Source organism: Malania oleifera, chromosome 2 (assembly GCF_029873635.1).
Source record: "Malania oleifera isolate guangnan ecotype guangnan chromosome 2, ASM2987363v1, whole genome shotgun sequence".
In the NCBI taxonomy this organism is placed as follows: domain Eukaryota; kingdom Viridiplantae; phylum Streptophyta; class Magnoliopsida; order Santalales; family Ximeniaceae; genus Malania; species Malania oleifera.
In genome coordinates, this window is record NC_080418.1 from 50,162,991 (window position 1) to 50,235,079 (window position 72,089).

A 72,089-nucleotide genomic window follows, 5' to 3' on the forward strand; every position below is an offset into this window, starting at 1 on the left:
GTGTGCATATTCATATAAAAATTGATTTTTTGAAAAGATCATTACTTGAGAGAGCTTAATTAACTTGGTTGATTGATTTTTGATTCAAGAGTATATAAATATACATATATATAATTCATTGAGCTTATTATTGAAAAACCTATTTTGATTAAAAGGTTGATCTTGAAAGTACCTATTCATTTACATAGTTATTCTAAACAAGATCATTACTTGATTTAAATTGTGTGGTTGATTGAAAGGTTTGATTCAAGCGTGCATTTTCTAAAGGAACTATATTTTAGTTATATTAACTCTTGATTAAATATCCTTGGTACTTATAACTATACTTTTATTGAGGGATACTTTCTGAAAAATAATATACTCAGTTTGTGATTGAATACTTGAAATAAAACTTTGTGATTTTGATTGATTTAATATTCAAGACGGAGTTTTTTGTTAACAAGTTCACTTCAAATACATTTATGCATTTTTGCAAAGTGAACCAGGAACCCTAGTATACTCCAAAACATTTTTAATATATCTTTACTTGGGAGTTTTGGTTAAATAGGGATTTGTGTGTTGAAGGATATCATACATAAAACGATTGTATCGTTTTCATACATTTATGAGCTTCAAGTTATATCATATGTTAATGTTCTAGGAAATTGAATTGTACTCACAAGCTTTTGTTAGAAGCATTGTTTTGAGTGTTATTTTTCAGATTCTATTGTATACACGGTTCGGTGTGTGAACCGATGTGTGAGGAGAGAGTTGTATCTCTTGTAAGCAGCGAAGTAGGAGGGAGTTATGACTCTTGTAAGCAGTGGATTGTAAGGGAAGCTCCATCCCAATTTAAGGAGTAGGGATTTAGTGAATCCTTGAGTGGTTGCTCAAGGCGAGGACGTTGGCCAAGTCGGCTAAACCTTGTAAAACTGTGTTTGTCTTCTCTCTTCCCTTTACTCTTTATTTTCAGCATTGTATTAAAATTGTGTATATTGCGTGCATAGGTTGGATAGTCTTACACTTAAGTAATTGAGTAACAAGAATTTATTGGTAAATATATAAGAAGGGTTTAAGTGGTAAATAAGTGTCAAAGGTTATTTAAATACCGAATTCACCCCCCCCCCTTTTGGGATTACACCTTATTCAACAACCTGAAAAATGTTAAACCACTAGGATGAGACAATGCTCAGTAAAAGGAAATATGCTATTACTAGTGTGTGGTAGCTTAGTTTCATAAATATTATAATGAAAATATCTGGAGCTGTAAAAGCTGATAACTTAATATACGGTATAACTTGCATTTATCATAGCTTATAGTATAACTGTAATATCTGAGTTTTCTACTTTGTCATACTTCTAGTATCATACTATATTTCTCATATACTCTAAATCTGTATACAAATGTATAACTGAGACGTTTACCCTGGAAAATTGTACGTCATGATTTAACCCCTCATAATAGGGTTATGTAGCCTGTAGGTGGGACTTAATCCTGGTTGGCCCACCAGGTAAATCAACTGTAACTCTACCAATCCTTAGCCAACCAAACTGCGTCCTCTCCTAGGTATGGAACTGGTAACTACCTCATCAAACTAGCCTTGTTAACCAAAAATACTGGGGAGACTGTAATCTCTCCACAGGCACGGTTGACGGAATCCACATACTATCTGAGATATGTGGTTGCACTATGATCTGAAAATAGTAACGGTACCATGCTTTGCTAACTGAACATAACTTGTTTCATCAGGGTCTGATACTGTATATACTATTTCTGTATATCCTACTGTTTTCATCATGATTCCAAAATAACCATAACATTATAAATCTGATATGAAAATATTATAATATCTTACTGTAATAACTATAATATCTGATTGCATAATTTGTAATGCTTGAGTGTTATGGTTTGGAAAACATGGCATTCTGTAATTACTGTAAAATACTTATCTAAATAATATCTATAAATAAATGTCTGGTAAATATATATCTATCTGTATATATACACTGTAAATCTTGATATTTGTAGTTGTAGAATTACTGTACTAATATGCAATAAGCTCATGCCACACGATTTAAATAAATAAATTCACATGCTCTAAAATCCATATTTTCTGATATACATATATATATATATATATATATTTTATAATATGAATAATAATAATCTGATAAAACACATAATTTTTGCTAATAATCATACAAAAATTTCTAGCATAGCATATTTCCCTTACCTAACTAACTAAGAGGCTCACCTCTAACTTAATCCTTACTCTCACGACGTACTATCCCCAAAATCCTAAAATAATACATATTTACATATTTTCAATAGATTAATTATATTTCCCCGAACCTATTTCCCCGAAACTACATACTTGTAAACTTTCTGAATTATAATATACCTGGCTCTTGAAAATATTTACTGGGTCCTTAACCCATGTCTCCAGGGTCCCAAAACACGCTAATCCTGAAAATATAATACTTTAATTTTACTTCACAGAACTCCAGTATATTCGCATAAAATACAGAATCTGACCTCAAATGAATAGGGTAGTATTGCAACTACTCAAATAATCTACTTACCTTGGTTTTGGGAAGGTTCCCAAGTTGGCCTAACTAACAAATTACTCCAGCAAAATTGTAGAGAGTCCTCCAGGGAGTAATGTGGCGGCTTCGGATCATCAAACTGGCAAAGAATGGGGCCAAAATCGAAGAGAGAAGGAGGGGGCACCAACTTTTAAAGAGAGAAAAAGATTTTGGACAAAATTATGCACTAAAAACCCAAGTTTAAGCTACTTATATTCCTAACTTCGTCGACGAGACATGTCACTTAGTCAACGAGGCCAAAAAGGGAGTTCGTCGATGAGCTAATAACCTTCATTCATGAATTTTAGGTCCTAAAATAGCCCTCTCGGTAATCTTTCGTCGACGAGACACGTGACATGCAACGAATCTAATATGGAGTTTGTCGACGAAGCTGGAGGGTTAGTCAACGAACCCAGCTTTTTTCCCTTTTTAAATTTCCTTTTCCTCTATTATTTTATTAGTTAATACTATAATTATTCGAGTCTTTACATTCTTGCCTCCTTATAAAAATTTTGTGCTCAAAATTCATTATCTGTATTAAACACCATTCTTTGGACAAAACATGCTACTTATTTTATTACTAATCCTACTTATATTGTCCGAGACTATAGACACTAGCACTCCATGGGGTCGAACAATCTCCTGAATGTAAATTTCTGCCAATCTGTTCATAGGGTAGCTAACCTTAATACATAGAAAATGAGATGTCTTTGTTAGCTGATCAATAACTGCCCAGATGGCATTCTGACCATGTGGTGTTGGCAGTAGCCCAGTGATGAAGTCCATGGATATATGGTCCCACTTCCACTCAGGGATAAAAAATGGTTGTAACAGCCCTGCTGGTCTCTGGTTCTCAACCTTAACCTACTGGCACGTCAAACACTGCTGCATAAATTTAGCAATCTCCCTCTCTATGTCACTCCACCAGAAATACTCTTGCAACTCCCTATACATTTTAGTACTGTCAGGATGAACCATGTGTAGAGATCCGTGAGCCTCCTCTAGAATCATTCTCCTATTATCATCATTTGCAGGTACACATAATCTTGTGCAAAACCTTAGAGCTCCACCATTAGAGATACTGAACTCCTCTCCCTGACTATCCTATACTGTGACTATTACCTCTGCTAATTCTGCGTTATCTCCCTAAGCGACTCTAATCTTTTCATATAGCGTAGGCTGCAGAACTAGGCTGGCAATAAATGCTTGAGGATTACTCTTTACGAACTCTACACCAAGTCACTCCAAATCCATCAGGATCGAATGTTGAACCTCCAGAGCTGTTAGTGTTGGTCCCACTTATTTTCAACTCAGAGCATTTACTACCACATTTGCTTTCCCTGGGTGGTAACTAATAGTGCAGTCATAATCTTTAATGAGTTCCAACCACCTTCTTTGCCTCATATTCAACTTTTTATGGGTAAAAATATACTTTAAGCTTTTTTGGTCCGTGAAGATTTTGCATTTTCCACCATATAAATAATGCCTCAATATTTTTAAAGCATAAATCCTGACAACTAATTCTAAATCATGCACAAGATTGTTCTTCTCATATTCTTTAAGTTGCCTAGATGTGTAGGCAATGACTCTTCCATGATGCATTAACACACATCCAAGACCCTTCAAAGATGCATCACTGTATATCAAAAATCCATCCTCCCCTGATGGAATAGCCAATACCGGTGCTGAAACCAATCGCCGCTTTAACTTCTGGTAGCTCTGCTTACAATCGTCGGTCTAATCAAACTTCACATTTTTCCTTTTAAGTCGTGTCAGTGGACCCGATAATCTGGAGAAACCAACTACGAAGTGTCGATAGTAGCTCGCCAAACCCAGAAAACTCCTGACCTCCTAAATATTTCATAGCCTTTCCCAACTCACCACTGCCTCTATCTTACTCGAGGTAACCAATATACCGTCCTTGAAAATCACATGTCGAAGGAAAGTAACCTACCTTAATCAAAATTCATATTTCTTAAATTTTGCATACAACTTTCTTTCTCTCAATATTTGCAACACCAACCTCAAATGATGCTCGTGCTCCTCAAAATTTCTCGAATAGACCAGTATATCATCAATGAAAACCATAACAAACTGATCCAAGTAATAATGGAACACATGATTCATTAAATCCATAAATACTACTAGTACATTAGTCAACCCAAATGGCATCACCAAAAATTCGTAATGCCCATATCTGGTTTGGAATTCCGTTTTTGAAATATCCTTTGCTCTAACTTTCACTTGATGATAACCTGACCGCAAGTCAATTTTAGAGTAGACCTATGTCCACTGGAGCTGATCAAATAAGTCGTCAATCTTGGGAAAAGGATATCTATTCTTGATCGTCAATTTGTTTATCTCCCTATAATCTATGCACAACCTCATGGTCCCATCTTTCTTTTTCACGAACAGGACTGGGGCCCCCCACGGTGACACACTGGGCCTAATAAATCCCTTATCCAGCAACTCTTGTAACAAATTTTTAATTCCTTCAATTCGACTAGAGCCAGACGATATGGTGATTTAGATACCGGTGCCGACATTGGTAGTAGATCCACGATAAACTCAATATCTTGGTCTGGTGGTAAGCAAGGCAATTTTAATGGAAAGATATCTGGAAATTCTCTAACCACTAAAGTATTGGCCCGTTTTAGTTCTTCTTTTGGAAATTCCTTTATGTAGGCAACATATCCCTGGCAACCACCCCATAGCAGTCTCCTCACCTGAATAGCTAAAACTAGCAATGGTGAGGCACGCACACGTGAACCCAAAAATTTGTATTCTTGCTCACCTAGTGGTCTAAAAATCACTTTATTTTTATGACAATCTATGCTAGTGTGGTTTGCTGCCAGCCAATCCATACCTAGTATTACATCAAACCTTTGCATATCTAGTACCATCAATTTGTTTATCTCCCTTTAATCTATGCACAACCTCATGGTCCCATCTTTCTTTTTCACGAACAGGACTGGGGCCCCCCACGGTGACACACTGGGCCTAATAAATCCCTTATCCAGCAACTCTTGTAACAAATTTTTAATTCCTTCAATTCGACTAGAGCCAGACGATATGGTGATTTAGATACCGGTGCCGACATTGGTAGTAGATCCACGATAAACTCAATATCTTGGTCTGGTGGTAAGCAAGGCAATTTTAATGGAAAGATATCTGGAAATTCTCTAACCACTAAAGTATTGGCCCGTTTTAGTTCTTCTTTTGGCAATTCCTTTATGTAGGCAACATATCCCTGGCAACCACCCCATAGCAGTCTCCTCACCTGAATAGCTAAAACTAGCAATGGTGAGGCACGCACACGTGAACCCAAAAATTTGTATTCTTGCTCACCTAGTGGTCTAAAAATCACTTTATTTTTATGACAATCTATGCTAGTGTGGTTTGCTGCCAGCCAATCCATACCTAGTATTACATCAAACCTTTGCATATCTAGTACCATCAATTTGTTTATCTCCCTTTAATCTATGCACAACCTCATGGTCCCATCTTTCTTTTTCACGAACAGGACTGGGGCCCCCCACGGTGACACACTGGGCCTAATAAATCCCTTATCCAGCAACTCTTGTAACAAATTTTTAATTCCTTCAATTCGACTAGAGCCAGACGATATGGTGATTTAGATACCGGTGCCGACATTGGTAGTAGATCCACGATAAACTCAATATCTTGGTCTGGTGGTAAGCAAGGCAATTTTAATGGAAAGATATCTGGAAATTCTCTAACCACTAAAGTATTGGCCCGTTTTAGTTCTTCTTTTGGCAATTCCTTTATGTAGGCAACATATCCCTGGCAACCACCCCATAGCAGTCTCCTCACCTGAATAGCTAAAACTAGCAATGGTGAGGCACGCACACGTGAACCCAAAAATTTGTATTCTTGCTCACCTAGTGGTCTAAAAATCACTTTATTTTTATGACAATCTATGCTAGTGTGGTTTGCTGCCAGCCAATCCATACCTAGTATTACATCAAACCCTTGCATATCTAGTACCACGAGATCAGCTGTTAGTGCTTTCTCCTGAATGCTTACTGGAAAGTTCTGAAGTACCTTTTTACACCAAACCATAGATCCCATTGGTGTGACGACAGACAGTTCTACATCTAATAACTGTGCCTCTACACCAGTTACATTAACCTACCTTGCTGATAAAAAGGAATGGGTGGCACCTATGTCAAACAAAATAATAACTTTATATGATAATACAGTAAGTGTGCTTGTGACAACGTCTTCAGCAGTCTTGGCATCTCTTGGCGTTAATGCATAGACCCTCGCTGGCACTGTATTCCTCTGCTGGCCTCCACGGGGCACTTGATGACCACCCCGATTTGGTTTGGGAGCTGGTGCATAAATCTGCGATACCTAAAATGATCGAGCTATATGGCTGGGCCTCCTACAACGGTAGCAAACATTCTCCCCTAGCCGGTGGGATAAGGCTACCTACTTTGAAACCCACTGTACTCTATCGTCTACCTATGGCCCCCACCAGATCTACCTCCTCTCCAAAGGCCTCGGCTGAAACCCTCCTGAAAACTCGAAGGTGTGGCCCACTTCTTTTGGCTCTGTATCTCAGTCTCTCTTGGCAAACCCTCCTTGGCTATTATGGCTCTATCAACCAATTTTGAGATATCATGTATCCTCAGTACTGTCACCTGTCTACAAATATCTCACTTCAAATTCCTCTTGAACATCCTCGCTTTTTTAGTTTCATTTGGAACAATATAAGGGTATAAATGCGACAACTCAATGAATTTTTTCACGCACTGCTGGACTATCATCAATTCCTGAAACAAGCTAAAAAACTTTTGTACTCTAGCCTCTCTAACCAAGGCAGGATAGTATCTGTCAAAGAATATGTCCTTGAATCAGGCCCCAATCATCAGTACTAGAATTGATCTCTGCTCCTCCTACAATCTAGTGGTCGTCCACCATTTATCGGCCTCCCCTGTCAGTGTATACATGGAATAAAGGACCCTCTGCTCATCAGTGCAGTGAAGTACTGTCAAAATCTTCTCTATCTCGTCCATTAAGTTCTCCGCAATTGTAGGATCAGCCGCTCCTAAAAATGCTAGTGGGTTCATTTTCGTAAATTTTTCTATCGTACAACCCTGAGCTGTAGATGACCTCCCTGCTCCCTGGAGCTCCAGGCAATCTCAACTATGACTTGCGAAGCCACACTACATAACAAAGCATCTGAATCCCCACCTCCTACACCAAAAGGCCTTGTGTTGACCCTATAGGTCGCACTCGGTTTTAATAATGACAAATAGTGATATTTGATGTTTGTCAAGTGCTTGTGCAGGTTTAAATTAATATCCCATGGGAGGACACTTGAGGAAACTAGAAGACCGTGAAGTTTTGTAATTTGTATTGTAATTCATATCGATCTGTAATAATGAGGGTCTGTAATAGTAACTTAGGCATGTGGATGTATGCTTATCACTTGCACACCATGCACATAAGATATAGTGTAATCTCAACTAGACCTTAGCAAAACCCTAGGCTCCAATACTCACACACACATTGCATAAAATATGAGTGTGAAATAACTATGCTAAAATTGATCGTATCTAAGCAAGCTAAGAGGAGTCGAGCGACTAAACCTTTGGAGTACAAAACTCCTTGGGCGCCCAAAGCTTGAAGGTCAACAAGTTGACCTTTCCTTGGGTGACCGAACCAAAAATGAGCAAATCTTCCTTAGGCACCCAAACCCTTCGAAAGGGACATGCCACCAACTCGGGTGACTGAGCCTTTTAGTTCAAAAGAGCCCCAGGCAACCGAATATATGCTTTTGGGCACCCGAACCCAAGATCGGGCACCTGAAGTTACGTAGCTTTGCTACTGACTTTGATTCGGGCTGCCGAACCTTTATACGTGCAACTGAATCTCATTTAAAATCCTTTATGACTGTGTCTGTTCGGGCGACCGAACCAAGATTTAGCCACCCGAACCTCGGACGGCTAAAATTAATTTAACCGCGGTAAAACTAGGTTAATACGGGCTAAGTGAATTTAATCATTTGGGACTTTCTTAATTATTCCCATTATGTCCTGAACGGTTATAATTTTTTACCTGCCTATAAATAGGCCTTCGTTTGCATGATTAGAAAATGATTAGCAAAGTAATTAGCAAAAAATTCTCTCTCTTGAAAATCCATTTTTTGCCCTAATACTCTCAAACTTGCATCCTCTTGATAAAATATGAGATTGTGAGAGTTTCATTCATGCTTGTTTGATTGTTGCTTAGAGCTAATCCTCCCTTTGTTGTGTTTACTTGATATTCAATTTTTAGGAGCATAGCTTAGGTTTGTCCTGCAGATTTGCTCATTATAAATCTTGTGTGGGATTAAACCAAGAAAGCTTAGGATATTTGCATTTCATTGCAAGTGTCCAAGAGCTTCATTTTTGGTGTGCAAAGAATTTTTCAAACAAGCTAACAATCCTTTCAAACTAGCTCTGTTCTTATTTCATTGAAGAAAATCATTTTGAAACTAGTTTGATTATCTATCTAGTATACTTGGAATATTTATGTGTTGATTGAAATATTCTGTTTAGATTCCAATTCATTGCTTGTGTTGATTATTCTTGAGCATCATACTGATTGTATTGTGTCAAACACTCTTAAGCTTCATATTGACTATACTGTGTTGAGTGTTGGTAGAACACATCTTGCATCATTGAGCTTACACTATATCAATACTATTGATGCGCATTTGATTGAGCTTATCATTTGGGTACAAATCTGCTTTACGTTAAAGAATTATTTCATTGTAACATTTGATTGTAAAATCTATGTTTCTAGGCATGGCCTGAGGGGGCGGTAATCCATCCCGGTAAGGATTATTGTAAAGGTTGAGGTCAGTCTTGTTCTAATTGACCTGGTTTGTATAGGTGCCGCTCCACCCGTTTAAGTGAACAAGTTATAGTGGTAATCCTTGTACTTATTAGCCAAGGCAGGGACGTAGGAAGTTGACCGAACCTTGATAACATCTCTGCGTGTCACCCATTCTTTACTGCTTTTAGGTGCTTGTGTGATTGATTAAATTGCTTTATTTACATTCTGGTATACATTTGCTTTACTTGCACTAGATTAACCATAGGGTTGTGAATATACTGGTGTTAGGAGATTGACCTAGGGAATAAAGTTTAAAAATATCAATTCACCTCCCCTCTTGGGATTACGGTAAAACTAACACCTTGCTCCTTCGTCACCACTAGCGTGAGCGCTACTACCGCTTGGGTCATCCTGCAGAATTACCAAATTCTTATGAGAATCCGAATCTTACAATACTATACTAACTAAAATACCCCTTTCCTCTAATCACTAATTTAAGGTCTGGCCCTACCATATGGAAATAGAAATCGACAATAGCTTACTATGGTTTTCCTAAAATCATCACTCCAGGAAAAACACGGAAACCACCCTGAAATTCTACCTCTAAACCGCATAACAAAACCTTAAATTCTCATCCTTATTCCCCAACATTAATTCACTAATAATTTGTTCTATCTTTCTCCAACTCTATTCATATATTCTGGTATTATTTTCAACTGCACTCAAGAGTCTACAAAACCTAGCAACCTAGGCTCTGATACCAAACAGTAACGACCCAAAATTACACCATTAGATATATATTACTTTGATACCCCTGTAATACCTGCTATAACATCTCAGGGCCCAAATGGCACTGAGGTATCCCTATACATAAATCAACACACCTATACAGCAAAAAACATAAAGTCATACATCCATATTCACAATACCAGAATTCAGTATTTCCAAACCATATATGCATATTGACACATCACCCCAGTTTCATCTACTCCAAAAATATATTCCCCTGAACACACTTACCCTTTAAAATAGGGTAGTACAAAAGATCTCTCTATCTGCGAGACTAATCTGCTTGCCTAGCTGGATCACCTAAAAAATGTTAAACTACTGGGAAAAGACAATGGTCAGTAAGAGGAAATATGTTATTACTAGTGTGTGGTATTTTAGTTTCATAAATATTATAATGACAATATTTGGAACAGTAAAAGTTGATAACTCAATATACGGTATAACTTGCATTTATCATATATAGTTTATAGTATAACTAAAATATATGAGTTTTCTACTTTTTCATACTTCTAGTATCATACTATATTGCTGATATTTTGTAAATCTATATACAAATATATAACTGAGATGTTTACGTTGAAAAACTGTACATTATGATTTAACCCCTCATGATAGGGTTGTGCGGCTCGTAGGTGGGACTTAATCCTGGTTAGCCCACCAAGTAAGTCAATTATAACTCTACCAATCCTCAGCCTGGCCACATTGCATCCTCTCCTAGGCACGAAACTGGCAACTATCTCATCAAACTGACCTCCTCAACCCAAAATACTAGGGAGACTGCAATCTCTCCATAGGCACAGTTGACGGAATCCACACACTATCTGAGATATGTGGTTGCACTCTGATCTGAAAATAGCAATGGTACCGTGCTCTACTAACTGAACATAACTTGTTTCATTAGGGTCTAATACTGTATATTCTATTTCTATATATATCCTACTATTTTCATCATGATTCCAAAATAAGCATAACACTATAAATCTGATCTAAAAATACTATAATATCTTACTATAATAACTGTAATATCTGACTGGATAATCTATAATGCCTGAGTGTTATGGTTTGAAAAACATGACATTCTATAATTACTGTAAAATGCTTATCTGAATAATATATGTAAATAACTGTCTGGTAAATATATATCAGTCTATATATATACACTATAAATAATGATATTTGTAGTTGCATAAATACTGTGCTAATATGCTATAAGCTTAGGCAACACAATTTAAATAAATAAATTCACATGCTCTAAAATCTATATTTTATGCTAAACATATATATATTTTATAACCTGAATAATATTAATCTCATAAAGCACATAATTTCCGCTGATAATCATACTAAATTTCCTAGCATAGCATATTTCCCTTACCTAACTGTCTAGGAGGCTCGCCTCCAACTTAATCCTCACGCTCACAGCGTACTATCCCCAAAATCCTAAAACAATATATATTTACATATTTTCAATAGATTAACTATATTTCCCCGAACTTACATATTTGTAAACTTTCTGTGCTATAATTTACCTGGCTCCTGAAAATATTTACTGGGTCCTTAATCCATGCCCATAGGGTCTCAAAACACCTTATTCCTGAAAATATAATACTCTAATTTTACTTCACAAAACTCCAGTATATTCACATATAATATAGAATCGGACCTCAAATGAAAAGGGTAATATTGTAAATACTTAAATAATCTACTTACCCTAGTTTTGGGATGGTTCCCAAGTTGGCCTAACCAATAAATTACTCTAGCAGAATTGTAGAGAATCCTCCCAAGAGTAATATGGTGGCCTCATATAGTCAAACCACCGAACAATGGGGCTGGAATCGAAGAGAAAAGGAGGGAGGGCCGACTTTTAGAGAGAGAAAAAGATTTTGGACAAAATTTTGCGCTAAAAACCCAAGTTTGGGCTACTTATATTCCTAGCTTCGTTAACAAGGACAAGAAGGGAGTTCATTGATGAACTAATAACCTTCGTTGATGAATTGTAGGTCCTAAAATAGCCCTCTCGGTAGTCTTTCATCGATGGGACACGTGGCATGCGACGAATCCAATATGGAGTTTGTCGACGAAGCTGGAGGGTTCGTTGATGAACCCCGCTTTCCCCCTTCTTTAAATTTCCTTTTCCTCTCTTCTCTTATTATTTAATACTATAATAACTCGGGTCTCTACAAGTATACTATTCTTAAATTCTATATAACGATGAAACTTGCATGAATGACTTACTTCGGAGCTGTGTGCATTGCATATGATGAGCTTGTGTGAAGTTTGATTATATTTCTGTATGTGAAACAATATGGTTGTGTTGCATGGGCATTAATTTCGTATTTCTTGGTGTTAGTATTTTTGGATACCGCCCTGGAGTTCATTCACATTATTTTCTAGAGACTAGCAAAACGTTAGTTTGGGGGTGTGATTATGCACTTAAACAACGTAATTAGGTACTTTAACTCATGCATCGAGGTTTATATTTTTAATTAAATACCTAATTACTTTCAATATTTTAACATTGTTTCTTATTTATGATATTTTGGTTTTATTGAGTAATTTATGAATTATTGGTATTTTTTATTACAGGGCAACTATTGGAAGCTAAAAACTAGTGGTACTTCATAATCTGTGAGTAACTCTTTCATAAGACATCCAATTTAGATGATTTAAGATGATATAGAAAGCTAATAAAATTCTCTACAATTTTCGTTTTTTGAATTTTAAGAAATACCAGCTGAATCAAGGTCAAAATTAGACGTGAAGTTACCATATGCTGTTTTTATGGACTATTTCGCATTACTCCGAAATGAAAGAAAGAATGAGGTTGAAAAGTCAAGGAGGAAAGTATAATATAGGTTTTGGGGTAGGGTTTTTTTCTTTTTGGTTTTTGTTCATGCACAAGACATGGCTAGGGCTGGAAAAGGTAGCTCTCTCATAGCCAACCTCTCCCTATCTTTCTCTCTCTCTCCATTCCTTTCTTTTTCCTTCTCCTCCTGTTCTCTAGTTTTTTTTTCCTTGCATTTAAATACTGGGTTGATCATTGTTAATTTTCTGTTAAATTTCAATTAAAGTTTTGAACTTTTAAATTTCTGTTGGGTTCTAATTAGTAGATTCAATTTTTTTTTTCTCTTCTTATTTAATATCATTAGTAGAATTAATTTTGGTTGGGTTATTTTTCATTGTTAAAGTTCGGTTTGGTCTCTTAAAAAAAATTCTTCTTTAGGATTTAAATTTTGTCTTGTTCTATTTATTTTAAGTTCCATTTAATTAAAGTTTGAGTTTTTATTGTGTTTTAGTTTATTAAGTTCAATAAGTTTTGTTAATTTGCTATTTAAGTTTAGGTTAATTTATTTTTGTTTGAATCTATTATAGGATTAAGTTTAACTTTGTTTACGTTAACTAATTTGGTTAAGTTCAATTGTTTAGTTGGTGTTTAATTTTACGACTGAATGTTTTAGTTAATTAATAAAGTTTTGATCTTTAGGCTTTTGTCCAGAATTTCATACGTAGGATTTATTTATTGTCTAAATAGGATTTAATTACCGTAATTTATTTCTTATTATTCTAATCGTATTAGATTCTTATTTTATGTTTTAATTTTAAGTTCATAAATAAAAGTTCACATGGTTTTAATTTCGTTACAAAATCTCAAACATCCTAGGAAACCGAATCTAAACTTTGTTCGATAAAACTTGTTTTTCTTATTTTCTTTTGGAATTACACTAAGTTTGGAATTAAACTGCATTCCTTGAGGAGACGTCTAGCCCTTGGGCTAATTATCACCCGACTAAACTCCTATACTTAGGATAGCTTCTGAGTTGCTCATTTTTCAAGTGAGTCACTATCATTGTAGGAGATCTGGTTATATGGCATGATCATGTCAGAGATTGCCGATCCATACTCTAGCTCATAAACCACTTCAGGTTGGTTATCAGGCACTGAGGCTGTTGGAGACGTTATTATAGGTATCTTTACTGCTTTTTCGTATAAAGTTGTTGTTTTATTTGACACAGGTGTCACCCATTCCTTTGTATCTACTATGAGTTGTAGGAAGGTACTTAGGGATTTTCCAGTGGCCATTCAGGGGAAAGTTCTACCAGCTGATCTCGTGATATTAGATATGCAGGGGTTTAATGTAATATTGGGTATGAATTGGCAAACAACTAATCACACCAGCATAGATTGCTATTATAAAGAAGTAATTTTCATACCCCCAGGTGAGCAAGAATACAAATTTAAGGGTTCACGTGTGCGCGCCTCACCACAGTTGGTGTTAGCTATATAGGCAAGGAGGCTGCTTTAGGGTGGTTGCCAAGGATATGTTGCTTACATAAAAGAGTTTCCAAAGGAAGGACTGAAACTAGATGATATTCCGGTAGTTAGAGAACTTCTAGATGTTTTTCTAGAAGAATTACCTTGCTTACCACCAAACTGGGAGATTGAATTTACTGTGGATCTATTATTAGGGTCAGCATCGATATCTAAAGCACCGTACCGAATGGCTCTAGTCAAATTAAAGGAATTGAAAGATCGATTGCAGGAATTATTACATAAAAGATTTATCAGGCCCAGTGTGTCACCTTGGGGAGCACCAGTCATATTCATGGAAAAGAAAGATGGGACCATGAGAATGTGCATAGATTATAGAGAAATAAACAAACTGACAATCAAGAATAAATATCCTCTTCCCAGGATTGATGACTTATTTGATCAGCTCTAAGGGACCCAGGTCTACTCCAAATTTGACCTTCGTTCAAGTTATCACCAAGTGAAATTCAAGGCAAAGAACATATCAAAAACATCATTCTGAACTCGATACGGGCACTACAAGTTTCTAATAATGTTGTTCGGATTAACTAATGCATCGGCGTATTTATGGATTTAATAAATCGGATGTTTCATCAGTACCTGGACCAGTTTGTTATGGTATTAATTGATGATATATTGGTCTACTCGAAGAGTCTTGAGGAACACGAGGATCATCTGAGGCTGGTGTTACAAGTGTTAAGGGAAAAGAAATTATATGCCAAATTCAAGAAATGTGAATTCTGGTTGAGGCAGGCTACTTTCCTCAAGCATGTGATTTCTAGCGATGGCATATCAGTTGACCTGAGTAAGATAGAGGTAATGGTGAGGTTAGCAAGACCAAGAAATGTCCAAGAGGTCAGGAGTTTTCTAGGTTTGGTAGGCTACTACCGACGCTTTGTGGATGGTTTTTCCAGATTTTCGGGTTCACTAACACGACTCACGAGGAAAAAATGTGAGGCTTGATTGGACCGATGTTTGCGAGTATAGCTTTCAGGAGTTGAAGCAGTAGTTGGTCACCGCCCCTCTATTAGCTATTCCATTAGGAGAGGATGAATTTGTTATATACAGTGATGCGTCCCAGAAAGGACTTGGGTGCGTGTTGATGTAGCATGACTTACTCGAAAAATGAGCAGCTTGGAAGCTATCCCAAGTATAGGAGTTCTGTCGTGTAATATTAAGCCCAAGGGCTAGATCGTCTCCTCAGGGAATGCGTTTTAATCTCAGATTTTACGTTCTTCCAATCGAAATTAAAAAGGTACTGAACTCAGTTCAGATTCGGGTTTTCAAGATTGTGGAGACTCAAATGAAAACACAAATTAAAGTCCTAAAACTATCACGCACGGAATTAAATAACAATAATAAAGACCCTAGTCTACTTAAGGAAACACTAGATCATACTAACTAAAAATGGAAACTTTAAACATGGAATTAAAAATACGCAACCACAATCACAATTTAAACATGAAACAAACAAAACTCTAAACCTAGCATGCACTGAAATTGAGAGCAAAAACGGAAACTCTAATCTACTAAAGGAAACATTGGGACACGCGTTAATTAAAAATGGCAACCTAGAACATGGAATTAAAAACACACAATGGAAACTAAACTAGACACACACTAAAAAAAAACCGAACCTACCAAAAATCGAACCTTTAGCACAATTAAGAGATCAAATCAAGACTCACAATTTAAATGCAAACATGAACTCAACGGAAATTTAAAAGACGTAAACAATAATGGAATACAATAAAAACACAACCTTTACTAATCATAGACCCTAACTAAATCGAATTTCGACAAAAAAAAATCTAAATTTAATTAAGAATGCTAAATTAAAATAACTATCAATTAGATAAACAAAGAGATTAATTTAACAATAATGAAATACCCAACATTACTCAACTTAAATAAAAAGAAAGAAAACTCCAATAACATTAAAAAATAAAATAAACTTTCTTCAATATTCCAAGATTCAAAGAAAAGTAAATAAAAGAAAGAAAGAAAGGAAAAGAGAGAGAGAGAGAAACAAATCCACGGAGCCGTGGCAGCAGCTACGGCTGTGTGTGGGTTGGTTCGCGGCTGTGGCATGGAGCAAGGAAGGCAGCCGGCTGCTTATGGAGTCGTGGAGTTACAAAGCTGCTGCCATACCAGAACAGGGGCTAGAGTTGCTGCTGCCATACCAGAACAAGGGCTGGAGTTGCTGCTGGTGGCTGGACGGCTGCGGCTGTTGCAGAGTGGAGGGGCTGCTGTGTGTGGCCGAAGAGACTACTGCTGCTGCTGTGGAGAGAGGGGTTGCTATGGAGAAACAGGGGAAAGGGTGAGAGCAGAGAGGAGAAGAAAAGCAAGAGAAACAGCAAGAAAGGAAGAAGGAGAGAAGAAGAAGAAGAAGAAGAAGAACAAGGTTCGAAGAGAAGAAGGAACAGCGGAAGAGAAGCTGCGAGAGAGTGAATAGAGAAAAGCTAAGGGAAAGAGAAGGAACAAGAGGAAGAAGAAGAAGAAGAAGGAGAAGAAGAGAGGAGAAGAGTGGTGCATAGGGCACACCCAGAATAGGGGAAAAACAAAGAATAAATAGGGGAGGAGACTTGCCCTAACCCACGACCCAGATAGGAGACCCGGCCCGAATTGTTATATTTTTTCATTTTTTTTCATTCTTTGTTCATCACAAATCTGACTCTTCTAGAGCCCGTTTCTCGCAAAACTCAAAACACAAAAGTTGTAGATAATCATTTCTTGTTTCTCTATAAATTTGAATCGTCTCGATCGGAGCTCGGACGGAAACGTTATGCATGAAATACGAACAGGTATCGGTTTTGGTTCCCGAGAGTTTTCCTACGACAAAAAATTACCAAAACTTCATAAATTACACAATAAAACTCAAGAATGATGATTTTGGCACTTTGTTAAAATATTGAACAAATTTGGACATTTAATTAAAAATATAAACCATAAAACCCGAGTTAAGATGCCCAATTACGCAGTTTTGACGCGTAATCACACCCCCAACTAACGTTTTACTAGTCTCTAGCAAATGACGTGAATGAATCTCAGGGTGGTGTCTAGAACTACACACTCCGGTGATCATGAAATCAATGCATATGCGATATAACTATACCACTTCACATACAAGAACATAACTGAATTTCACACAAGCTTGTTCATATTTAGTGCACACGACTCCAAAGTACGTCACTCATGCAAATTTCATCGTTTATATGTGATTTGAGAGCAGTATACTCACATGAAGTTAATCGGTGGCACATTCAGAGTTAATGCAATCATATGAGTTCGAGTATAAATAGGTAAACTCTCGAGGTGTGTGTGATGTGTGTGACTGAGTACACCTAGGACGCCAGTGGACACCTACAGAACGGTCGCTTTGACTCGGCCCACCTGGTATACCCTCAAGAACACTCAAAGAAAATGGGTTCACTCATCATATGTGAGGAGGAGTGTCGTGATCAAACATCCCACATATTAAAGGAACAACGCTAAGTATATGGAGTGGACTAGTCTGGAAAGGATCTAGCCTATCTATGAGGTGTCGGGTCCTTCACCCTAACATCTTCTCACCTACTCGCCATATCCAACTAAGACCACCCTAGATCAACTCATTCACAAACTTGTCGTGAATACATCTAAGGCATTAATCGGTTGAAGAATCTTCATACGTGGAAAAACATGTGTCGTCCTTGACTTTTTGTAATATGTATTTGGGCCGGCATTGACATTTCATTTCATGCGCATATGTATTGCTTATTCTTTATTTTGCTCATTCTTCATTTTCTGTCTTTTCTTGATCAATTAGGATAATCATAACACTTCTTTTGTAATCTTCATACCATCAATGGGAATTAAGCTCGAATAGGAGTTCATGAATTAAGTCTATCTCTAGGGGTGGCTCAGCCTTCACATTTTGAGTAGGCTACAAGACCTAGGTTTCTATCTCCCCACTAGGTGTCACCTTTATGCTAGCAAATCAAAAACAAAGACTAGTGTACAAAGGAATCATCCCAAAAAAGAGAATTGAGTTCCATGAACTCTGATTTGATATTAACGCTCAAAAGGACGATAAATAGCTCAAGGATATCTCACAAGGTGTCATAGTCACCACAGGTGTTCTCTCAGTGCTCACAAGAAACCCTAAGTGCAATGAATCAGATGAATGTGTTTTCAACCTCATGAGATGTCGTGTAAATACATGAAATTATATAACCAAATTAACATGAGTATACTACTAATCAATTCTTCATGGAGTCATAAGATCATATAAAGAGAAAACTACGCATGATTGACTCAAGTGTGTCATTCTTAAGTTATACGCGAGTATGTGAAAGGTATACGCAATGTTAGGCATGACACAATGCAATGTAATTCCTCAGTGCTCCTATTTTCTTTCTCTCTCTTTTTGATTTTATTTTTTTTATTTTTTTGTTTTTTTTTTTAAATTAAAAACCCAATACATGTATGTGCACAGCGTCACATGCAAATGCTTATCCCCCCCCCCCCAACTTAAATGGAACATTGTCCTCAATGTGAAAGCATAAGGGAAATAGAAATAACTGTACACGGAAAAAGTAAAGCGTACCTGAGTGGCGAAATAACAAAAATCGAACTACGAGAAAATGGTCCTGAAAACTAACTAAAAATAAAATAAGATAAAATAAAAGGAAAATAAGGGAAAGAAAAAACATCACAATTGTTTGGCGTAGGCTTAGGAGGAATTTCGTCTGGTGGCCACAGGTCTATAAATTGCACCGACGGTTCTCCAAATTTAAGCCGCCACAGTGGATCAGTCTTCATACCTGCACGAAAATCAACCTCAAATGAATTAATGCATGTCAAAATACCAAACAATTTGTGTGTAGGTCGACCATCGTGTGTGGATAAGAAAGGGTCTTTATTCAACATTGTTTCCAGGAAATATGCTTCTTTATGAACTAACGGTTAAGAGAAAGTGATCGAAATAATTACCTGCAGTTCTTCAGAAGCATTAACATTAAAGGTTTTACCTGGTTCTTTGAAAATTATATGCTCACCAGACTGGTCACCCTCTTTATCGGGTGTACATATCCTTATACCACTGCAAGAGTCTGCCGCTACATTAAGCTCCTTAACATCTGATTCAGGCGGGAGTGACGATTTCACGATTTCTGAGCTCGGAGTATGAGGTGCCACAGGTTGGTACTTCGTATGAGTATCAGTCTCCTCATCAACTAACTGCTCCGCTTCTGGCCCCGTTTCCTCTGATTTTTCTTTGACCTCTTCTGGTTCAGCCATGACTTCTAGTGCTGGGACAACTGGTTGTTCGACGATGAGCATCTCAAGTTAGGGAAATTCTTTCTCGCTTCTCAAAGTAGTGGTGGCCTCTGTTGTCTCAATAGAAACATCGTGTATTTGTTGGTGTGGCTGCTGGTACTCTTGAGGACTAGGCTGAGGTTCCACGAGCAATTCTTCATTATCTAAGATATCCAACTGCGTGCTTATCACATTAATGGTATCCCGCAATTCATTATTATGATCGACTTGAGTTTGCATGAATTGTTGGAGCATGTTCGCCATCTGAGTTATGCTATCCTCGAAAAATTCTAACGACGTACAGCTCGGAGGGATCTGTTATGGCTGATATTGAGGCGGTGGGTTGTTTGGGCAGTTTGGTGGCTTGTATACATCTCCACCACCAATTGTGCTGATAGGGCGTGCAGTTATGGGTGCCTGAGTGCATCGTGTGTTGCACTGTGGGACATTGTCAGCTAAGTAATCAAAGAATGATAATACTTGATATGGATCCTCATTGACGGGCTCTCCATTAGACATAGCCTGGATAAAACACTTGTAATCAGGGGTAAGAGCACTATAAAAATAATTAGCTAACCTCCATGAGTCAAACCCGTGATGTGGGCAAGTACTTAACAGATCCTTGAATCGTTTCCAACAAGCCCCAAGTCTCTCATCATCATGTTGCACAAAATTAAGAATCTGTTCCTGCAAAAATTGAGTTTTCTGTGAGGGACAAAACGCATGCAGGAATTCACGCTCCATATCAACCCAATTAATGATAGAGTGAGGTCTCAAGGAATGAAACCAGATCAGTGCCCTATCCTGAAAAGTAGCAAGAAATAAATTCAGTCTAATAGATTCGTCAGTTCTAGCATGAGAGAAAAACATGTTGCAGGTTAACTCAAACTCTACTAGATGCTGATAAGGGCACTCAGATTCCGTCCCGTAGAACTTAGGTAGCAATGACGTCTTCCCGCACTGCATCATGAAATTAAGCTCGTCATAAGGCAAAACAGTGGAAGATGATGCAGTGGCATATTCAAGCTGCAAAAAATCCATTATCGTGCGCGGTGCAGGTGCAGCCATTTTTCAAAACTCATTTTTTTTTTCTTTTTTTGTTCTCTTTTTTTTTCTTTTTCATAAAACTAATAAAAATGATGGGAAAATGCAAAATTGAGACTAAGAACGACAATCCCCGACAATGGCACCAAAAACTTGACTCACTCGAAAAATGAGCAGCTCGGAAGCTATCCCAAGTATAGGAGTTCTGTCGTGTAATATTAAGCCCAAGGGCTAGATCGTCGCCTCAAGGAATGCGTTTTAATTTCAGATTTTACGTTCTTCCAATTAAAAAGGTACTGAACTCAGTTCAGATTCGGGTTTTCAAGATTATGGAGACTCAAATGAAAACACAAATTAAAGTCCTAAAACTATCATGCATGGAATTAAATAACAATAATGAAAACCCTAGTCTACTTAAGGAAACACTAGATCATACTAACTAAAAATGGAAACTTTAAACATGGAATTAAAAATACGCAACCACAATCACAATTTAAACACGAAACAAACAAAACTCTAAACCTAGCATGCACTGAAATTGAGAGCAAAAATGGAACCTACTAAAAATGGCAACCTAGAACATGGAATTAAAAACACACAATGGAAACTAAACTAGACACACACTAAAAAAAAACCGAACCTACTAAAAATCGAGCCTGTAGCACAATTAAGAGATCAAATCAAGACTCACAATTTAAATGCAAACATGAACTCAACGGAAATTTAAAAGACGTAAACAATAATGGAACACAATAAAAACACAACCTTTACTAATCATAGACCCTAACTAAATCGAATTTCGACAAAAAAAAATATCTGAATTTAATTAAGAATGCTAAATTAAAATAACTATCAATTAGATAAACAAAGAGATTAATTTAACAATAATGAAATACCCAACATTACTCAACTTAAATAAAAAGAAAGAAAACTCCAATAACATTAAAAAAAAAACTAAACTTTCTTCAATATTCCAAGATTCAAAGAAAAGTAAATAAAAGAAAGAAAGAAAGGAAAAGAGAGAGAGAGAAACAAATCCACGGAGCCGTGGCAGCAGCTGCGGCTATGTGTGGGTTGGTTCGCGGCTGTGGCATGGAGCAAGGAAGGCAGTCGGCTTCTTGTGGAGTCATGGAGTTACAAAGCTACTGCCATACCAGAACAGGGGCTGGAGTTGCTGCTGCCATACCAGAACAAGGGCTGGAGTTGTTTCTGGTGGCTGGACGGCTGCAGCTGTTGCAGAGTGGAGGGGTTGTTGTGTGTGGCCGAAGGGACTACTGCTGCTGCTATGGAGAGAGGGGCTGCTATGGAGAAACAGGGGAAAGGGTAAGAGCAGAGAGGAGAAGAAAAGCAAGAGAAATAGCATGAAAGGAAGAAGGAGAGAAGAAGAAGAAGAAGAACAAGGTTCGAAGAGAAGAAGGAACAGCGGAAGAGAAGTTTCGAGAGAGTGAATAGAGAAAAGCTAAGGGAAAGAGAAGGAACAAGAGGAAGAAGAAGAAGAAGAAGAAGAAGGAGAAGAAGAGAGGAGAGGAGTGGTGCACAGGGCACACCCAGAACAGGGGAAAAAGAATGAATAAATAGGGGAGGAGGCTTGCCCTAACCCACAACCTGGATAGGAGACCCGGCCCGAATTGTTATATTTTTTCATTTTTTTTCATTCTCTATTCATCACAAATCTAACTCTTTTGGAGCCCATTTCTCGCAAAACTCAAAACAAAAGAGTTGTAGATAATCCTTTCCTTTTTCTCCATAAATTTGAATCGTCTCGATCGGAGCTTGGACGGAAAAGTTATGCACGAAGTATGAATAGGTGTTGGTTTTGGTTGCCGGGAGTTTTCCTGCGACAAAAAATTACCAAAACTTCATAAATTGCACAATAAAACTCAAGAATGATGATTTTGGCACTTTGTTAAAATAATGAACAAATTTGGACATTTAATTAAAAATATAAACTGTAAAGCCTGGGTTAAGATGCCCAATTATGCAGTTTTGACGCGTAATCATAGCACAACAGAGTTATTGCATAGGCTTCTAGGTAGCTTAAAAAATATGAGAAAAACTATCCTGTGCATGATTTGGAATTAGCTATAGTGGTGTATGCTCTCAAGATTTGGAGGCATTATCTGTATGGAAGAAAATGTGAAATCTTCACGGACCACAAAAGCCTAAAGTATTTCTTCACCCAGAAAGATTTGAATATGCGACAGAGAAGATGGTTGGAGCTTATTAAGGATCATGATTGTACTATCTGCTACCATCCAGGGAAAGCAAATGTGGTGGCCGATGCACTGAGCAAGGAAAATAGTAGGAGCAAGAGTGTTAGTAGTAGATATTCAACGCCCTATCCATATGGATTTGGAGAGGTTAGGTGTGGAGCTGATAGAGGGTGATCACCAGGCATTTATTGTCAACCTGGTGTTATAGCCTACCTTGCAATAAAGGATTAAAGCTGCCCAGAGAACTGATCCAGAACTAGCAGAGTTGATAGAGAAAGTGTAAGATGGGCAGAAAGAAGAGTTTAGTATATCAGAAGATGGAGCCCTGTGGTTTCATACCAAATTATGTGTTCCTGCAGATACTCAGATCAAGAGAGTTATCTTGGATGAGGCTCACAGATCCCTATACACCGTGCATCCAGGTAGTAGTAGAATGTATCGAGATCTACGGGAATCCTTCTGGTGGAGCTGCATGAAGAAGGAGATTGCTGAATTCGTAAAGCGGTGCTTAACATGCCAGTAGATATAGGCTAAGCACTAGAGACCCACAGGATAGTTACAGCCACTCTACATCCCTGAGTGGAAATGAGATCACGTCTCTATGGACTTTGTAATACTGCTACCACCAGCACGACAAGGACAAAACGCTATTTGGGTGGTCATAAATCGACTAAGTAAGACCGCTCACTTCATCCCTCTTAAAGTTAACTATTCTATGGACAGGTTAGCAAAGTTGTATATTCAGGAGATAGTTCGGTCCCATGGTGTGTCGGTATACATAGTTTCAAATCGTGACCCCCGATTTATGTCACGATTTTGGAAGAGTTTTTAGGAGGCTATGGGCTCACAATTAGCATTTAGCACAACTTTTCATCCTCGGACTAATGGGTAGATAGAAAGGATGATTCAGATACTTAAGGATATGTTGCGAGCTCGTGTGTTAGATTTTGGGGGTAGTTAGACCCAGTATATGCCATTGGTTAAGTTCGCATATAATAACAACTATCAGGCCAGCATCAGCATTGCACCTTCGAGGCGTTGTATGGTAGGAGGTGTCGTCCTCCACTATATTGGTAAGAAGTAGGTGAGAGGTGAGTTTTGGGAACAAAATTGGTGCAGCAGGAGTACGATAAAGTACAACTAATTAAAGAAAGAATTAGTATAGCTCAGATTCAGAAGAAAAGTTACGCAAATACTCACCACCGAGAGTTAGAGTTTCATGTGGGAGATTGGGTATTCTTGAGGGTAGCTCCACTAAGAGGAGTTATAAGGTTTGGGAAGAAGGGTAAGCCAAGCCCTAGGTACATTGGCCCATTCGAGATACTTAAGAAGGTGGGGTCAGTTGCCTACAAGCTAACTCTGCCACCAGCTCTGTCTGGAATATATAACGTATTTCATGTTTCCATGCTGAGGAAATATATCCTAGACCCATCCCATGTGATCAATTATATAGAGATAGAGCTTAGGGATTCACTGGCACATGAGGAAGCAACAGTACAGATCTTAGATAGGAAGGAACAGGAATTGCATACCAAGAAGTTAGTGAAAGTTCTCTGGAAGAATCATGCCATAAAAGAAGCTTCATAGGAACTTGAGGAGGAGATCAGATAGAAATACCAACACATGTTTAGTGGGATATAGTAATAGTCAGTAATGTTCAAATAACAACAGTTTTATTTTATTCAATATAGAGTGATGAATATATAGTGGTGTTTTACTTTATAGGGTAGTTAGTATTTTGGTTTTGGGGGAATTTTTTTTTTAATGGATATTTGTAATCTCCCATAACTTCTTATGTAACCACGGTATTCCTCCATCATAAGTGAAGGTAATTAATAAAATAAGTAGCCCATTTTCCTCAATGGATGGTGTTCAATACAGATAGAAAATTTTGAGGAAAAAATTTTATAAGGAGGGGAGAATGTAGTAACCTGGATAATTATAGGAATTGAATAATAAATAAAAGAGAGAGAAAAGAATTTTTCAAGGAGGCTTTGCAGGGACTCATCGACGAACACAGAGAGTTTGCCGACGAATAGTCTTCTTGGGCTCGTCGACGGGGACGTGAGTCTTATCGACAAGAACTTACCAAGGAGCTGATTCTAGGGCTTGAAACTTGTCGACAAGGATTACGTGTTCATCAATGAACCTCCTTTTTGGACTCGTCGATGAGGCAACGTGGCTGTCGATGAGGCCACATGGCCAGCCTCCTATACATAGCCAAAAACTCACTTTCAGTGCAGAAACTCATCCCATTTCACTTTCTCTCTCTAAAATTTGGTGCTCTCTCCTTCTCTCAAGATTTACGGCTCCAAATCTCCCTAGTTCGATGATTAGAAGCTACCACGGTGATCCTAGGGAGATTCTCTACAACCTAGCCGGAGTAGAATTTCAATTTGGGAAGTTTAGGAACCATCCCAAAATCAGGGTAAGAAGATTATTTGGGTACTTTTATTATTACTAGGTTTATTTAAGCTTAGATTTGGTGTTTTATAAAAATATACTAGTTTTCTTTTAAATAAAATTAAGGTGTTATATTTTCAGGGTTACGGTGTTTTTGGGACCTTGTAGGCATGGGTTGAGGACCCCAACAAATATTTTATTAGGACCTCAAGAATATTAAAGTATAAGAATTTGTGAATAGGTAGGTTCAAGAAATCTGAGTGACATAATTTTCTGGGGAAATTCAATGATTCACTGAGAAATTTGTATAAATGTATTATTGCAGGATTTTGAGATTTGTACACCGAGGGCGTAAAGGTAGAGTTGGAGGCGAACCTCCCAGTTAGTTAGGTAAGGGAAATATGTTATGTTAGGAATTTTAGTTTGGTTATCAGAAAATTATATGTTTTACCAGATTATTATTTAGTTCACAAATTATTAGTATATTAGAAAATACAGATTCCAGAGCATGAAATTTTATTCATTTAGTTGTGCAGTATGAGCTCATAACATATCAATGCAGTATTTATACAGCTTTCAAATATTATGTTTTACAATATATTAGTAGAAAATAAAATTATTCGGTTTCCAGACTACCATGAGTTATAGTATTTACAGATTACCATGATTTCAAGAACTTTAAAGCCATAACACTATGATAATACAATTTATGCAGTTCATATATTACAAGTAAATTATTATAAATATTTCAGTTCAGTTATTATAGTATTTTCATATCAGTTTATGGTGTTATAGTTATTTTGAAATCATGATGAAACAACAAGAAAATGCACATAGTATATACAGTATTAGACCCTGATGAATAAGATCAATTATCAGCAGAGCACGGTACCGTTGCTTTTTAAATCAGTGTGCAACTACATAACTCAGATAGTACGTGGGAGGTTTCCAGCTACCGTGCCTAGAGATTGCAATCTCCGCAAAATTCTAGGTTGAGGAGGTTGGTTTAATGATGTAGATACCAGTTACCGTGCCATGGAGTAGTTGTAGTAGGGCCAGGCTTAGGATTGGTGGAGTACAGATTGGCTTATCCTGGTAGGCCAAACAGTGTTAAGTTCCACCTACGAGCCACGCAACCTTGTCATGAGGGTTAAATCATGATGTACAGTTTTCAGGGTATTATCACAGTTATATTTATATATAAAAATTTACAGAACATTAGCAGATATATTATAATACTGGAAGTATGAAAAAATAGAAAACTTAGATATTACAGTTGCATTTTAAATTATGGAAGATGCAAGTTGTATTGTATGTTGTTCTATTAGTTTTTACAGTTTCGGATATTTATCAGTATAGTAATTATGTAACTCAGTTGCCACATACTAGTAATGGCATATTTTCTCTTACTGAGCGTTGTCTCATTCAAGTGATTTAATATTTTTCAGGTGATCCAGTTAGGTGAGTGGATTGGGCTCGCAGATAGAGAGGGCAGGTACACTACCCTATTTGTTGGGTAAGTGTATACAAAAGATACTATTTTTGTGTAGATGATTATGGGGTGATGCTTATATATGTGTGTATGGTTTCACAAGAGTTACTAAATTCCGATATTGTTTATATGAACGAAAAGTTTTATATTTTTCCACTACGTAGATGTGTAATATAATCAGGTTTTCCTTAGTGCTCACTTGAGGCCTCGGAGGCTATAGCAGATAATTCAAGAGTATCAAAATGTTATGTTTTGCAGTTTATTTTTTAAAAATTGTCTAATTTTTGGGTTGTTACAGTTTTCTATTTATAATTTTTGGGTTGTTACATTGATCCCTTGTTATTTGAAAAACTCAAATATGACTTTTAAAATCATTTTCCAGGATTTTCAAAAGTTAGTTTCTAAGTCTATATTGCATCCCAATGAGCTTCAAAAATATTTCCATAAGATATTTAAATATGAAGTACTTGCATAAAGACTTCTAAGACTTTTGACATTCTAGGCGCTTAAGTCTTCATGCTTACTTTGTCTTCAAGCTTTAATATACTTTGATTTTTCTCTTTAATATCCATGCTCTCATAATCTTCAAGCTTTATTAGATCATCTTTAAATCCATTATTTGACTCTTTAAGCTTCATTTGATCATCTTTCTTTGAAGTATAAGCTTTCAATGATTCTTGTTAGCATTCATCCTTATATTCATATACTTGAATCCTGAAATATTATCACTCAACCTAATATGTTATTTTTTTTTCTTGTTTGTTATCATCAAAATAAGATTTTAAGATGATGACAAACAAGGAGTAAAATTTGAGTAAGCCTTAAAAAGACTCGCCCTTACAATAAGCATCATCTTAACAATATTTGTGATATTAAGATCAATATCAATACCAATTCAATATCATGCTCATATTTCAAAATCATATCATTGAAGATATCATGCACAATTTTTGCCCAAAATTTCTCCCCCTTTTAGCATCAATCAAAAAGAGTAAGCTATCAATAAAAGCATATAAATAGTAAGGCAATGAGCAACCATAAGCAAAAGTATTGATCTTGTGAAGGCTCAAAATAGAAATTTTGAATGATTTTCAATGATGAACACAAATCATGATTTCAAGTCTATCTCCCCTTGAATGAAGTATTTTATATTCAATAAATTCATACTTCCATTCATGAATTTGTAAACTTATGTATTCAGGAAGATACCAATTGTGTTTTTAAATTGTGATACCAATTGAGCTTTTAAATTTATCATGCCATGTTTCAAATATTAATTTATTCTATGTAAGTGCTCATGGATATTAATATCAAGAATAATACCAACTATCATATCAATATCAAATCATTCTCATGGATATAAATGTATTGTCATGCTCAAGTATCAATTATCATACTCATGTATACCAATATATTTCATAGATACCAATACTATTCTCATATCATGTACTGCTTATACCAATTTTTTTAATTCAACTCTTTCTCCCTTCTTTTTATATTTAACAAAATAATTAAACTGGAAGAATTCTTATGCTAAGATACTAAGGACAAAAGCGAATTTCTCATTTAGATTGCAATGCCAAGGTCCATAAGCCAGCTAAGATTTTAATCATAATATGTTTATCCATTAATCAATCATGCAAAATATATATAATGTGATCCATTATGAATTAATCTCATACCCATATATCTTACCAAGATTCCTGCTTCATAATCATGCTCAAATTTGTAATATAGTAAGTCATTAATCATTAATATGAGTTATTTCTTTGGCAATATCAAGATATCATATATGTAAGCATTTTAGCATGTAAGTATAACAACATATCATATAAGCATGGAGCATATTATTATTATTTGTGCATTGTGCTACATTTTTGCTTAAATTTTTCTCATGTTGCTCAAATATCTCTTATTCTTAAATATCTCTCAATTTAAATTTAAAATCTATTAAAACTTGTTTCCTTCAGTCAGTCGACTGGACTTATGGTGACTCGGCTGACCTTTGCTTTATTTTTTATGTTTTGTTTAGTCAGTCGACTGGGATTATGATTATTCAGTTGACCTTTGCTTTCTTTTAAAATATGTTTCTTTCCACAACCTTTCTACTGTGTATCAAATCAAGCTCTATTCTTATATCAAAATACTTATGTAATAGTTCAACATGCTTCAGATTTTCTTGTCTTTTTATTTCATATGAACACCTAAAATCCATGTTGCTTTTCTTAATATTTTCTAAGTTAAGCCTTATACAAATCATCCTATGATTTTGGCCAACAAGGCCATTTTGTTTGTATTTGTTTCAATGATATAATTTTCAATTGAGCTCTTAAACTTTTCTTTGAGATTTTTCATTTTAACTAATTTAATATCCTTGAGTTGGATTAAGTAGCTTTCTTAATTTCTAAGGGGAATGACTTAATCCATGGAGTCATTTGTTTATGTACTAGTCTTTCATCTTAGTACCCATACTTTCTTGGGTCCGGATGGTTTAACAAGGGATGCTTCTTTTACTTTCCAAACTTGTTTAACTTTCACATCTTTCCTCTTTAACGGACATCCAAACTTTATGTGTCCCTTCTTTTTGCATAGGTAGCATATAGTGTGAGTATTGGCATTAGAAGATGTACTGGCATAGTCTTGGATGCTTTTGTGAAGTACCCCATATAGAGATTCTTTCTGCTTGTATTTTCCACTCCATTGAACCCTATGCCCTCTTTATTTAAAGACATTCTTTGTGCACCTATCATTTTATCAAAGTATTCTTTTCCTATTGTGAAATTGTAAATTATTTTTGCTTTATCTTCAAATTTTCCTTTAAGATCACTGATTTCTGAATTTTGTATATTTTTGCCCCGTTTTTTTGTAGTTTTACTTGATCTGGAGACATCTCGCTGATTTTACTTTCTAATTAAGAAATATGTAAGTCTTTTTCATTATCCATGGATGTTTTGGACTTAAGATCTTCTAGTTCTTTTATCACCTTTTCATTCTTGCTTTCTAATCTATGGATTTTTAACTCTTTTTCACTTTGAGCAAGTCTTAAAGATTCTAACTTTTTCATCACACCTTCATTCTTATTTTTCGTTGATGTGTATCGTTTAGTCACATTAACTAAGATCTTATGAACCATAAAAAAATCATTTTGAAGTTCTTCATAAGAAGGCATACTTTCATCATCAGATTTATAGACACCCTATTTTTGCCCTAACCAAATAGAACAAGGGGTCCCCTCTTATTTTTATTATTATTATTATTATTACCTTATTATTATTATTATTTTATTATTATTATTATTATTATTATTATTTTCATTATTACTTTCTTATAATTATTTTTATTTATTATTATTTATTACCAGTAGTATTATTAGTATTACTTTACTATTATTATTTTAGATATATTTATTATTATTATTATTATTATTATTATTATTTTATTATTGTCATTATTTTTTGCATTTTTTACTATTACTATTAGTATTATTATTATTATTATTTTACTGATAGTATCTTTATTATAATTATTTATTATTATTTATTATTAGTATTATTATTACCTTATTGATTATTATATTATTATTATAATAATAATAATTATTATTATTATTACTATTTTCATTATTACCATAATAGTAAAAGTAGAAAAGGAAAAGAAAAAGGAAAATAAAATCAAAAAGGAAGTTTTTTTTAGGGTTTACAGAATATTTTTTATATAAGGGGGGCTCAGCCAAGCCAAAGAGGGGAAGCACAGGCCAAAGAAAAAAGAAACCTTACCTTGCAGTCTCGTGCTGCAGTAACGGAGTCGTCGGCGTTTGCGCAGTCAACTAGATGAAACCAATCGAGCAGCAATTTCTTATTCGATCAATGCAAAACTTTACGAGATCATTTCTAACCCTTTTGTCTTAATTGTCACTGTTCAGATTCGTCTTTTGAGTTTTCCCCCTTTGTGTTAATTTCTTGCATAGCCGTATCACCGCCACAGCAGTGGAGTCATCGGCATCTGTGCATTCAACTGGATGAAGCCAATCGAGCGGCGATTTCTTATCCAATCAATGCAAAATTTTACTAGGACGTTTCTGACCCTTTCATATTAATTTTCACCATTCATATTATTATTTTGAGTTTTACAACTTCATTTTAATTTATTGCACAGCCATCTCACCACCGCAGCAGTGGAATCGTCGGCGTCTGCGCATTCAACTAGATGAAACCAATTGAGCGGTGATTTCTTATTTGATTGATTTGAAACCTTACTCAATTGTTTCTAACTCTCCCTTGTTAATATTTACTGGTTTGATTAATTTCGTTGAGTTTCATAATTTTATCTTCATCTCTTGAACAGTTTGTCCACACACCCATAACACACACTCAGCACACTGCCTACACATACACTGCACACGCTAAATATAGGCTGTCTATTATTATATTTATTATCATATTGTCAAGTTCTTATATTTATATTATATGGTATTATTCCTAAGATCTTTTAAGGTGTATATGTTAGTAAGTTAATTGCTTTTTAGTCATAGTATCACTGGGTTTTTATTATTGTGGTATTTATTGTATACATTAACTAGCCTATTCTCGTTATGGTAGGATTTTAATAATTTTCTTGTTTACATATATTTGTTGTAGATGTTAATTGATTTATTGTTATTCTCGTTATTTGTTTTATTATATATTGTTAAATTTCTGTCTGTTCTTTTTTCCCGTATTGTCATGTATTTATTACTATTATAATATGTGTTGATTATTTTGCATTTAGGGTTTTTGTCATAATTAAGGTTCACATGTGGGGTTATTATTATTTTGTATACTTAGTGTTTATATCATATGTACATTAATTTTTGATTTGATTTATTTCCATAATTTCTCATTTGATGGTCATATTGGATATTTACATATTAGTATTAGCTTTAAATTGTTTCCATAGTTTCACAGCTTGCTTACCCTTTGTATAATTACCTGCTAGTCTTAGAGTTACTTGATTTAATTTGATGACTAAATTGTTTCCTTAGTTTTGGTAATTTTGTTTATATATGTATTGATTGTGTGTTCCCATTAGGTAAGTTGCTATTATAATATAAAGAATATTATGGTATTACTATTATACTTATATTAGGTATTATCTATTAAGATATTCTTTTTTTTTATTTCTAATATATATGGTATTACCTTTTATGATGTCTTTAGTATCTTGATACATATATTATCTTATGATAATTTGTTACTTATTATCCTATTATTATATATTAAAACCTCCCCTACTAGTATTTTACTATAAAAAATTTAATACAATTTCAAAATTTGGGAGTGTATTTTCTTAAGTATTTTCTTAATTTTTTATCCATATGATTTTAATGCTAGGGTATGAGCTTTCGAACTTCACGTACCTTAAGCTCTGAGGGAATATATATGTATATATTATATTTATTTATTTATTTATTTATTTATTTTTCATGTGTATTTATAAATTCATAAAAGGAGTAATTTAAAAACTCTTTAAATTAACTTAGGGATAATTTCAAATTAATTAGGTACCGATCGTAAGAACGGGCGCGTAGGGGGTGCTCGTACCTTCCCCTCCTGTAACCGAACTCCCGACCCCAATTCTGGTAATGTAGACCCATTCTACCCCTAACGGGGTAGTAATCATGTGTTCTAACCACACTAAAGGTTAGTGGCGACTCCGATACTCCGATATTCCTACTTTTTCTTGAAAATTTAAAATAATTCTTTATTTCGCCGCCTGGGGCACCTGAGCTCCGGGACGTCGCGACAAGATTCATTAGATGACTCACTGCAGGAATCATTAATTGATTTGGACCTCCTCATCGTCCCATGCCATATAGCAAGCGACCTCTTGGTCACTTGATTAATTCTCTCTAACATCTATGGTACCTTAGTAGGTTACCTCAAGTTTATCCCAAATTTATTTAGCTGACTTACATGCCATGGCCCTATTAAACTCATTATCATCTAAGGCACAATATAGTGCATTCATGGCACTAAAGTTTACTTGCATCATCTTGTAATCAATGTTGGTTAAGTCCTTTTCTTCTTTAGGAATTTCTTTGCCATCTATGGTTTTTTGTAGGAATGTAGTCACCATGTGTGACAACCTTCCAAACCTTCCAGTCCATGGTTTGAATATAAATTCTCATCATTTGTTTCTAAAATGTATAATTTATACCACAAAAGATGGGAGGCCTAGTTAAGGATTGACCATTTCCAAAGGGAGCTACTCCTAGGTGTGCCATCTTTTATGTAACTACTTGTTAGGATTTCTTATAACGTGGCTTTGATACCAATTGAAAGTTAAGGAGTTGTCCTAAGAGGGGGGATGAATTGGATTATTAAAATTTCTTTTAATTCCTTTTATAAATTCTTTGAATTCTTGTTAATTTATCAAACACTCAGCAAAAAACTTAGTTTCTTATTCAATCCACCATCCAATACTTAACACAACAAAAATAAATCAAAAATGTAAACACTCATTCAACTAATCAATCAACTTTAAAGTAATCAATCACAAAATATAATCTGCAACACTTTAGGAATTTTCAGCTTTTGTATGTAGCCCTATGAATTTATGTAAGCCATGTGGTTAATGGATTTGATTTCTCAATTTTATGCACAATCAATACTCTTTCCAAAAGCTTAAACTTTAAATAAACTTTTAGTTAATGAGTCTTTGGGCGTTGAATCAATCAACGTACTCCCTTATGATTTCCGCAAATTATTGATCAACCAACATACTTCCTTTCAGTTTTTGCAATTCCAAAAACAAATTAAACATAAGTTTATTTAATTTCCAAACTGCGTAGTATTTATGATCATGAAATTTAAAACATCTACGCAGTTTATAAGTATGTTGGAATTTAAAGAGTAAAGGAAAGAGAGAAAGACAAGAGTTTTTGCGAGGTTCAGCTTATCCCCAGCCTACATCCTCGCCTTTGGCCAATACCGCCAAAGGATTCCACTATGTTATTCCTTTCCAAGTGGAACAAACCTTTTACAAGAGAAACCCCACACTTAGACACTCCTTATGTAGGCTAGAGCAATGCCTCTCCAAGTGATACCCCACGCTCGGTCACTCCTTCAATAGGCTAGAGCAATGCCTCTCCAAGCAATACCCCACGCTCGGTCAATGATCTAAATCAACCTTGAATTGTTAAAGAACTACAAGAATGCAAAGATAAACTCTGCGTACAAGAACACTCTCACAAAAAGCAGATTAGTACAAATTTAAGCACTATGTACTTCAATAGTAGATATCAATATGAAATATAATGAAACTCAAGATAATTTATCATCGAGTTCCTTCTAGATGAGAATTAAAAGCTCAAAACTCAGAGGTAGGATGGACCATCAACTCAGAAATTCAATAATTCAAATTTTGCAATGAGTGAGCAAGAAAGAGCTTTGTAATTAGAATGCCTGAATATTGATTGTATGCTTGGTGATTTAATTCATTGGGTTAAAGGAGTATTTATAGAGTTTTTAGAGTGAGTTTCCTTGTTTCCCACGTTTCTTGGAGTGTCCCCCAAGTTTTTATAACATTTAGATTTGAAAAACTATTTTTTGGAATTTTCCTGTTAAAGTTCAAAATCTAAAATCTCCGCATGTCAGTTGGTTGGACAGTTGGCTGGGCCTATTTTGTATAAGGGTTAGTCGGCTGGCCAGTCGGATGAGTCCATTCTGTCTGTCCAAAAATTTCAAGAATTAATTGTCAGTCGGCTGAGTGAACACAGATCATTCAGATCAATCGGTTGGACAGTCCAATTAAAAGATTTAATTGTTAGTCGACTGAGCAAACAAAATTCATTCAAGTCAGTCGGCTGGACAGTCCATTTTTCCAAAACTTTCAATTTTATTTTTTATTTTTACACTTTGATCCCTTGTTATTTGAAAAACTCAAATGTGACTTTTAAAATAATTTTCTAGGGTTTTCAAAATTTGGTTTCTAAGTCTATATCGCATCCTAAAGAGCTTCAAAAATATTTCCATAAGATATTTAAATACGAAGTACTTACATAAAGACTTCTAGGACTTTTGACATTCTAGGCGCTTAAGTCTTCATGCTTGATTTGTCTTCAAGTTTTAATATACTTTGAGCTTTCTCTTTAATATCCATGCTCTCATAATCTTCAAACTTCATTAGATCATCTTTAAATCCATTCTTCGACTCTTTAAACTTTATTTGATCATCTTTCTTTGAAGTATAAGCTTTCAATGATTCTTGCTAGCATTCATCCTCGTATTCATATACTTGAATCCTGAAATATCATCACTTAACTAAATATGTTAAGTGTCTCTTATTTGTTATCATCAAAATAAGATTTTAAACCTTGTAAGGCCAACAATGAGCTATCTATTGAAAATAATGTGGACAAAAATTCAGAAATTAATGGTAAATCAATTGAAGAAAATAAAGTTGAAAGTGAGGTTCAAAAGTTGCCTAGGGATTGGAAATTCATTAGGAACACCCTTTAGTTCAAATTATAAGTGAGCCTTCACGTGGTGTAGCCACTCAGTCTTCCTTAAGAAACCTAGTGAGTCATTTTGCATTTCTATCCAAGGAAGAACCCAAAAATATCAAGCAAGCCATAGAGGATTGAAAGTTGAGGTGTAGTCCTAAGAGAGGGAGTGAATTGGGTTATTAAAATTTTCTTTAAAATATTTTTATGAATTCTTAACTTCTTGCATTATATTTAATGATCAAACAAGAATGTTTGATATTCAATGCTTATATAGGCCAATCACAAATCACACTTCAATTAATGAAATATTTTCAAAATTAATGCAAAGTAATGAAGATCAACCATTTGATTTACCAAGCACAAGTAATCAAAACTTAAACATCCACATCAACATCTAAATAATCAATAACAAAATACTCAAGCAAATATAATTTATAGCACTTTGGTAATTTCAGCTTTTGTTGATAGCCCTGTGCGTATAATTGTTTCAAGCCCTATATTAAATGAAATTTGATTCCTCAATACAAACCAAATATCAAATTTACAACAACTCAGAATTTAAATAAACTCTTACTTAATTTGTCTTAGGGTGTTAACCAACCAACGTGCTCCCTTTGAGGTTTTCGCAATTAATATTGATCAACCAATGTACTCCTTTTCAGTTTTCGCAATCCCAAAACAAAATTAAACCTTGGTTCATTTAATTTCCAATCCACGTAGTATTTATGATTAAGAATTAAAATTCATTCACGTAGTTAATATATGTATGCTGAAAAGTAAAGAGTAAAGGAAAAAGAGGGACACCACGATTTTTACGAAGCTCGGCTTATCCCCAGCCTACATCCGTGCCTTAGGAAAACAACCTAAGGATTCCACTATACCTGTTCCTTTCTAGGCAGAACAAAAATGTTGACCTTATAGGTCATATCCTTGTTTTGATTATGACAAATACTCAGGTATTTAATGTCTGCCAAGTTGATGTGCAGGTATTCTAATTGCCAGATCATAGTGATAGCACAAAGAGGAACTGAAACTGAAGACCCAATTTTCGATTGTATTGTATTTCATTTCTATGCAAAGGGTCTATAATAGTTTATAAGGATTAATTTGTAATAAGCTCACACACATCATATGCATGATCCAATAGGTAATCTCAAACTAACCGTAAACTAAAAATGACCTTAGAAAAACCTTAGGAAATACCCTTCGGTCGACCGACACCGAATTTTTTCGGTGTCTTCAAAAGACCTGGAAAGGACCTTAGGACACTCACCATTGCACTTGTATGTGTTAGGCACTTGAATAGAGTGATTGTGGAATAAAATAGGACTGAACTACACAACTTATGCACATTTGGTTGACCAACCTATACAGGTCATTTTGCCCCTGGTCGACTGAATCAGGTTTGGGTCAACACGTTGACCGCAATTCGGTCGACCAAGCTTCGAAAGCTCATTTGACCTCAGTCGATCAAATACCCTTGAAGTCAATAGTTTGACTTCCTCGTTGATCAAGCTAAATTTATATTACACCAACCTAGTCGACCGAGGGTCCTCTGGAGTTGTCCCAACAGTCTAATCGACTGACTAACTTAGTACATTCTAGCCCTGGTCGACCGAACCGTGCTAATTTTGAAAAATCGCCTCAGATACGTCATTATGGTCAACCGACCAGTTAGTTTATTTTCACCTTGGTTGACTGAATCTGCTGATTTGGAAAAAATCACCTCGAACATACTCATCCGGTCGACCGACCTAGGCAGTTCATTTCTTGCCTGGTCGACCGAACCATATGAGCTTGCGTCGACCGAAAGTATTCTGGTTGACTAGTGCTCTCGGGTTGCCCTACATTTTTACCATGGTTAAATATTTTTAAACAGGGTTAGTTAGGGTTAAAATGATTTTAAACAATATTAATAATACCCTACATATCCTAACAACTATAATTCTTCCAACATCTATAAATAGTCCATCATTTGCAAAGATTAGCAGAGGATTAGCAATCTTGATTTGAAGAAATTCCTTGAAAATCCCAAAATCCATACTACTCATTTTCTCACCCCATTCACTCATACTTACTTCTACTATTGCCTAAACTCTCTGTAAGTTGATCGATTATTTGTTTGGAAAGGTCTGCTCTCCCTGTTCTGCTTGGTTGATACAATTTTCTTTATAGACAAACCTAAGTGTTCTTAGGGGACTTTGTTAACAAGTCTCTCCTAAGAAGACTTATATTAAACTTTAGAGTATTGCACATTCATTGCAATATCTTGGGAAGTATGTATTTGTTTTTGGATTATAAAAACTCTTTTAAAACATTTTCAAATATCTATTGCACTTTATCTTGAAAAATATTTGAAGAGACATTTGTTTATGTGATATTGATCTTTGTGGCAATATTCATTGAGTTATCTATTTTATTGTATACAAAGATTAAATCTCTTTTTGCAAGCCAAACATATACACTACTTGAGCATCATAAGATTGAGAAAATCTGCTGATTGAAATATATATATATATATATATATATATATATATATATTGTTTGGCTAATATATTTGTTTGAGCACGTTGATTGAATACCTTGTGACACAAAGATTATACTGGTTTACACTCTCACGCATGCATTACACTAATAGTAAATATATTTGAGAGTTGATATATAAAACCATATTGAGCTTACATATTATATCATTTGGTGGTGTATGTCATTGCGCATAACTGGGTACATATCTGCTTTACATGAAAACACAATCATTGCACCAATATATTGTATTTCAAATCTGTTGTATTTCCAGGCACGGGCCTGAAGAGGGAGACTAGCCCTTTGAAATAGTCCCATATTAGCTTAGACCCAGTTAGGAAAGTTAGGTGCGTCATCCTGGTAAGGCGTGTTGGTTGAGGTCAGCCCCTTTAATTGACCTCGTTGTAAAGGTTGAGATCAGCCCTATACTAATTGACCTAGTTGTAATCAGTGCCGCTCCACCCTTTAAGTGAGCCTTTAGTGGAATCTTCGGGCTTGCGAGTTAGAGGCGGGGACGTAAGCATTGTTAGCTGAAACCCGATAACATATCGTGTGTTTGTTTATATTTCCATACTGTATATTTACCACACGTGTATGTTATGGTGTGAATGATGCGCATGATTTAAATTTTTGTACATTATATCTACTTACGCATTTGGGATTGTATAGAAAGACCCTAGGTAGCTAAATCATATTGATTTCTAATTTAACCTAAAAGAAAAGTTTAAAATTCCAATTTGCCCCCCCCCCTCTTGGGAATACACCAATTCTAACAATTGGTATCCGAGCCTCGTGGCATAGACTTAAACGTTTTTGCAAAAAGATCGCAATGGCTTGATTTGGTGTATCCCTATTCGGCAAGGGACAATCACCTTCCAGTCCTCCTTTGTTTTGTGGTGTAAATTACACCCATTGGAAAATTCGAATGAGCATATTTGTAAAATCTATGAATTGGAGGGCTTGGCAGGTGATTGATAAGGGAATTTATATGTTAGTAAAAAATGATATAAATTTAATGCATGAAAACTCACATGCCATGGATTTATTGTACTATGATTTAGATACTAATATTCTTTATGAAATTGTGGCATGTAGTGGTGCATAGGAGATCTACGTTGAGCAGGATGAGAGATTTGGAGAGAACCAGGAAAATGAGGTAAATCATGAGCTAGTAATCAGCGATGAGATATATGATTCTCACCCTAGCTCGATTGATGATTCTTATGCTGAATGTTGTGTTGTGTCTCATGCTGAATCATCTGTTGATAATATTGTTAATGATGTATGTGATGATTCCTATGAAAAGCATTGCAGCATATCGTACGATGAATCATCTGAGAATATTTGTGATAGTCTTGTTGAACATGCATGCAATGATTCATATGAAAACTATTGTGTTAATTCTTATGATGAATCATGTGCTGAATTGAATAATAAAAGCATGTTGTCATTTGAAAAATTAGAAAAAACTTTATTGAAAATGAATAAATTTCTAGTTAAGATATCTAAGCAAAAATCATTTTTGAAAATTGAGAATAAGGGGATAGCTATACAATTAAAAGAATTAAAAGATTATCATGCTATCCTTAAGAAGAGAAAGATTAAGAAGATATTGAAAATTATCTGCTTAGAAAAGGAAATAGATGATCATTCTATAGTTGCACCCGAAGTAGAATATAAAAAGAATAATCATAATGAACCCTTAAGAGTCAAAAGAAATAAATTTTTCAAAAAGGGTTCATATTATAAGTCCCACAGTCATACGTCGTCAAATAAAAATAAAACAAGTAAGCATAATCTATCACATGCATATAAACTTCGCTTATCTTGTAAAATGAAAGAGCGTATCCGACTTAGAAATGCTAGAAGTATGGACAAAGAAATGATGTGGGTTATTTTGAAAGTAAACCCGTAGGTCCTAAGGAAAATTGGATTTAACGTAATATTACTTAATTATTTAATGTTTCCTTAGTTCCTAGGCTTAGGTTTAAGGGATTGTGATAACTGTAAGTTTGGGAAGTGGTTGTTGTTTAAAATGAAAATCTTAGCATACGCACTCACCTATCTTGTTATACTAAGAATCTTTATCCACTTCCATATGGACATGGCATGTATGCCTGGTGTTTAATTCAAAATGCTTAACCCATGCTAACATGAAAATCACAAGTTTAAGCATACTTTTGTCCATTGCATAGAATTGAGCTTTAAGGACCTCGAATTGCATTATATCTTTTTACCCTAATCTCATTAGTCAAGACTTGGTCATCACTCTAGGTATAAGCAATGATAATAAATTCCATATCTATCTTGTGCTAGTAAATAAGACATCCCTCACACAATCAAAATTAGAGGCATCCACTTGGGAATTTGTATTTTATTGTTAAAACAAATTATTCCCTTTGAGCTTAATATTTAATTCCTCTAATCTTGATTCACCTATCTCCTTCATAGGAAATCCTTACCAAACCATGATTATATTTGGTAAGGTTTCACCTATCTACTTGTGTCCTTGCTTTAGATTGTAATTATAATTATAGGATACTTTCCATTCTCCGAAGAGCATTGTTCACAACATTCACATATCCTATATGCTCTTTCCCCAAGCATGGACATGATTACAAAGCAAGATAACATTTTTGAAAATGTCCACTCATTCTAAATACTGTTATGAACTAAATGATAATTTGATTCACAAGAGTATTTACTCATTTTCACTTTGCAAACTCTCAAATTATTAAGTCATATCCTTTAGAGTTTTATATACTTAGAGATGAGTTCAATGACTTACTTAATTGCCTAGGTCTCAATCTAGATGAATGCATAAAATTCAAGTAGACTTATGCATGTGTACTTTTAAATTGAAAGTCATTCTAATTTGTGCCTCTTATACATATCGAAATTCATATCAATAGAGGCAATACTAGCTTAGCTCACTTAAAGAAATATCTATTGTGACTGTTTGGTCCTCTAAGCCTATTCATCCAAAGCCAAGCATACATCATCAAAAATCTTAAAACACTTGGCTAAAGAACTAGAAAATGATAAAGGCATAAATTGAATAAGTGCATAACTCAGGGGGAACATATCTCTTCATGAATATATATACGTTAAATGCTTTCATGAATTTTTGTCTTTCATGCCCATATGCTTTATATGAAAAGTATTGAATTCCTACTATTCATTATGCATTAAATGAGTATATCTTATAATGGATAGTTTATCTTTGGTATCATCTGTTGATTATACTTTTAGATTGCATGCCTGTGTTGAAAATCTCCTACATGGTGGATGCAGTTGATGAGAATTGCATGCTAAGTGAGGATGATAGGTTTTTGCATGCTCAAATTACTATTTTGAATTGATTGCTTGAATCTATTAGGTTTTGGGCATGAAAATTTGGGAAATATCCGATTTATAGATAGCATGCTGCTAAAATTTTGACATGATTTTTCCCAAACCAAAGCCTTGTGTTAAAGATGATTATGATGAAATTAACTTTAAAATATTTTTGAAAGGATGAGTGAAAACTCAAGTAGATAATTAATATTCATCCTAGCATAATCATCAATTGTTTAGAGAGGCTCAGATCCATCCCTATAGGAAGCGCATAAATGATCCATATGCATCACTTTCATTTATTGAATATCGAGGCTCTTGAGAATACCCAAAACATTATATTTAGTGCTTAAAGGCTTATGTTTTGATATGAAATGTTCTTGGGTCATGAACATTATAGCATGTCTTAATATATATCTTATGATGCATCCATGGTCTATAGGGACAACTATACTAATCAAATGATAACATGTAATTGAAAAATACTTACTATAGTTGATTTCAAAGATTTGGATTGATGGCTTATACTACTAAGCATAATGAAATTAATCTTTGGTTAGTATAAGTAGTTAAAGAATCTAAGCACATATTCAAATTGATAGGGGGAGCATCTAGAATTAAATTAGTTCCCTGTTTTGCTTACCCATATGTTTAGCCTAGATCTTGAATTAATTCATTGTGGCATGTACTTGAATGAAAAGATTTTATTAAAAATCATAATCTGAAGCATGTTCATATTGCCACAGCTATTTGTACTTGCCATATGATTTTACATGTGATTGTTGAACTTTTATGATCATTATGGTTTTGGTTTTCTGGTTATTTATAGTATGTGCTTTATTGACAAACCAGAAAATTTGTTGCTTGCTTGCATGAGTTTTTAAATTAAAGTTTCTATTTCTACAAGCACCCGTAGTACCTTTTTGAAAATATCAAAGAGGGATATATATTTATTGTATACATATGTATATCTATATATGCATATATACTTATATATATATATATATATCTACTTATGAAAGCAAGAATTGAATAGAGAATATATTTTATGTCTTGCTTATGTGCTTAAATGCTTTTATGACTTGTGCTATCTTTGCTTTAAAATTTTAAGTCATGGAGATTTTTTTTAAAATTTACAAAGAATGTTGCATAACTGGTTCATGGATCTTACATGAAAATGCATGCAAACTTGTTAGATCATTCTTATGCTCAAACCTACTATTTTGGTATCATATGTCATGTGCCCTTTAACTCAATTCTTCCACAGGTCTTATGACATATTTCATTTTCTATGGTTTGTATATATTTTTGGTTTAACTACTTTTTTCATGTCACTTGAATATTTTAATGACTGGTTATACAATTTGCGTGCTTAAATTGCTGAAATTATCTTTATCATTCATTTTGCATCGTATGACTATAATATTTCTTGAATGACTAAAAGTTATACTTCTATTTTACGTTTTTGAGAATACTAGACTGATTAAGTAGTTGTAAATATATTGTCAATATATTGCTCAATCAGGTCATTTCTATATAGATGTGTTTTTGGGAAATGTTCCATTTTAAAATGGCATGCTGTCGAATTTTCTTAAAAATCTCCCAAACCTTATCTTGTATATGAATGATATTTTCCTCTTATTTGCCTATATATACTTAAATGTTTATCTAGGCCCATTTTGCTATTGCCAAAAGAGGGAGAAGTAGGCAATGTCATCATAAAAAACGGGGAGATTGTTGACCTTATAGGTTATCCCAATTTTGATTATAACAAATACTCAGGCATTTAATGTCTGCCGAGTTGATGTGCAGGTATTCTAATTGGTAGATCATAGTGATAGCACAAAGAGGAACTAAAGCTGAAGACCCAATTTACGATTGTATTGTATTTCATTTCTATGCAAAGGGTCTGTAATAGTAAATAGGGATTGGTTTGTAATAAGATCACACACATCACATGCATGATCTAATAGGTAAACTCAAACCAACCGTAAACTAAAAATGACCTTTGAAAGACCTTAGGGAATACCCTTCGATTGACTGACACCGGATTTTTTCGGTGTCTTCAAAAACACCTAGAAAGGACCTTAGGACACTCACCATTGTACTTGTATGTGTTAGGCACTTGAATAGGGTCATTGTGGAATAAAACAGAACCGAACTGCACAACTTATGCACTTTTGGTCGACTGACCTATGCAGGTCATTTTGCCCCTGGTCTATCGAATCAAGTCTGGGTTAACATGTTGACCGCAGTCCGGTTGATCAAGCTTCTAAAGCTTATTTGACCATGGTTGACCGAATACACTTGAAGTCAATAGTTTGACTTCCTAGTCAACCGAGCGAAATTTGTATTACACCAACCTGGTCGACCAAGGGTCCTCAGGAGTTGTCCCAACAGTTTGGTCGACCGACCAACATAGTTCATTCTAGCCCTAGTCGGCTGAACCGCGTTGATTTTGAAAAATTGTCTCAAATATGTCATTCTGGTCGACCGACCAGTTAGGTCATTTTCACCCCGGTCGGCCGAATCTCGCTGATTTGGAAAAAATCGCCTCGGACATACTCGTTGGATCGAACGACCTAGGCAGTTCATTTTTGGCCCGATCGACCAAACCATATGAGCTTGGGTCGACCGAAAGTATTCTAGTCGACCGGTGCTCTCGGGTTGCCCTGCATTTTTACCGTGGTTAAATATTTTTAAATAGGGTTAATTATGGTAAAAATGTTTCTAAACAATATTAATAATACCTTACATGTCCTAACAACTATAATTCTTCCAACATCTATAAATAGCCCATCATTTGCAAAGATTAGCAAAGGATTAGCAATCTTGATTAGGAGAAATTCCTTGAAAATCCCAAAATTCATACTGCTCATTTTCTTACCCCATTCACTCATACTTACCTTCTACTATTGTTTAAACTCTCTGTAAGTTGATTGAGTGTTTGTTTGGAAAGGTTAGCTCTCCCTGTTCATCTTGGTTGATACGATTTTGTTGAGAGACAAACCTAAGTGTTCTTAGGGGACTTTGTTAATAAGTCTCTCCTAAGAAGGCTTATATTAAACTTCAGAGCATTGCACATTCATTGCAAAATCTTAGGAAGTCTGTATTTGTTTTTGGATTGCAAAAACTCTTTCAAAACATTTTCAAATATTTATTGCGCTTTATCTTGAAAAATATTTGAAGAGACATTTATTTATGTGATATTAATCTTTGTGGCAATATTCATTGAGTTATTAATTTTGTTGTATACAAAGATTAAATCTCTTTTTGCAAACCAAACATATACACTACTTGAGCATCATACGATTGAGAAAATCTGCTGATTGAAATATAGATACATATATATTGTTTGGCTGATATCTTTGTTTGAGCACGTTGATTGAATACTTTGTGACACAAAGATTATACTAGTTTACACTCTCATGCCCGCATTACACTGATAGTAAATATATTTAAGAGTTGATATATTAAACCACATTGAGCTTACATATTATATCATTTGGTGGTGTATGTGATTACGCGTAACTGGGTACATATCTGCTTTATATGAAAGCATAATCACTGTACCATTGTATTGTATTTCAAATTTGTTTTATTTCCAGGCACAGGCCTAAAGAGGGAGACTAGCCCTTTGAAATAGTCCCATATTAGCTTAGACCCAATTAGGAAAGCTAGGTGCGCCATCCTGGTAAGACCTGTTGGTTGAGGTTAGCCCCTTTAATTGACCCGGTTGTAAAGGTTGAGATTAGCCCTATGCTAATTGACCTGGTTGTAATCGGTGCCGCTCCACCCTTTAAGTGAGCCTTTAGTGGAATTCTCGGGCTTGCGAGCTAGAGGCCGGGACGTAGGCACAATTGGCCGAACCCTGATAACATATTGTGTGTTTGTTTATATTTCCATATTGTATATATTACAACACGTGTATGTTATGGTGTGAATGATGCACATGATTTAAATGTTCGTACATTATATCTACTTGTGCATTTAGGATTGTATAAAAATACCCTAGGTAGCTAAATCATATTGATTTCTAATTTAACCTAGGAGAAAAGTTTAAAATTCCAATTCACCCCCCCCCCCCTGGGAATACACCAATTCTAACAAAAACCTTACACACTCCTTCACTAGGCTAGAGTAATCACCTCTCCCAACGATACCCCACACTTGGGCACTCCTTCAATAGGCTAGAGTAATCATATCTTCAAGTGATACCCCATGCTTGGTCAACGATCCAATAACCTAGAGTCATCCAAGGACACTGCAAAAATACAAAATAATCGCTGCATACAAGAATAGTCTCTTAAAGAGCGGATTAGTACAAATTTAGCACTCTATATTTTAGAATTTAAATATCATGATGAAATAAGATGAAGTTCAAGTATAGAATTCACCAATTCCTTCTCTAGATGAATATTAGCAGTAGGAACTGAGAGTAGGATGGATTAGCAACATAGAATTTTCAGCAAAAGAGTATTGTAATAAGTGAGCAAGAGAGAGCTTATCAAGAGCAAGTTGCTTTCAGTAGATTTTTTCAATTCTTTCTTTCTTTGTGTAAATTTGATTTGAAAAACCATGTATTTATAGGCTTAGAAAAGTATCTTCGTGATGCCCAAGTTTACTTGGAGTATATTCTAAGTTTGTAGAAAATTTAAGGCACAAGCAACCTTAATTTGAAATTTAAAAAATTTAAAATTTCTGACCGTTAACAGTGTTCAGAATATTGAACTTTTGGGTTCAATATTCTGAAGTTCCTTAAAGTTTTTGAAAAATTAAACTGGACAAAGGGTCAGACGTCTAAAACATAGGTTCAGCCTTTTGAAGTTCCTGTTCAGAGGATTGAACTTTTGGGCTCAAACATCTGAAGGTGTTCTGCCTGTTATGTGTTTCAAAAATAAAATCTTTCGCCTTCTGAATCAAATCTTTAGACTTCTGAAGTAAAACTTCAATCATCTGAGGTGCTTCCTTGGACCTCTAAGGATTCTCCTCAATTGTCTGGGTAGACCACTTCAGAGTTTTCATTTTACTTTTCTAAAATCCTTTTTTCTCTCTTGCTTTGATTTGTTATAAAATGTTTTTTGGGTTTTGAAATAAGGTCTCTAAGTCAATATTTAACCCTAGAAGAGCTTCAAAAATATTTCAAAATATATTTAAATGCAAATGTGATGCCCCAATTTTCGTACAAATTTTTTTTTTATAAACAATAATAAATATTCACTCATTATCAACAATATTCACAAATCGGCCATGTTAACAACCCTGTTACCACTCATATGACTCGACCTGCATTGGGTACCAAGTAAATAGTCATTTAATTTATACACCCTAATAGCGGAAGATGGTATATATATAACAATTAGAATACAATACTCAGAGTATCATCATACATATATATACATTACAATCACATACCCAAAAACAACACAACCTTAGGGAAATTACACCTCCGTAGTCCAATAACTCACCCTGTGTATCAGGGTCTTAGCTCCCTACGGTCCTGGAGCTCTAACACCTAGCCTATCTCTATTCCCTGAAAAATTTTGATAATTTGGGTGAGACACATCTCAATAAGAAGGAATAAATTATTTATAGCGTGTCGCAATATGAGTTCAGTTATAACACACTTTACTTTTCAAATCATCATTTCATCTAAGAAAATACACTGATATACTTATTCTCATAATCATATAGATATAATATACAAGCTTTTATAAGCTTTAAAACTATTTCTGAAGTTCATTCATTTCCAACACATATTTACCCGTGAAGTTCCTGAGAATAGGGGAAGATTACCTGCCCATACGAGTAGCTTTTCTCTGCCCAAACACGTTATGCGGCTAGGTATGGCACCTCACTCAGTAAGCTCTCAGGCGGAGAGTTTCACTTCACTTTAATTATATATGTTATTAACTCATATGGATCCATTTCTTAAATTTATCATTATCTATTTCTCATTTTTCATTATTTCATTCATTTCTCATTTTAGCCCATTTCTATCATTCTTTCACTTTCCATTTCCATTTCACTATCCAGCTCATGATTATCCTTGGTATCTAGTACCAACATCATGTCTGTAACTCATGGCTACCCTAAATATCTTTCTTTCCACACCATGCTTCCCCCCATGGTCAAGGTTGTACAGCCCGAAGGCTAAATCTAACCGTGGTTGGCCAACCCGGTTAGATCAAAATATCATATCACATATCTCGCATCTTTAGTACAACTGGCCGGCCTATAGCCCTGATTTGGATTTAGGGGGCGCAACAACTCTACTAAACAGTTTAGTTGACTGTCATGCCACACGCTCTAAGAGTTCATGTTGTTAAACTACACCACTAGCAACAGTACCATGCTCAATATCACAACCCATCATTAGGGTTTGCATAACCATCCATCAGGGTTATCATTACCATATACTCGTAATCATTATGCATTATTGGCATTTCACCAATCATATTTCAACGATCTCATTGCAGCAGTCGCACTTTGAAATGTTCACATTTTCCCAGTATTCACAGTCAGTATACCCAATTCAATAATCACATTTCAATTCCATATTGCAGTATTAATATTTTCCATTTTCACATTTCAGTATATACGTTTCAGAATTCACGTTCTCATTTTCATATTTCGATATTTTCATATCAATATACACCATTAATCTTATATCAGTATATCTCAATTCATCTCATAATAGTATATATCGCGTTTCACGTATTTCAACATTTCTAAAAATACCCATATCAGTAATTTACACAATCTCATTTTCATAGAAATCATTTCTATTTACATATAAATACCATATTTCATTATTTTTCACTAACATATAAATAATTCTCATCTCATTATTTTCTCATAAATTACTCATTATTATATTTCACATTTTTCAATACGCGTCATATGCTACACAGTTTTTATCTAATATTCAATATATATTAATTTCACAAGGAAAAATACCATAACTTTATTTTCCAAATATTCATTCAATAAAAAATATAAAAATACTGCCACAATTTATTCCCCTTACCTGGTTTAGTGAGAGTCTTGTTAAAACCCAGATCCTAGGCACTTGGCGCCTAAAACTTAAATCTTGCAATTCGCGTTTTCCCCAGATTAATTAACTCATTTCCAAAAATAATAACCATATAACCTTCCCTAGGCTCTATATACTCCAAATTAATATTTAAACTAATATTTAACACCCTTACTTGGTTTTCTGAACTATGCCTGCAGGGTCTTGAAATTACACTTGGGGCGCTCATCGAGGACCTGAATTCCAAAAACCCTACTTCAACCTCAGAATGCCCAATATTCTAACATTTCTAAATCAACATTAATTAAACAATAATTAGCCCCTTAATAAATCCCATATCCCAATTTTAGGGTTATGCCTACGATGACCCCACGAGAAATTCACCCCACTAAACTTGTAAAGAATTATCGCTAAATTCTCGTAATGGTGTCTGATCGTCAATTGGGCTTAAAATTTACAAGAAATTGAGGTAAAAGTGGGAATTTAGCTTACCCCAGAGATATACCTATGCCGCTCCTACGACAAATTCGCTCCGATAGATATGTCGGTGACGGAGAATGGAGTCTAGTGATATTTTTTTATTTTCAATCGGGAAAAAACCAGCCAAAAAATTGAAGAGAGTGAGAGAGAGAGATGAAGGAGAAAGAAAAGGATTCAGAGCGGGGGGGGGGGCTTTCTATTGTGTGAATTTGCAATTCTCCTGACGTAGAGCGTGAATTTGTAATTCTCCTAAAGCTTCTACTCTAGAAGATGATATATATATATATATATAATAAAATAATAATAATAATAATATTATTATTATATTTAAATAATAATAATGATAATATATTTTATTAATAAAAATAAAATTAAAAATAAATTTTAATTATTATTATTTTTCTTTTTTATAAATTTATTTTAATTTATTCTAATTTAATTAATTCATTAATTAATATTATTTTTTTTTAAATCACTCTGCTAATCTTGTATAACTATTTTTGGTGTTATTACATTCTCCCATCCTTATAAAAATTTCGTCCTCGAAATTTGCTATTCATCACATTTTCATCCATAAAGGAAAACACCGTAATTTTATTAATTAACCTCACTTATGGCGGAGGAACACTATGGTTACAAAGAGGGTTCTGGGAGATTACAACTATTCAAAATTCTCCCAAATCCATTCCCATTCCAAAACTAAAAACTTTATCTATCGTACGCTACACTATACAAATCAAAATACATACATCATTATTTACCTTTTCTCTAGCTGGCTCAGCTTAAAACTCCACTGAATAAATATGGATTTCTCTGGTGCATCTAATCCTCTAATTCCCACGAAACCTCCTTAACGGAATGATTGTGCCATAAAACTTTTACTAGTTGAATCTTCTTCGTGGGTAGCTCCTATTCTTTCCAATCAAGAATTTGCACTGACACTTCCTCATAAGTCAAGGTATCACCCAACTCCACTGCTTCATAATTGATCGCATGAGAGGGGTCTGGAATGTATTTCCTTGGCATACAAAAATGGAATACGTCATGGATCCTAGACAGAACAGGTGGTAATGCCAACCGATAGAAAACTGGACCTACTTTTTCAAGAATCTCGAATGGTCAAATGTACCTAGGGCTCAGCTTACCCTTCCTCCCAAACCTCATAACTCCCTTCATCGGTGCCACCTTCAAGAACACGTGATCTCCTACATGAAACTCTAGTTCTCGTCAATGAGTATCTACATAACTCTTCTGCCGACTCTATACTGTCTTGATCCTCTCTTTGATGAGTCTGACTTTATCCTGAGTCTGTTGTATCAGCACTGGCCCTAATATCTGTCTCTTCTCGATCTCATCCCATTACAATGAGGATCGGAACCTCCTACCATACAGTGCCTCATGTGGTGCCATCCTAATGCTGGTCTAGTAGCTTTTGTTATACACAAAACTTGACTAGTGCCAAATACTGCATCCAATGACCTCCAAAGTCCAACACACATGCTCGTAGCATATCCTCCATAATCTATATTGTCCTCTCTATTTGCCCATTGGTGTGAGGATGAAAAGTTGTGCTGAATGAAAACTGAGAACCTATGGCCCCTTACAGACTCTTCCAAAACAAGATGTGAACCGTGGGTCTCTGTCTGAAACTATGGACACTGGGATGCCATGGAGCCTAACTATCTCCTGGATATATAACCCAGCCAATCTATCCATGGAGTAGTTAACTATGATCGGTAAAAAGTGGGTAGTCTTTGTCTGTCGATCCATCACTATCTAGATAACATCCTGTCCATGCAATTTTACTGGTAATCCTGTGACGAAATCTATCGCTATATACTCCCACTTCCACTTAGGAATATGGAGTGGTTGCAATGATCTAGCCAATCTCTGATGCTCAGCTTTCACTTTTTGGCACGTCAAACACTGATCCACATACTCGGCTATCTCCCTCTTCATGTTGCTTCACCAGAAGGACTCTTGAAGATCCCACTACATTTTAGTGCTACCTAAATGTACAGTATACAGGGACCAATGTGCTTCCTTCAGAATAACCTTCTTGATCTCAGGGTAGGCATAAACGCATAACCCGGTACAGAACCTCAAGGTTCCATCATCTGAGATGCTGAACTCTGTTTCCTTACCATCCTGTACCTTCCCCATAAGTTCTACTAGTTCTACAACATTCCTATAAGCTACTTTAATTCTCTTCTGTAGAGTTGGGTGCAAAACCAGGTTAGCAACAAATGCTTGGTGATCGCCCTCTACCAGCTTCACACCGAGCTTCACTAGATCCATTTGGATCGAATGCTAAATCTCCACTGCTGATACAGATGAATCCATTCATTTCTAGCTCAAAGCATCAGTGGCCACATTAGCCTTTCTCGAGTGGTAGTTGATAATGCAATCGTAATCCTTTATTAGCTCCACCCATCTCCTCTGCCTCACATTTAATTCTTTTTGCATGAATAAATATTTTAAACTCTTATGGTCAGCAAATATCTCATACCTACCCTCATATAAATAGTGCCTCCAAATCTTCAGCGCGTAAACAACTGTTGCCAATTCTAGATCATGGGTAAGGTAGTTTTTCTCATAGTTTTTCAACTATAGTGAGGCATAGGCTATCACTCTCCCTCGCTGCATCAACAAGCATCCAAGATTTTTATGGGACGCATCACTGTAAATTATGAATTCCTTTTCTCTTGAAGGAATCGTCAACACAGGCGCAGTGATGAGTTGTTGTTTCAATTCCTTGAAGCTCTGTTAACATTCATCATACCACTCAAATTTCACTCCCTTCCTGGTTAATCTTGTCAATGGGCTTGACAGTTTAGAGAAACCCTCAACAAACCTACGGTAGTACCCAGTCAATCCCAGGAAATTCCTCATCTTGTCCACATTTTTTGGTCATACCCAGTCTACTACCGCCTCAATCTTACTCGGATCAATAGAAATACCACCCCTGGATATAACGTGTCCAAGGAAGGTAACCTGTTCCAGCCAAAACTCACACTTTGTAAGCTTCGCATATAGCTTCTTCTCTCGCAACACCTGAAGCACTATACTCGAATATTCCTCATGTTCCTTTGGGCTTTTCGAATACACCAATATATCATCAATAAATACTACCACTAACTGATCCAAATAGTGGTGAAAAAGCATATTCATCAAATCCATAAACACTGCAGAAGCCTTTTTCAAACCAAACGACATAACCAAAAATTCATAGTGGCCATACCGTGTTCTAAATTCCGTGTTCTGAACATCTTCCACCCTAGCTTTCACCTAATGGTACTCGAAGCGTAAGTCTATCTTCAAAAAGATCTGTGTCCCCTATAACTGATCAAACAAATCATCGATACGAGGGAGTGGGTATTTATATTTGATAGTTACTTTATTTATTTTCCTGTAGTCAATGCACAACCTCATTGACCCATCCTTCTTCCTCACAAACAAAACCAGAGCTCCCCCGTCTGACACAGTAGGACGAATAAACCCCTTATCTAATAGTTCCTACAACCGTTCTTTCAATTCTTTCAGATCTGCCGGTGCCATTCTATACGGATCCTTTGAAATTGGCACTATCCCCGGAACCAAATCAATAACAAATTCTACCTCATGATTAGGAGGTAGTCCCGAAAAATCCTTGGGGAATACATCAAGAAAATCCCTTACTACTAGGATATCCTCTACCCTCAACTCCCCTTTTGATACTGCCCTTACATAGGCTAAATATCCTTAGGGCCTTCTAATAGCAATCTACACGCCTAATAGTGGATACTAACTAAGGTGGGGGTGCGCGCACATGATCCCACGAATCAATACTCCTGTCCCTCTAGAGGTCTGAACACTACCTCTCTCTAATGGCAGTCAATACTGGCATAGTGGGTAGCTAGCTTGTCCATCCCCAAGATTACCTCAAATCCATGCATATCTAAAACCACCAGATTAGCTAACAAATACCTCCTCTGAATACCCACTAGACAGTCCCTGAGTACATTTTTGCATATCCCTACAGCCCCAATAGACGTAGCAACAAACTAACTAATATCTAACTACTAAGGTTCAAACCCACACACCTTAACATATTCCCGGGCAATAAAAGAATAAGTCGCCCCTAAATCAAACAAGGTAATAGCTTTAAATGACAATATTAAAATAGTACCTGTTACCACATCTCCTGCCACCTCAGTATCTCTCGACGTCAATGCATAAACTCGCACCAGAGCAATAATCCTTTGTTGTCTGCCTCAAGGTGCCTGATAGCCCGCTCTATATGGTTTATGAGCAGCCACTACCACTGGCAGTGCCTAACAATTTCTCGTGATATGTTCAGCCTAGTGGCACTAATAACAGACAACCTCCCTCACTCGACACTCTCCTGGGTCCCTCCTGAAATATCTGGGACAAGGAGAGGGCATCTGTCTGCCCTATACTACTCGATCTCCTCCTCCCTGTCATCATCCCTTTCTGCAATCATATCTCCTCCACGATCCTCAACTAGACCCTGCCTAAAAATCAGGAGGCACGGGCCTCTTCCTCCGGCTCTCTGTTGCTGCGCCTCTTTGTAGGCCGCTCTCAATTAGTAAAGCCCTATCTACTATCTTTAAGAAGGTCTGAGCTCAGAAACCTACCACCTACTTATACAGGTTCTGCCTCAAACTTCCTCGCCTTCCTCTCCTCATCTGGCACTAGATACGGGGTGAATTGGGATTGCTCAATGAATCTCATTGCATATTGCTGCACCGTTAAACGCCCCTGTGTTAGATATTGAAACTCTAATGCCTTTGCACTCCTAATCATAGCTAGAAAGTACAGCTCAAAGTAAATCTCCCTGAAGCGACTCCACATCATCACTATAGGGTTAGGCCTCTGCTCCTCCAATAATCTTACCGACCTCCACCAGTACTTTGCTTCCCCAATCAATTTAAATGTGGCAAATAACACCCTCTACTTGTTTGTACATAAGAGAACTTCCAGTATGTCCTCCATGTCCTGAACCTAGTTCTCTACTACTTGTGGGTCCACTCCTCCAGTAAAAGATGGGGGTCGCATATGCATGAATTGCTCAATCGTGTAGCTCCTCTCCCCTAAGCTCCTAGCCATCTCCGCCATCGCCAACTAGGTGACACTACGCAATATTGTGTCAGTGTCTTCACCACCCATACTGGAAGGTCCTACTTCATCACCTCCCATACTCATGTTACTGTTCCCCGAATCCATCATGCAAAGAGAGTAACTAATCTCAACATACAATTACCATCACACAACCAATACACTACTATAATTCATAAATTACTCTTCTACAACCATTTATCTCCACATCCTTAATCCCCATTTAATATTCATTCCTACCACTCAGAAACAAGACCCAATGATGGTATCCATGGTTTTCCTGAAATTGTTAACCCAAGAAAAACATAGAAACAACCTCGGTACTCCTATCTTTAGGCCACAAGATAGAATACTAAATGCTCACCTCATCCTCTAACAATCACTAACTCACATTTCAATCTACCCATCTCCTATTTCCCTCTAAATCCACTCCTATACTCTAGTATTGTATTTCACTGTTCACTAAAGTTTATAGAACCTAGCAACCTAGGCTCAGATACCACACTATGATGCCTCGATTTTCGTACAAATTTTTTTTATAAACAATCATAAATATTCACTCGTCATCAACAATATTCACATATCGGCCATGTCAACAACCCTGTTACCACTCATATGACCCGACCCGCATTGGGTACCGGGTAAATAGTCATTTCATTTATACACCCTAACAGCGGAAGACTGTATATACATAACAATCAGAATACAATACCCAGAGTATCATCATACATATATATACATTACCATCACATACCCTAAAACAACACAACCCTAGGGAAATTACACCTCCCTAGTCCAATAACTCACCCTGTGTATCAGGGTCATAGCTCCTTACGGTCTCGAAGCTCTAACACCTGGTCTATCTCTACTCCCTGAAAAATTTAGATAGTTTGGGTGAGACACATCTCAGTAAGAAGACATGATAATGTGTGGCAATATAAGTTCAGTTATAACACACTTTACTTTTCAAATCATCATTTCATTTGAGAAAATACATTCATATACACATTCTTATAATCATGTAGATATACAATTCAAGCTTTTATAAGATTAAAAACTATTTCTCAAGTTCATTCATTTCCAACAAATATTTACCCACGACGTTCCTGAGAATAGGGAAGATTACCCGCCCATACGAGTAGTTTCATTCTGTCCTAACACGTTATGTAGTAACGTATGGCCACGTCTGATAACTATTAAAGCACTCACCTTACTCAGTAAGCTCTCAGGCGAAGACTTTCACTTCACCTCAATTATTTATGTTACTAACTCACACGAATCCATTTCTCAATTTTATCATTCTCTATTTCGAATTTTCCATTATTTCTTTCATTTCTCATTTTAGCTCATTTCTATCATTCCTTCACTTTCCATTTCCATTTCACTATCCAGCTTATGAGTATCCTTGGTATCTAGTACCAACATCGTGTCTGTAACTCATGACTACCCTGAGGATCTTTCTTTCCATGCCATGCTTCCCCCCATGGTCAAGGTTGTGCGGCCCGAAGGTTGGATCTAACTGCAGTTGGCCAACCTAGTTAGATCAAAATATCGTATCACATATCTCGTGTCTGTAGTATAATTGGCTAGCCTATAGCCTTGATCTGGACTCGGGGGATGCAACAACTCTACCAAACAGCTCAGTCGACTATCACGCCACATGCTTCAAGAGTCTGTGTGGTTACACTACACCATTAGCAACGGTACTATGCTCAATATCACAATCCATCATCAGGGTTTCCATAACCATCCATCAGGGTTATCATTACCACATACCCGCAATCATTATGCGGTATTGGCATTTCACATTTTCCCAGTATTCACAGTCAGTATACCCAATTCAATAATCATATTTCAATTCCATATTGCAGTATTTATATTTCCCATTTTCACATTTCAGTATATACGTTTCAGAATTCACATTCTCATTTTCATGTTTCAATATTTTCATATCATTATACACCATTAATCTCATATCAGTATATCTCAATTCATCACATAATAGTATATATCGTGTTTCACGTATTTCAACATTTCTCAAAATACCTATATCAGTAATTTACCCAATCTCATTTTCATTAAAATCATTTCTATTCACATATAAATACCAATATTTCGTTATTTTCCACTAACATATCAATACTTCTCATCTCATTATTTTTTTCAGAAATTACTCATCATTATATTTCACATTTTTCAATATGCGTCATATGCCACACAGTCTTCATCTAATGTTCAATATATATTAATTTCACAAGGAAAAATATCATAACTTTATTTTCTAAATATTCATTTAATCAATAATGTTGGCCTAACAAGGTCTTTCAATCAGTTTTGGTGATAACAAACAAAGGACAATTTAACTTGGAAAGGTTGAGTTTTTGTGTTTCAAGAAATATGAATCAAGTATGGATCAAGTGAAGATTAAGTATGGATCAAGTGTGGGTCATCAAGGAAGATAAACTAATAAATGATCCAAAGAGAAACTAAGGCATTCGCACATAATGCTTGCTCAAGCAAATATCCAAAGAACTTCAAAAGCAAAGAATGAGAATGATCTCAAGCATGACATACAAAGTCTTAGGAAACATAGTGTAAGTATTTCAAAGCTAAATATCATTTGAAATATGTTTTGAAGCTTTTCCAAGAGATTATGAGGAACTAAAGACCTATTTAGGATTATTGAAACAAGTTTTGTAAAAATCAGAATAAGAGAGCAAATCATTTTTAATGGAAAATATTTTTAAAACAGCTTTTTGTCTATTCAGTTGACTAAACTTACTGTTCAGATGTCTGAAGAATTACTTTAGACATCTGAAGAATAAGCTCAGATGTCAAAAGATTGTCTGGGACAAGACTGAAACAGGTAGTAGCTGTTCAGAAGTCAAAACTTGACACTTCAGACATCTGAACTCAACACTTCAAACGTCTAAACCCACTCTTTAGTCATCTAACCCTATGTCCAATTCATTTTTTAAAGGGTTTCAGGAACTTCAGATGATTGAACTCAACTCTTCAGTTATCTGAACACTATTCAACGTGCAAATTCTTAAAAATCTAATATTTTAAATAATAGCCGTTTGAGCTCCAAATTTTTCTAACAACTTGGGAAATTCTATAAGGAAACTTTTGTAACAAGGAAACATGTTTGAAAGCCTATAAATACATGGTTTGTGTAAATCAAAATACACCAAGCATTGAAAATCTCTCAAAAGCTCTCTTGCTCTCAAAGCCTCATCTTGATCATCTCTTGCAAACTGAAAGTGCTGTGATTCTGAGATTCTAGCTCATCAAATCTTGAAATTAGATTACTAATTTCTTATCTAGAGAAAGGGAATTTGGTGAAATCCTTGTCAAGCTTCAAAAGTGTATTTCTTTCTTGATATTTATCTTTTGAAGTAAATAGTTTCAATTTGTACTAACCTGCTCTTTGTGTGAGCATCTTTTGTACACCAGCTTCTTGTTATTTCTCTTGTAGATTTTGGATGATTCCAGGCTATTGGATCATTAACCAAACAACGGTATATTGTTTGGAGAAGGCGGGCTATAGCCTAAAGGAGTGATCGAACGAAGGGGACATCGTTTGGAGAAGCGAGCTCTAGCCTAGTGAAGGAGTGTTTGAGCGTGGGGTATCGCTTGTAAAGGTTTTGTTCCACCCATCAATGGAACAGGTTTACTGAAACCTTTGGTGGTTTGCCAAAGGTGAGGATGTAGGCTGGGTATAAGTCGAACCTCGTAAAAATTCCCATCTCACTCTCTCTTTCCTTATTCTTTATTTTCAATACTTATTTAAATTGCATGGATGATTTAAATTTGAAAATCATATAAACTACGTATATTTGGAAATCAAGTAAACTTTCAGTTTTATTTTGATTTGGGTTGCGGAAACTGAAAGGGAGTACGTTGATTGAAGCATTCTTTTCGAAAACCATACGGGAGTATGTTACTTGGTTAAACACCCAAAGATAAATTAACTGATAGTTTATTTGGATTCTGAATATTTGGAAAGAGTGATTGGATGATGCATTGAATATAATATTAAAGGAACAAATTCATATATACAAGGCTTGGTTCAAATTCATATTAACAATAGGGCTACACACAAGCTGAGAATTCTTATGATTGTTTGGTTTGATCATCATGGTAAATTGGTTGGTTTGGTTGAAAAGTTGATTACTTGTTTGGTTAAGCAATAAGTGTTGTGGTTGAAGATTGAATGTTTACTTAGTTCTTGTTTGATTGACAAAATAGATAAACAAGTAAAAGAATTGGTTAAATATTAAAAGAAGTTAAGGACTTTAGAAAGAACTAAAAAGAAAATTTTAAAAGCCAATTCACCCCCCCCCCCTCTTGGGAAGCAATTCCTAATTTCAATTGGTATCAGAGAGGGATTATAACAAATCCTAACAAGTAATTGTAAAAAGATCTTAATGGCTAACTTAGGCGTAGCTCCCTTTGGAGAGGGGCTATATTCAACTAGGCCTCCTATCTTTTGTGGTTTGAACTACACTTTTTGGAAAAAGAGAATGCAAATCTATCTCGAAACAATGAATTGGAAAGTATAGGAATTTGTTATAGATGGAGATCAAATTCCCACTAAGATAGTAGATGGAAAACAAATCCCAAAAAAAAAGAAAGATATGACCGATCAAGATTATAAAATGCTCCAAACAAATTCAAGTGCTATAAATGCTTTATATTGTGCCTTGGATGCTAATGAATTTAATCGAGTAATGGCTTGTAAATCAGCTAAGGAAATATGGGATAAGCTAGAAGTTACTTATGAAGGAACAACGGATGTTAGGGATAATAGGGTTGATATTCTCACAAGCGAGTATGAAGCCTTTAAGATGAACCTAGATGAATCAATTACAAATATGTTTACTAGGTTCACTCATATAATCAATTCCCTAAATGCACTAGGAAAAACCTACATTACTTATGAGATGATAAGGAAAATTCTTAGAGGGCTGCCACCTAAATGGGAACCAAAAGCCATTGCTATAACGGAAGGAAGAAATCTAAAAACCACTTCCTTAGATGAGCTTGTAGGTTCTCTTGTCATATACGAAATGGCAACGAATGAAAAGAGTGGGAAAACCAAAGCCCAAAAAACAATAGCTTTTAAAGCCTTAAAAGAAAACTCAAGTAGTGAAATGGATGAAGATGAAGAAGCCTTCATATCTGAAAAGTTAGCAAGGATACTAAGAAGGAGAAACAAATTCAAATGAAGAAATCAAGAATCCGAATCAGAAGAAAAAGATATCAGCAAAAAGAAATCAAAGAACAAAACTCCTAAATGCTACAATTGCAATAAAGCTGGACATTTAAAACTGGAATGTTCACTATGAAAGAAAGAGTCTAAAAAGAAAACAAGAAGGCCATGAAAGCCATTGCTTGGGATAGTACAAGTAGTTCGGAGAATGAAATAAATGACCAAGAGGTTGCTTACACATGCTTTATGGCATGGGATAACGAAGAAAGCTTCTCAACTAAATCTTCAAATAATTCTTGTAGTGATGAATCAAGTGATGAGGGTATGCCATCTTAAGATGAACTTCAAAATGATCTATTCAAAATACATAAGATGTTGATGAAAGCAAATAAACAAAACACCTCATTGAATAACAAGAATGAAAGTTTAATGAAAGAGTTGGAATTCCTAAAGAATGCTGAAAGAGATAAAAACTAAAAACTCAAGCAATTAGAAGATAAGTATGAATCAGCAATGAAAGAAATAGAATCCAAAAATCTTGCTGAAAAAGAAAAATCTTGAAAACAAAGAAACTAGAAAGCAAGAATGAACAAATGATAGAAGACCTTTGATCCCTATCCTCTACGGTGTATGAGAAAGATATGTATATTTCTGGATTAGAGGATAGAATAAGAAAATTATCTCTAGAGCTAGAGAAATCATTAAAGAAGGTTGATAACAAGAAATATATAGAGTTAAATGATCTCAAGAATCAAATCAAAGATAAGGATAAAATTATTTACAACTTTACAAAAGGAAAGGAAAACCTTGATAAGATGATTGGCTCACAAAGAAAGTCATTAAACAAAGAAGGCATTGGTTTCAATGGACTTGAGAATAAAAATAAAAAGAGTATGTACATGGTATATTTCTTAAAAGGATCCAAAGACTATGCAAACACGTCTTCTAATTCCTACACAAACACCATATGCTATCCATGCAAGAAAAAAGAGCATATAAAGTTTGAATGTCCGTTTAAGAGGAAAGGTGTTAAAACCGAACAAGTATGGAAAATAAAAGAAACCTCCCTTGAAAAATCCTCCAGACCTAAGAAAATATGGGTACCAAAAATGAAATAATGACTTCACACATATATAAAATAGAAAATGGCATTGTTGGCCAAAATCATAGGATGACTTTTTACTAGGCTTAACTTAAGAAAATATGAATAAAATATCAAATCTGAGCTTATTATATAAGCGCCTTGATGTTACATGCTACATGCTTACTTGCCTACATGTGATGTATTGATATGCTATATGCTACATGTGTATTAATTAACTTGACTTGATTTATATTGAAAAGTATGGCTCACTATGTTGAAAATTGAGAATGAGATTATTGAGCTTAAGCAAATTTTTGATATAAGGATAATTCTTGAACATGCATAATTTTAAATGAATCACATCGATAAACATACTGCTCTTTATCTATGAGTTATGAAAGATATAGTAGTTATATTGGTATCCATGAACTATACATTATGTGATATTAAGCTTTGGTATCTATAAAGTATTTTTGGTTTCACATGTTAAAAATTTCAATAGATATCAAATCTAAAAGCTCACTTGGTATCACAAAGTCAAATTATTTATGAGCATGATTATGTCTATGAGCATGATGTAACATTGATGATCTTAGCATGATATTGATATTTGATACATGATATGATTCAATATTTTACATTGGATAATAAAAGAAAAATTAATAACAAAACTGGATGTATTGAATTCAAGGGGAGTGTCATGAATCATTAATCAATTGATATCATGAACTAAAATTTTAAATTTTAAATTGGTTAAATATTAAAAGAAGTTAAGGACTTTAGAAAGAACTAAAAAGAAATTTTTAAAAGCCAATTCATCCCCCCTCTTGGTCAGCTATTCCTAATTTCAAATAATATAAAAATACTGCCATAATTTATTCCTCTTACCTCGCTTAGTGAGAGTCTCGTTAAAACCCAGATCCTACACCCTTGGCGCCCAAAACTCAAATCCTACAATTTGCGTTTTCCCGAGATTAATTAACTCATTTTCAAAAATAATACTCATATAACCTTCCCTAGGCTCCATATACTCTAAATTAATATTTACACTAATATTTAACACCCTTACTTGGTTTTCTGAACTATGCAGGGTCTCGAAATTACACCCGTGGTGCTCACTCAAGCCCTGAATTCCAAAAACCCTACTTCAACCTTAGAATGCCCAATATTCTAGTATTTCTAAATCAACATTAATTAAATAATAATTGGCCCCTTAATAAACCCCTTAGACTTATAGAGAATTATCCCTAGATTCTCGTGATGGTGTCTAATTGTCAATTCAGATTAAAATTTACAGGAAATTGAGGCAAAAGTGAGAATTTAGCTTGCCCCAGGAGATATACCTACGCCGCTCCTACGACTAATTAACTCTGGTAGATATGTCTGTGGCGGATAATGGAGTCCAGGGATATTTTCTAATTTTTGATTGGGCAAAAACTAGCTGATTGAAGAGAGTGGGAGAGAGATACGAAGGAGAAAGAAAAAGATTCAGGGCGGGCTCAATATTGCGTGAATTTGCAATTCTTTTGAAGCTATATATATATATACATATATATATATAATAAAAATAATAATAATATTATTATTATATTTAATTATTAATAATGATAATATATTTTATTAATAAAAATAAAAATAAAAATAAATTTTAATTATTATTATTTTTCTTTTTTATAAATTTAATTTAATTTAATTATTATTTTTATTTTTATTTTTATTTTTATTTTTATTTTTAAAATCACCCCACTAATCTTGCATAACCATTTTTGGGGTTATTACAGCAAAGCACTTACACAAAGACTTTTTAGAACTTTTGACATTCTAAGCACTTAAATCTTTATGCTTGTCTTTCTTTGACTCCCTTGCTTTGTCTTGCTTGGGTTCCATCTTGTCTTAAAGCTTCAACATACTTTAAGCTTCTAGAAAGTCCTCTTTGACATCCATTCTCTCATGACGTCAAGCTTTAAAATATCATCTTTGAATTCTTGCTTTAATGTTCTTTAAGCTTCGTTTTGATCATCATTCTTTGGCATATAAGTTGTGAGTCATCCTTATGAGAATTTGACTTTGTGTTCACATACTTGAATCCTGAAATATCATCACTTAACAAAATATGTTAAGTTCCTCTTTGTTTGTTATCATCAAAACAAGATTTTAAGCCTTGTAAGGCCAACAATCTCCCCCTTTTTGATGATGATAAATAAGGAGCAAAAATTTGAGTGAACCTTAAAAAGCTCCCCCTTACAATAAGCAACATCTTAAAAATATTTGTAATATTAAGATCAATATCAATACCAATTTCAATTTCATACAATATCATGCTCATATGACATCATTCAAGATATCATCTTTCAAGTTCAACATGAAATACTAACTCTTTTATGTTCATGCTCAATTTTTGCCCAAAACTTCTCCCCCTTTTCACATCAATCAAAAAGAGTAAGATAAATATATAAATACAAAGGCTATCAGCAACCATAAACAAAAGTATCGATCTTAGTGAAGGTTCATATTAGCTCAGAATGCATATTAATTTATCTTTTCTTACAACAATCTTTCCTTCTTTCACATTAATTCATTATACCATTTGTAAAATAGGGAAACAAATTAATACAAGAAATAACTCATACCACTCCTCTTGAATTTAATACATTAAGATTTGATACCAATTATGCTTTTAAGTTTATCATCCTGTGCTTCAAATATATCATGTATGTGCTCATGGATACTAATATCAAATACCAATATCATATCATTATCATCATAACATGCTCATGGATATAATTATGTTGTCATGCTCAAATACCAATTGATATATTCATGGAAACCAATATACTTCATAGATACTAATGCTAATGTCACATTATGCACTACTCAAGAATTAATTTCATATTCATATATCGAACCATATCAAAATTCATGCTTCTAAATCATGCTCAATAACTTTATGCTCATATTTTCAATACATAGTGAGCCATAAATCATCAATATAAGTTAGGTCATGATCATGTCTTTTGCACTATCAAGATATCAATATGTAAGTATTTAGCATATCAGGATAACATATAAGCATGGAACATATCATTTTCATGTGCATTGTACTACAATATTGCTTAATATCTTTTCTTAATTAAAAACTTATGCAATAAACTCAGGTATTTCTTTTTTCAAAATATCTTGCAATAAGCTCAATTTGCTTCTTTGATTTCATATGAGTTCCCAAGCTTCATATATCTTAATACTTTCTAATTTAGGACTCCTATGATTTTGGCCAACAATGTTATTTTTGTTTTTATTTATTTCAATAAGCTCTTAGTCTCTTCTTTGAGATTTTCTCAAGGCTTTTTATCTAAGTACCCATACTTTCTTGGGTCCCAATGATTTAATAAGGGATGTTTCTTTTACTTTTTATATTTGTTTAGTTTTTACACCGTTTCTCTTTAATGGACATTCAAAGTTTATATGTCCCTTCTTCTTACATAGTAAGCATGTGGTGTGAGTATAGGCATTAGAGGAAGTGCTAGCATAAACTTTAGAGGCTTTTGCAAAGTACCCCATGTAAAGATTCTTTATCCTTATATTTTCAATTCCATTAAATCCTATGCCTTCTTTATTCAATGACATTCTTTGTGAGCCAATCAATTTATCAAAATTTTCTTTTCCTTTAGTGAAGTTGTAGATGATTTTGGCTTGATACTTAATTCTTTCCTTAAGATCATAGATTTCTGAATTTTGTATATTTTTACCCATTTCTTGATTTTGAGACATTTTTGTGCTTTTATTCTCTAATTCAGAAATATATTGATCTGTCTCATTTTCCATTGAGGATTGGGATCTTAAGTCTTCTACTTTCTTCATCAACTTTTCATTCTTACTTTCTAATCTCTTGATTTTCAAATCTTTTTCTTTTTCAACAAGATTTTTAGCTTCTAATTCTTTTATCACAACTTCATTCTTATTTTCTATTTTCTTGATTTTTAAATCTTTTTCTCTTTCAACAAGTTTAAGGGATTCTAACTCCTTCCTTACAGCTTCATTCTTATTTTTCAAGGAAGTATATTTTTTAGTTAATTTGACTAGGATCTTATGAACTTTGAATAATTCATTTTGTAACTCTTCACATGCTCTCATCATTGGATTCATTGGATGAATCACTACTATATTCATTAACCAATTTGGATGAAGAGCTTTATTCTTTATCATCATCTTCCCATTGCATATAGCAAGTATAAGCAACCTCTTGGTCACTTGATTCATTTTATAAACTACTAGTACTTTGATTGTCCCATGTAGTGGCCTTCATTGCCTTTTTCTTTTTCTTTTTAGAATCCTTCATGAGTAGTGGAAATCTGGTTTTATGTGTCCATCTTTCTCGCAAGTATAACAAGTGGTGATTTTATTCTTTGATTTCTTTTCATTGGTTTCTTCTTCTTTTGATTCTATTTTTGAGCTCCAAATTTTTTCATTTAAATATATTCTTTCTTCTAAGAATTTTTTCAAGTTTCTTAGATATGAAGGCTAGTTCATCCTCATCCATTTCATCTTCATCTTCATCACTAGAGTTTTTGTTTGAAGTTTTAAAAGCAATTGTTTTTTGTGCTTTATATTTTCCACTTCTTTCATTTATAGACATTTCATATGTAAGAGGGGATCCTATGAGTTCATCTAGGGATGTATTTTTGAGATTTCTTCCTTCCGTTGTAGCTGTGGCTTTTGGTTCCCCAACTGGAGGAAGCCCTCTAAGGATTTTATGGATCATCTCATAGGCTGAGCATGTTTTTCCTAAAACATTGAGGGAGTTTATAATATGTATGAACCTTGTATACATGTTCGTAATTGATTCATCTGGATTCATCTTGAAGGCTCCATACTCACTTGTAAGCATGTCTATTCTACTATCTCTAACATCCATAGTACCTTTATAAGTAACTTCTAATTTGTCCCAAATCTCTTTTATTATTTTGCATGCCATGACCCTATTAAATTCATTAATATCTAAGGCACAAAATAATGCATTCATGGCACTAGAATTTACTTACAACATTTTATGATCTGAATCATTCATCTCTTTTTTATCTTTAAGGATTTCCTTGCCATCTACGATTTTAGTAGGAATTAAGTCACCATGTTTGAAAACCTTCCAAGACTTCTAATCCATTATTTGAAGATAAATTATCATCCTTTGTTTCAAAAATGTATAATTTAAACCATAAAAGATGGGTAACCTAGTTGAGGATTGACCCTCTCCAAAGGGAGCTACTCCTATATGTGCCATCTAGATCTTTATATAACTACTTGTTAGGATTTGTTATAACCCCTCTCTGATACCAATTGAGAGTTGAGGTGTAGTCCCAATAGGGGGGCAAATTGGATTATTAAAATTTTCTTTTAAATCTTTTTTATGAATTCTTAACCTCTTGTTTTATATTTAACGATCACACTATAATGTTTGATATTCAATGCTTATATAGGCCAATCACAAATCACACTTCAATTAATGAAATTGCTTCAAGATTAATACAAAGTAATGAAGATCAACCAATTGATTTCCTAAGCACAAGCAATCAAAACTTAAACATCCACATCAACATCTAAGTAATCAATAACAAAACACTCAAGAAAATATAATTTGCAGCACTTTGGTAATTTCAGCTTTTGTTAATAGCCCTATGTGTATGAATGTTTCAAGCCCTGTATTAAATGAAATTTGATTCCTCAGTGCAAACCACAACTCAAATTTCCAACAACTCATAATTTAAATAAACTCTTAGTTAATTTGTCTTTGGGTGTTAACCAATCAACGTGCTCCCTTTAAGGTTGCTGCAATTAATATTGATCAACCAATGTACTTCCTTTCGATTTCTATAATTCCGAAACCAAATTAAACCTTAGTTTGTTTAATTTCCAATCCACGTAGTATTTATGATTAAGAATTAAAATTCATCTATATAGTTAATATATGTATGCTAAAAAGTAAAGAGTAAGGGAAAGAAAAGGACACCACGATTTTTACGAGGTTCGACTTATCTCCAGCTTATGTCCTCTCCTTAGGCAAACCACCTAAGGATTCCACTATACCTGTTCTTTTTCCGGGTGGAACAAAACCTTACACACTCCTTCAATAGGCTAGAGTAATCACCTCACTAAGCAATACCCCACGCTTGGGCACTCCTTCAATAGGCTAGAGTAATCTCCTCTCCAAGTGATACCCCATGCTTGGTCAATGATCCAATAACCTAGAATCATCCAAGAACACTAAAAAAATACAAAATAATCGCTGCGTACAAGAATACTCTATTAAAGAGCAGATTAGTACAACTGAGCACTATGTACTTCAGAATTTAAATATCAAAATGAAATAAGATGAAACTCAAGTATGGAATTCCCAAATTCCTTCTCTAGATGAATATCAGTAGTAGGAACTAAGAGTAGGATGGATCAGCAACTCAGAATTTTCAGCAAAAAAGTATTGCAATGAGTGAGGAAGAGAGAGCTTTTCAAGGGCAAGTTGCTTTCAACAGATTTTTTCAACTCTTTCTTTCTTGGTGTAAATTTGACTTGAAAAACCATATATTTATAGGATTAGAAAAGTATTTTCATGATGCCCAAGTTTACTTGGAGTATCTTCCAAGTTTTTAGAAAATTTGACGCAAAAGCAATCCTAATTTGAAATTTAAAACATTTAAAATTTCTGACCATCAACAGTGTTCAGACGACTGAACTTTTGGGTTTAGCCTTCTAAAGTTCCTTAGAGCTTTCAAAAACTTGAACTTGACATAGGGTCAAACGTCTAAAATTTTGGTTCAGACTTCTGAAGTTCTTGTTCAGACAATTGAACGTTTGGGTTCGAAAGTCTAAAGGTGTTATTCCTGTTCTGTGTTTCAAAAATAAAATATTCAGTATTCTGAATCAAATATTCAAACTTCTGAAGAAATTCTTCAAATTTCTGAAGTAAAACTTTAGTCGTCTAAGGTGCTTCTTCAGACTTCTAAGGATTCTCCTCAGTCATCTGGGCAAACCACTTCCCGAATTTTCATTTTACTTTCCTAAAATCCTTTTTGCTCTCTTACTTTGATTTGTTATAACATATTTTTCGAGTTTTGAAATAAGGTCTCTAAGTTAATATTTAACCCTAGAAGAGCTTCAAAAATATTTGAAAAGATATTTAAATGCAAAGTACTTACACTTACATAAAGACTTTTTAAAACTTTTGACACTCTAAGCACTAAAGTCTTCATGCTTGTCTTTCTTTGACTTTCTTGCTTTGTCTTGCTTTGGTTTCATCTTGTCTTCAAGCTTCAACATACTTTAAGCTTTTAGCAAGTCCTCTTTGACATCCATTCTCTTATGATCTCAAGATTTAAAATATCATCTTTGAATTCTTGCTTTAATGTTCTTTAAGCTTCGTTTTGATCATCATTCTTTGGCGTATAAGCTTTGAATCATCCTTATGAGCATTTGACTTTGTGTTCACATACTTGAATCCTGAAATATCATCACTTAACAAAATATGTTAAGTTTCTCTTTGTTTGTTATCATCAAAACAAGATTTTAAGCCTTGTAAGGCCAACAAGGATGATTCTTGGGTAATTTCTACGCAAGAAGAACTTAACCAATTTGAAAGAAGCAGAGTTTGAACCCTAGTTCCTAGACCCGATGATCATACTATTATTGGAACTGAATGGATTTATAAGAATAAAAAGGATGAAAATGTGGTAGTAAATAGAAAAAAAGCTAGACTAGTTACCCATGGATATAATTAGGAAGAAAGGATAGATTTTGAGGAAACCTATTTTCCTGTAGCTAGAATGGAAGCCATTCGTATGTTACTTGCTTATGCTGCTTTTAGGAACTTTAAATTGTACAAAATGGATGCTAAAAGCACCTTCTTAAATGGTTATATAAATGAAGAAGTGTATGTAGAACAACCTCCCGATTTTGAAAAAAATAAATATCCTGATCATGTATACCGATTGTCCAAAGCTTTCTATAGATTGAAACAAGCTCTCAGAGCTTGGTATGAGAGGCTTACTAGTTTTCTCTTAGAAAATGATTTTACCCAGGGAAAAATTGACACTACACTTTTCATCAAATCTAAAAATGATGATATGCTCCTTGTTCAAATATATGTTGATGATATTATTTTTAGAGCAACTAATGATGAATTGTGTAATGAGTTTGTCCAATGCATGCAAAGTGAATTTGAAATGAGCATAATGGGTGAACTGAGCTTCTTCCTAGGGCTTCAAATCAAACAAGCCAAACATGGAACCTTTATATGCCAATCTAAATATGTTAGGGACTTGCTAAAGAAATTTAATATGGAAGGTGAAAAATTTTCCACAAAACTTAATAAAGATGAGTAAGGCATCCCTGTTGATATGAAATTATATCAGGGCATGATTGGTAGCTTCCTATACCTTATAGCTAGTCGTCTTGATATCATGTGTGCTAGGTTTTAGGCCACTCTTAATGAGTCTCATTTATTAGCTGTTAAAAGAATACTTAGGTACCTATTTGGGACTGTTGAATTAGGTTTTTGGTACCCAAGGTACACATCATTTGAGATTGTTAGTTACACAAATATTGACTTTGTCGGTAGTAAAGTAGATAGGAAGAGTACTAGCGGCACTTGTTATTATTTAGGACAATCTCTAGTTTCTTGGTTCTCCAATAAAAAAAACTCAGTTGCCTTATCAACAGTCAAAGTTGAATAGATTGGTGCGAGAAGTTGTTGCGCTCAAATGCTTTATATGAAGCAACAGCTTATCGATTTTGGATTGCACTACAATACAGTTCCAATTAAATGTGATAATACTAGTGCAATTAATATTTCTAAAAATCCTATCTCACATTCATGTACCAAACATATTGAGATCAGACACCATTTCATTCATGATCATGTGCAGAAAGGAGATGTGACATTTGAGTTTGTGTATACTAGTGAGCAGTGGGCTGATATTTTCACTGAACCTCTTCAAGAAGATAGGTTCGTACAGATTAGATGTGAGCTAGGTTTAATGCATAGTAGAGAGGCCACATAGAAAATAGATAGAGTGCACAAACTTAGGGGGAGCTACTTTTTCTAGAAATCTACAACTCTGAAAAGTTTAAATCTATCTTTGCTTTATTCTTTGTGAGTTTGTTTGTATGGTGCAATGCATGGCTATCATATCTCTTGCATATTGATAATTATATTTATGTTTTATGTTTTGATTTATACTGGATTGTTTGAGTTATTAGTTGTGGATAAATTGTAATTTTGAACTGAATCAAGTCATTTCTATATAGATACTTTTGGGAAATGCTCTATTTTCAAACGACATGCTACCGAATTTTCTAAAAAGTTCCCCCAAATCATATCTCGTATTTAAATGATTTCTAGTCAATGCATTGCCTATATACTTCAAATTTCTCATGACCTTTTTTGTTGTTGCCAAAAATGGGAGAAGAGGCAAATTGGGTACTTGGGGTACTTTGGAATAAAATGTTTAAACCTTTAAAATCTTTACAATTCACTTATGCATACCTTCAGGGGGAGCCTTTCTTGGTTGTACCCTCTTTTGCATAAGGTATTTGTCATCATCATTAAGGGGGATATTGTTGACCTTATAGGTCATATCCTATTTTGATTATCACAAATACTTTGGTATTTAATGTCTGGTGAGTTTGTGTGTAGGATCAATTGGAAGTATCATATGGTGCACATGGAGTTGAAGGAAAATGAAGAGCCAGAGTTTTTGTTTTAATTTATATTAGGGTCTGTAATATTTAAATATTAATGGTCTATAATAATTAATGCATTGCATGCATGGTAAGATAGATAAGCTCAAAAGACCATAGACAAACTTTAGGTCCCAAATTATTGCATGAAAAAACCCCCTATAACTTAAAAAAAACAATTATGTGAATAGAGGTGTCTTTAAAAGAGAGTTAGGAATTAAATGCACAAAGTTAGTGTGTTCGTTCGACTGAACCCTAACACACAGAGCAACTTCGGTCGACCAAACCTCCAAAGGTTAATAGTTGACGATCTGATCGACCAATCTTAAAATGAACATCAACACTTTAGTCTCCTGAACTAACACTTGGAGATTTCCCAATGCCCTGTTCTATCGAAATCCTAGTTATAAAAGGACCTAGTGGACTGAACCAATGAATTTGGTCAACCAAACATGATCTAGTCTACCGAACTTCGGAGGTTCACAAATCGCCTAAAAAATGGTCAACCAAAACCTCAGTTCAAAAATATCGTGGTTGACCGAACCCAATAATCTGGTCGACCGACCATTAAAAATTGTTGACCAAACCTCTTGGGTTGCTCAAATTTTACCGAGGTTAAAACATGTTTAATTTTTATTAACCCTATTTAAACTTTCTCAAAAATACCAAATAGATACCGAATGGTTATAATTTTTGGGGTGTCTATACATACCCCCTCATTTTGTTGGATTAGGACCCAATTTAGCAAATACCATTGGCAAATTCTCTCGAAAATTCATAACCCTATTTCTCATATTCAAGCTCTCCACTTCCATTTTTACTCATCCTTATTGCAAAAATTGTTTAGTAAGAGTGTTTTTGTGATTATCTTATAAAGCTTACACTCTCATTTACTCTGTTTGATTAAGATTTATTTTTATTTGAGAGTAAGCTTTGAGTTTTTTCTTGGAAACTTTGTCAATAAGTCTTCCTTGGGAAAACTCCTTAAAGCTTGTGAGTTTTGCATTACCATTGCAATACTCAAGAGCTTGTGTTGTATTTTGTTTGTGAAATAATTTTTACAAAACGATTTTAAATATCGCTTGTGCTTATTTTTTGAGAAAATTTTTTTTGAGATATTTTCTTGTGTGCTAAAGATCTTTGTTACTGCATCTTATGATTTATATTATTATCTTGACACAAATATTCTAACACATACACTCTCACATTTTGATTGGTATACTAGCATTATTTTTTAGAGTAGACATTGAGACTACATTGAGCATATCATATCCTATCATACTGTAGTGTATTGATTATACTGGTACAAATCTTCTTGTTTGAGAAGCATACACTTTGTACTCAAATTGTATTGTGAATCTGTTGTATTCTAGGCGTGGCCTGAAGGGGGTGATAATCTAGCTCGGAATGATTGTATAGGTTGAGGTCAGCCCCGTTAATTGACTTGGTTGTATTAGGTGTCGCTCCACCTGTTAAGTGAGCCATAGTGGAATCCTTGTGCTTGTGAGCCAAGGTGGGACGTAGGCACATTTACCAAACCTCGATAACATATCTAGTGTCCTACTTGATTTACTGTGCTTGCTTGAGTAATTTAATTACGCAATTTAATTCTAGTTGCATTTATTGATTTGTTTAATTATCTACTTTAGATTGACCCTAAGGTTGTATAATACTGGTGCTGGATATCTGATCTAGGAGAGAAAAATTTTTAAATACCAATTCACCCCCCCCCCCTCTTGGGATTACAGTAAAACCAATAATTATTCTTGCCATTTCTTGGAGAGTTCTATTTTTTTTTTTCAACAACTCCATTGTGTTGTGGAGTTCTAGGTGCTAAAAAATTATAATTAATTCCATATTCATTGCAAAAATTTTCAACATCTTTGTTGTTGAATTCTCTTCCTTGATCACTTCTTATATTTGAAAAATTATATACTTTTTCATTTTGAAGTTTCTTAAATAAATTTATTAACATGTTACAAGCTTCATCTTTGGAGGATAAAAATAATACCCAAGTAAACCTAAAGTAGCCATCAACTATAACAAAGGCATATTACTTACCTCCTATGCTTTGAGTTCTAGTAGGACCGAACAAATCTAAATGAATAAGTTCTAAGGGTCTATTAGT